At 41.0% G+C, this 70,613-nt stretch overlaps 8 protein-coding genes across 9 annotated transcripts; 4 read left to right on the top strand and 4 right to left on the bottom strand.

Moving 5' to 3' along the window:
• Positions 1–17,363: 17,363 nt before the first annotated feature.
• Positions 17,364–21,708, top strand: LOC105059838 (rust resistance kinase Lr10). 2 transcript variants are annotated; one of them, XM_019855584.3, is made up of 3 exons: positions 17,364–18,391; positions 20,001–20,039; positions 20,453–21,708. In XM_019855584.3, the coding sequence occupies exons 1-3, from the start codon at positions 17,542–17,544 to the stop codon at positions 21,586–21,588; spliced, it is 2,025 nt and encodes a 674-aa protein (XP_019711143.1). In that variant the 5' UTR covers positions 17,364–17,541; the 3' UTR covers positions 21,589–21,708. The 2 variants fall into 2 exon arrangements, with proteins under 2 accessions (XP_019711143.1, XP_010941600.2); XM_010943298.4 differs by lacking the exon at positions 20,001–20,039.
• Positions 21,709–31,636: 9,928 nt separating this feature from the next.
• On the top strand, positions 31,637–35,238 carry LOC140851896 (rust resistance kinase Lr10-like). The gene is made up of 3 exons (XM_073243987.1): positions 31,637–32,405; positions 33,537–33,575; positions 33,982–35,238. Exons 1-3 carry the CDS (start codon positions 31,646–31,648, stop codon positions 35,115–35,117), a joined length of 1,935 nt encoding a protein of 644 aa, XP_073100088.1. The 5' UTR covers positions 31,637–31,645; the 3' UTR covers positions 35,118–35,238.
• A 3,561-nt stretch (positions 35,239–38,799) lies between these two features.
• LOC140851898 (putative germin-like protein 2-1) lies at positions 38,800–39,924 on the bottom strand. The gene is made up of 2 exons (XM_073243990.1): positions 39,729–39,924; positions 38,800–39,591 (listed from the first exon to the last, which is right to left on the bottom strand). Exons 1-2 carry the CDS (start codon positions 39,838–39,840, stop codon positions 39,038–39,040), a joined length of 666 nt encoding a protein of 221 aa, XP_073100091.1. The 5' UTR covers positions 39,841–39,924; the 3' UTR covers positions 38,800–39,037.
• A 7,319-nt stretch (positions 39,925–47,243) lies between these two features.
• Positions 47,244–48,279, top strand: LOC140852024 (putative germin-like protein 2-1). The gene is made up of 2 exons (XM_073244674.1): positions 47,244–47,421; positions 47,524–48,279. The coding sequence occupies exons 1-2, from the start codon at positions 47,304–47,306 to the stop codon at positions 48,078–48,080; spliced, it is 675 nt and encodes a 224-aa protein (XP_073100775.1). The 5' UTR covers positions 47,244–47,303; the 3' UTR covers positions 48,081–48,279.
• Positions 48,280–51,137: 2,858 nt separating this feature from the next.
• On the bottom strand, positions 51,138–52,378 carry LOC140851897 (putative germin-like protein 2-1). The gene is made up of 2 exons (XM_073243989.1): positions 52,179–52,378; positions 51,138–52,040 (listed from the first exon to the last, which is right to left on the bottom strand). The coding sequence occupies exons 1-2, from the start codon at positions 52,288–52,290 to the stop codon at positions 51,487–51,489; spliced, it is 666 nt and encodes a 221-aa protein (XP_073100090.1). The 5' UTR covers positions 52,291–52,378; the 3' UTR covers positions 51,138–51,486.
• Positions 52,379–54,434: 2,056 nt separating this feature from the next.
• LOC140852018 (putative germin-like protein 2-1) lies at positions 54,435–55,405 on the top strand. The gene is made up of 2 exons (XM_073244664.1): positions 54,435–54,564; positions 54,650–55,405. The coding sequence occupies exons 1-2, from the start codon at positions 54,450–54,452 to the stop codon at positions 55,204–55,206; spliced, it is 672 nt and encodes a 223-aa protein (XP_073100765.1). The 5' UTR covers positions 54,435–54,449; the 3' UTR covers positions 55,207–55,405.
• A 4,039-nt stretch (positions 55,406–59,444) lies between these two features.
• Positions 59,445–62,516, bottom strand: LOC140852194 (putative germin-like protein 2-1). The gene is made up of 2 exons (XM_073245160.1): positions 62,512–62,516; positions 59,445–60,172 (listed from the first exon to the last, which is right to left on the bottom strand). The coding sequence occupies exons 1-2, from the start codon at positions 62,514–62,516 to the stop codon at positions 59,590–59,592; spliced, it is 588 nt and encodes a 195-aa protein (XP_073101261.1). The 3' UTR covers positions 59,445–59,589.
• A 1,306-nt stretch (positions 62,517–63,822) lies between these two features.
• Positions 63,823–64,811, bottom strand: LOC140852033 (putative germin-like protein 2-1). The gene is made up of 2 exons (XM_073244687.1): positions 64,647–64,811; positions 63,823–64,509 (listed from the first exon to the last, which is right to left on the bottom strand). The coding sequence occupies exons 1-2, from the start codon at positions 64,756–64,758 to the stop codon at positions 63,956–63,958; spliced, it is 666 nt and encodes a 221-aa protein (XP_073100788.1). The 5' UTR covers positions 64,759–64,811; the 3' UTR covers positions 63,823–63,955.
• Between the last annotated feature and the right edge of the window lie 5,802 nt (positions 64,812–70,613).

Below are 70,613 nucleotides of genomic sequence, written 5' to 3'. Positions count from 1 at the left end.
GATCACTGGGTCGGCAAGGCGCTCTTCCCGCCGGGAAGAGCCTCCCCCCCCCACCGGCGGCGGAGCCTAGCTCTCCGCGCCCTGCAGTGACCACGGAGGCCCAGATTGCGGCCATCGTACGGCAGATGACCGTACTGACCGACGCAGTCAAAAGCCTCCAGCAACAACCGGCGGCCCGACCTATGCCTTCCAGGAGCAGCCGCCGACGGCCGCGCCGACCCCTGTCGCCTCCATGCGAGCGCTCCAACAGCGCTCCCACGGAGAGGAGGAGAGGGCGACCACGGCGCGACGACCGACGGTCCCAGCGGCCCTCTCCTTCCCCGTTGGAACGGGCGAGGAAGGAAAAGCGGCCGCGCACACCGTCGGCCTCTCTTTCAGAATCCTCCGGAGGCTCCACCCTGGGGTCTCCCAGCATCGACGAGCGGACGACTACGAGCGACGGTTCGAGGAGATCGACCGCCGACTCGCCCAACTGCAGATGGACGGCCAGAAGTCTTCAAACAACGTCGACTTCCAGACCGCCCAGCCTCTCTCTCGACTGGTCCTCGATGAGCGATCCCCAGTCGGTTCAAAATGCCGAACGTGGAGCCATACGACGGCTCCCACCGACCCAGTCGACCACCTCGAGAGCTATAAAGCTCTCATGACAATTCAAGGGGCAACCGATGCTCTTTTTTGCATCGGCTTCCCCGCCACACTTCGCAAGGCTGCCAGGGCTTGGTACTCCGGTCTTCGATCGGGCAGTATCCATTCCTTCGCGCAGCTCGAGCACTCGTTCATGGCCCATTTCAGCACCAGCCGAAAGCCGCCGCGAACGTCGGATAGCCTTTTCTCCCTCAAGCAGGGGGAAAACGAGACGCTCCGACACTTCGTGGCGCGATTCAACGCGGCCACGCTCGAGGTCCGGGACCTCAACGAAGACATGGCGGTTTCAGCCATGAAGAGGGGCCTGAGGTCGTCCCGATTTACTTATTCTCTGGACAAGACCTCCCCCGAACATACGCCGAGCTACTGGAGCGCGCATACAAGTATATGCGCGTGGACGAAGGAGCGTCCGACCGATGCCTGGTCGAGCCCAGGGGTCCGAAGGAAAAGCGAAGAAAAGGTCGGGAGCCCGCCGAACCAAGCAGGCCCCCGACCGATAGTCGGCTTTCTCCACCCCGACAGATCCAAAAATCACCCCGCCGACAGACTCCGAGGTCGGTGCGTCTCAGGTATGACTCCTACACTCCTCTCTCCGCTCCCCGTGCGCAGATCTTGATGGAGATCGAAGGGGAGGAATACCTGCGACGGCCTCCGCCTCTGAAGGCAAAGGGCCTCGACCATCGGAAGTACTGCCGGTTCCATCGGAGCCATGGCCACGACACCGAGCGATGCATCCAGTTGAAGGATGAGATCGAAAATCTCATCCGCCGAGGGTATCTCGGCAAGTTTCGAAAGGGTCAGCCGACCCGACCGACTGCCGATCGACGCCCCCAGCCGACTGAAGAGGCACCGACTAACCAGCCGACGGCTGGAGTCATCAACATGATTTCCAAGCGGCTGGGATCGGGGACGTCTACAGGGGGGAGCCGACGAAAAAGCCACGACCGAACGACGTAATCACCTTCGCGGAAGACGACGTTCGGGGCATCCAGGACTCCCCACGACGACGCTGTTGTTGTGTCGGCGACAATAGCCAATTACGATGTAAAACGAATTTTTGTTGATAATGGAAGTTCGACAAATGTTTTGTTTTACTCGACCTTCTCCCGAATGCGACTACCGACGGATCGACTTAGTAGGGTCTCCACGCCCCTGATTGGCTTTGCCGGAGACACCGTCACGACAGAAGGAGAAATCACCCTGCCCGTGATGGTCTGTACCGAACCACGGCAAAGCACAGTCTCCCTCATCTTCGCGGTCATCCAAGTTCCTTCGGCCTACAATGCCATACTCGGGCGACCCGGACTGAACGCCCTCAGGGCGATCGTCTCGACGTACCATCTCCTTGTTCGATTCCCGACCAAAAACGGAGTCGGGGAGATGCGCGGAGATCAACAGCTCGCCCGACGATGCTTTCAAATCTCCGCCCAAAGCGACGAGACAAAGGATCCCCTAACAATTGACAAACTGGATCAACGGGAGGAGGAAGAGCGGGGGTTCGCCGGCCGAGCAGCTCGAAGCGATCCCGGTAGGAGAAAATCCCGACAGAAAAGTTTGGATCGGGTCTCAATTGCCCGACGCCGAACGCCACTGACTGGCGGAGCTGCTGACGGCCAATGCCGACATATTCGCATGGTCGGCAGCAGATATGTCGGGCATCCCTCCGGAAACAATGACTCACCGACTCAACATCGACCCGACGATGAAACCGGTGAGGCAGAAGAAAAGGTCCTTCGCCCCAGAAAGGCAGAAGGCCATCGACGAGGAAGTGGACAAGCTGCTCGAGGCGGGCTTCATTCGAGAATCCACGTATCCCGATTGGCTCGCCAATGTCGTCATGGTCAAGAAAGCCAACGGGAAGTGGAGGATCTGCATCGACTACACCGACCTCAACCGAGCGTGCCCGAAGGATAGCTTTCCACTCCCGAAGATCGACCAGCTGGTGGATGCGACGTCCGGATTTCGACTGCTCAGCTTCATGGACGCCTTCGCCGGGTACAATCAGATCCGGATGGCGCCTGAAGACGAGGAGCACACCGCGTTCGTGACTCCCAAGGGCCTCTACTGCTACAGGGTGATGCCCTTCGGATTGAAGAATGCCGGCGCCACCTATCAGCGACTCGTCAATAAGGTCTTCAAAGACCAGATCGGGCGTAACATGGAGGTGTACGTGGACGACATGCTGGTAAAGAGCACGCAGACCCCGGACCATGTTCAGGATCTCGAGGAGACCTTCCGCACCCTTCGACGACACCGAATGAAGCTCAATCCGACCAAATGTGCCTTCGGGGTGACCTCGGGGAAGTTCCTCGGATTCCTCGTCTCTCAGAGAGGGATCGAGGCCAACCCTGAGAAGATAAAGGCGATCCTCGACATGCGTCATCCGAACACCAAGAAGGAGGTCCAACAACTGAACGGGAGAATCGTCGCTCTTAGCCGATTCATTTCCCGATCAGCTGAAAGGTGCCTCCCGTTCTTCAAAACCCTGCGCCAGGCGAACGGTTTCTCTTGGTCGGATGAATGCGAACAGGCCTTTGAAGACCTGAAGAGGTACCTGGCTTCCCTGCCGCTGCTCGTAAAGCCGCAGGTCGGGGAGACCTTGTATCTATACTTGGCCACATCTTCTGAGGCGATCAGTTCGGTGCTCGTTCGGGAAAACGAGTGCCGAACCCATCAGCCCATCTACTACACCAGCAAAGTGCTCCACGGCGCCGAAGCCAGATACTCGGAGACGGAAAAGATGGTTTTCGCCCTGACCGTCTCCGCGCAACGGCTCCGACCATACTTCCAGGCCCACGCCATCGTGGTGCTCACCAACCAGCCCCTGAGGGCCGTACTGCGCCGACCCGACACATCCGGACGACTCGCTAAGTGGGCAATGAAGCTTAGCGAGTTCGACATTCAGTACCGACCGAGGCCTGCCTTGAAGGCTCAGGTCTTGGCCGACTTCATCGCTGAATGCCCGACGACCGACCGAACGTCGGGAGCTGAAGGCCCGGGACGAGATTCGGTCTCTGAACCAAACCCGATCTCCACCTGGGTACTTCACATCGACGGAGCCTCCAACGCTCAGGGAAGCGGGGCCGGGCTCCTGCTCACGAATTCGGATGGGGTAGTCACCGAATACGCCCTCCGGTTCGACTTCAAGGCCTCCAACAATCAAGCCGAATACGAGGCACTCCTCGCGGGCTTGAGGATGGCGAAGGAACTGGGCGTCGACAGCCTCCGGGCATTCTCCGACTCTCAGCTGATCGTGGGGCAGGTCAAGGGCGACTTCAAGGCGCGAGATCCGACCATGATCAAGTATCTTCAGAAGGTAAAGGATCTCGTGGCCCGCTTCGGGCATTTCGAGATCTCCCACATCCCCAGGATGGAGAACGCCCGTGCCGACGCTCTCTCCAGATTGGCAACGTCGGCCTATGATTCTTTGGGTCGGACGTTTGTCGAAAACCTCCAGCAGCCGAGCATCGATCGGGTCGAAGAAGTGCAGCAGCTAACGTCCGAACCAAGTTGGATGGACCCGATCGTCCGGTACCTGTCCGACGGGATCTGTCCCGAAGATCCCGCGGAGGCCAAGCGACTTCGATGGTCGGCGTCGCAATATGTGATCATGGACGGCCGACTCTACAAGAGGTCGTTCTCCCTCCCTCTGCTTAGGTGCTTGGGACCGACCGACGCTGACTACGCCCTCCGAGAGGTTCACGAGGGAATTTGTGGGAATCACTTGGGGGGCAAGTCCTTAGCCTTCAAAGTCTTACGACAAGGCTACTACTGGCCGACCATGAGGAAGGATGCAGCCGAGTTGGTCCGAAGGTGCGAGCCATGTCAGAAGTATGCCAATATTCAGCACCAACCGGCCAGCCAAATCACTCCCATTGTCGCTCCATGGCCCTTCGCTCAGTGGGGAGTCGATATTCTCGGCCCCTTCCTACCGGCGTCGGGCCAAAGGAAGTTCATCGTTGTCGCCATCGACTACTTCACGAAGTGGGTCGAGGCCGAGCCCTTGGCGCAGATCACCGAGCGGAAGATGGAGGACTTCGTCCAAAAGTCCATCATCTTCAGGTTCGGATTGCCGCACACCATCATCACCGACAACGGACGGCAATTCGACAACCAAGACTTCAAGGACTTCTGCGCCAGGTTCCACATCCGTCATCGACTCACTTCAGTCGGGCACCCACAGTCCAATGGTGAGGTTGAGGTGACGAACCGAACCTTGCTCCACGGACTCAAGACCCGACTGAACGAAGCCAAAGGTCTCTGGGTCGACGAGCTGGGCTCCGTCCTATGGGCTTACCGAACGACCCCCCGCGTCCCAACCGGAGAGTCGCCGTTCTGTTTGGCCTACGGGACAGAAGCCATGATCCCGCTCGAGATGGGCCTGCCATCTTCAAGGGTCGAGCAGTACCACGAGCCGGACAACTCCGAAAGTCGGAGGGCCGACCTAGACCTTCTCCCCGAACTGCGAAATGAGGCTCAAATCCGAATGGCCTCATACCGACAGAGGGTCGCCCGGTACTACAACGCCAAGGTCAGACCAAAGCTCTTCAGGCCTGGCGACCTAGTCTTGAGGAAGGCGGAGGTGTCGAAGCCCTTGGACCAAGGGAAGATGGCTCCCAACTGGGAAGGACCCTACAAGGTTGCTGACACCTTCGGGCCGAGAGCCTATCGGCTGGAAACCCTTGAGGGAAAAACCATTCCCCGGACTTGGAACGCCGACAACTTGAAGCTGTATTACCAGTGAATTCTGTAATTCAATCATCGGAATACAAGTTCAGTTTGAAAAATCGGAGTTCTAATTCTTCGACTACTGATCGGCGCTTAGCCCCAACGCATCGACGCGAACCTGGCACCGACGACACATCGGCCCCATACACGGACCGACGCATCTACGATGACGGAAGTTCATACTCCTTCTACGGTCGAATTTTCGGGCAGAATCCATCGGCCGACTGGCCGATCGGGCCCCGACCGAAGAAAGGCTAAAAGCCCACGCAGCTATTGCCGCGACTTCCGACCAGGCTACGGCCGGTCGAGGGATATTCGGCTTACCACCGTCTATCACATGACGCGACCCTAGTCGCACCCACTACTCGCCGACCGACCTACGGCCGGCTGAACGACACTCGGCTTGCCACCGTCTGTCAAAAGACGCGAAACCCGACGCAAGAGCATGGGGACCCGACTTACTATCATGCCCCCGACACTGCGCCGGATGATGACCGGCTAAGTGCATCTACGGAGGTCCGGCCGCCGAACCTTCACTAGGTTCGGTCGGCTCCCTACTTGACAGATGCGCCCGAACGGCGACTACAATTTTTGGAAACCGACCTAAAGTCGGGACACAAGCTACTTCGGAGCTGCGCAAGCCGGTTAAGTCCTACCGACTTACCCGAGTTGGCGACTTCTCTAAGTTGGCGACTAGGGTTAGACATTACAGCGATAAGAAACATTGCAAACAAGAAGCAAAAGAGAAGACAATTTCATTCATTGATCAAAAAACATTACAAAGTCGGGCCGAAGCCCGATTACATGTATTTTCAAAAAAGACAAAATAAAGATGGTCGGCAGCGCCGATCACCCGTCCTGATCGATCTCTTCGACCGACGGAGGATCAGGGATGATCGGCGTCTCGGCCATAAGCAACGATTGATCGGCTGCCGAGGGATGGGCTTCGGTCGATAAAGGAACTTCGGTCGGCACCTGCTCCGGGACGGCTTCCTCCACCGCGATGACGCCTCCCGACGGCTGGTCGGCCTCTTCCGTTCCTTCTTCTTCGGCTCCTTCCTCGGCGAACAGCGGGACGACTCGGCTGACGTCCACCTCCGGGTACAAGGCATGGACGGCATCCCGACCATCCTCGAACCCGACCCGGTAGGAGGCGAAGCCCGACTCGAGCATCTCCTCCTTGTACCGGTCGGAGGCCCGGAAGTCCTCAACTGCACGATCGGCCGACTCCCTCGCCGACCGTGCCTCATCCTCAGTGTGGGCCAGCTCCTCCTTCGCCAACTCCGCCTCGGCCCTGGCAATTTCGGCGTCGATTTGGGCGATGGACAAATCCTCTTCGGTTTCCGCGAGCTTCCCCAGGCTGGCCCGAAGTTGCTCGCGTTCCCCTTGGAGTTCGGAGGTTGCACTGTCCCGTTCGCGTCGAAGACGACGCACGACCCGACCTTTGTGCTTGGCCTCCTTCTTGGCCGACTTCAGTTCGGCCATAAGCCGGGAGACCTCGTCCGTCAACTTGGCCTCCCGGTCGACCGACTCCTGCAGTTGGTCGACCAGCATCGCTCTTTCGGCCTCGACCGCCGCCGACCTTTCCTTGAAGGCTGCCCGAACGTCGCCGAACCTTCGGTATCCGGCCTCCAACTCGGACATGGTGAAGATCAGCTGCCGACGGAAAAAAGCTTTGTCAGAATTATGTGGCAAGCAAAAATTTCTTCTAAGGAAAAAGGTGACGCGAAGCTTACCTCCACCATTGTCGGGTAAAACCGCGACAGCATTTCGGTCACTTGCCGAGACCGCAATGACTGAACGTCGGTAGGGAGGAGGATCCCCTGGCACAACCTCCTCGCAAGGTTGTGGTCGGCCAAGGCCGACGCACCCTCAGGGTAGTATGCGCTGGGGGCATTGATCTCTCCCCCTCCGAGGGCTCCATCGGGGCTTTCCCCCGATCAGCTGCCCCGACCGACGGGGCTGGCAGCGATGGGACGCTGGAGTTCGACCCGGCGCCCCCCGTTGCGCCAACGGACGCCTCCGGACGATGTTCGGCTTCCCGAACGACATCCGGCTCCACCCGCGGCGGCGAAACCGCCGACACTCCTTCGGCCACTTCCTCGGTCGGCCTCTCCTCGACTCGGACGATCGGAGCCGCGAGGGCTATAATCGGCTCCGACCCCTCGGTCGCCGACGCTTCCACGGTCGGCGGGACTGGGGCTGGTCTCTTGGAAGGGCGCGAAGGGCCTGCCCCCGGCGCTGGCCTCTTCCTCGCGGCGGCAAATTGGCGAATTTCGGCATCGGTCGGCCTCATCCTCGGCGGTGTCCCTGCAAAACCGACCAGTGTCAAAGGCCGGACCAGAACTACCCTAATGCCGAACAAAAAGAAAAGCTAGGGGATCGGGCGATACCTATTCGGGGGACCAGACTCAGGCCGGCATCATAGAGAGCTTGCTCGGTAACAAGCTCCCTCTGCTTCGGGACCGACATATCTTTGAGTCGGTGGAAGTCCTCCCGGTCGTCCACGTCGACCCGACTGTTGTCGTTGGCCTCAGTTCGGGGTACACCCCAGCGAGAAGGAAAGCCCCAAGAGGAGGAAGAGGAAACAAAGAAAAACTGGTTCTTCCATCCATGAATGGACGATGGAAGACCGGTTATGAAGGCAAGACCCTTCCGGGGGTTGAAGAGCCACCACCCTCGGGCTTTAGGGTGGGGTCGGAGCACAAAGAAGGCCCGGAAGAGGGAAACGCGAGGGTTGGTCGGCAAGAGCTGACACAACAGCGCGAAAGAAATGATTAGCCGGACAGAGTTCGGCGCCAGTTGCGCCGGACAGAGTCCGTAGTAATCCAGCAGATTCCGGACGAACTCCGGAATCGGAAGTCGAAGACCCGCACGAAGGTCCTCAACATACAGCGCCAGGTCGCCAGGCGGAGGGTTGTTGACCCGACCGCCGGCCCCTGGGGCGGAGAGCCGAAACTGCTCCGGGATGCGATAGTGCTCCCGAAGCTGATCGACGTTCGGCCCCGAAAGCGAGGAGGCCTCATCTTCCGGAGCCGATCGGGTGTCGTCGGTCGGGTTCCCCGACCGAGCTCCCTGAGTCGGTTTCCTGGTCATTGTGCAGGGACCGAAAGAAGAGAAAGAAGAGAAGAAAGCAAGAAGGGGAAGGAGGACCACGAACCCGATGGACCCTCCGGAGGAAGAGAAGAGCTCTGCCCGCGACGACCGAGAAATCGCCCGAACAGAGTTTCCCCCAGCAAATGGCAAATGTAGGTCGAGGTCCGGAAGGTCCTATATATATAGGACCGACCGACGGCTGCGATCCTTCCATGCCGACCGAAGACCTCCAGATGCGTGACGCGTGGCGCCCGCCGGTTGGCCGAGGATTCGGCGCGCTTCGTCCCGGGACGCCCGCACCGCCCTCATTAAATGCCGGAGCGGACGCCGGCCAACCACCAGGACACGCGGCGCGTGGGGGTTGGCTCCGCAGTCGGCCGCCCGCGCCGGTCCACGTTCCCGATGGGACGCTCCACCCGCGATCGGCGCCGAATGTCCGATCGACTGACGCCGTATCGTCCGGCTCTGGCACCGACGTGACGGCTGACAATGACAAGACGTGGCGTCTGACACCTGACGCCGGCGCGACTTCCAACATCGACTAGACGTTCGGATCACTTGGGATTCGTGAGATGTCTGACAACGGATCAGCCGGCGGTACGGTCGGATCAGCACGTGCGATAAATCCACTCCCAGTCGTCCGGCCTTGCTACCCGAATGAAGGCATCGGCCAGCTCTCCACCCGACTTAGGAGTGGAGGGGGGCAACTGTTGGGGGATACCCACCGACCGACCGACCGACTATCGGAGGGCCCGACCGGCTGGCGGCCCGACCGACCGACCGACTATCGGAGGGCCCGACCGGCTGGCGGCCCGACCGACCGACCGACTATCGGAGGGCCCGACCGACTATCGGAGGGCCCGACCGGCTGGCGGCCCGACCGACCGACCGACTATCGGAGGGCCCGACCGGCTGGCAGCCCGACCGACCGACCGACTATCGGAGGGCCCGACCGGCTGGCGGCCCGACCGACCGACCAACTATCGGAGGGCCCGACCGGCTAACCAACGGCCCGACGGACGGCTCTGACTGGCCGATCGTAAGTCGGGCGACAGGCCGACGGACGCCATCAGCGGCTAACTGCGGCCAACCCACGGTCCATTCCCGACCGACTAAACCCAGAGGTCCGGTAGCCGACCCACATGAAGCTCGCTGACCGACGGAGGAGTCCGACGCCACTCAGCTGGCCACCGACCCTGGGTCGGCCGACTCCACCAACCGCCGTACGGCCGCCAGACGTTGTCAGCTCTGACACGGACATGCGGCACAGTTACCTAGGGGCATTGTCTCGCTGAGAGCCGGGTCAACCCTGGTGATTAGACGGCTACACGGCGACATGACATCTTCACGGCGGCTCTGACAGCCTACAGTGAGTTGACAGTTCCTCACTTGTCCGCGCCATTAATGATGGCGCCATACCGTGCTCCACTATATATACCGGGGAAGGCAACAGTGCAAGGGATCGATCCGCCCGTCTCTTCCACATACGCAGGCTCGCTCCTCTCTCTCCCTCTCCCTCTCCTTCTCAGAGCTCTCTGTCTGCATTTCACTGTTGCCCAGTCACCTCTCTGACTTGACCGTCGGAGGGTCCCCGCCGGAGCCGCCTCCGGTCAGTGCGGACTTCCTTTTTGCAGGTGCACGCTTCCCGGCGATCGGGCGACGAGGCGATTGGCCGCAACAGCCCTCATAAAAAATAGCCAAAAATTTAGCAATTTTAATTTTTCACTTTCTCCCACTCACTTCTTGATGGACAATGCTCATAATTGGAATCACTCAACTTCAAATGCATAAAGGCACGACAATAACAAACATGATAAATATGGAATTCCATCTAATAAGTACATCTTGTCTTAACCCTCTCCTAAAATTAAGAGAACTATGAGACACACATTCTAAGAATTTTTGTTTTCTAGCTTGAGATCCCTTGACATATTTGATGCTCTCATTAATTTTTTGAACAGATTCATCAATCTCTTTCAAGCCATCTTGAACAATCAAATTTAAAATATGTGCACAACATCTAAGGTGAAAAAAATCACCATTACATAATAATCCACCTCTCAAATTCAATTGAGTCCTCAACGTGTCAACAGAAACATCATTTGATCGATGATGCATTATCCAAAGTAATTGCAAACATTTTTCTATCTATTCCCCAATCACATAAAAAAATATGAATTTTTTCAGCCAATGATATTCCAAAGTGAGGAGGTGGCATAAAATAAAAGTTGATGATTCATTTGTGCAAAGTGCAATTCTTATTTATGAAGTGAGCCATTAGACAAATATAGCCATCAATGGTCAAAGAAGTCCATAAATCCGATGTCAAACTAACTCTACCAGGTGTAAAGGCTAACATGTTCATTAACCTACACTTTTTCCTCTTAAACATTTTAACACAATCAGCTTTACAAGTGTTTCTAGTAACCAAATGCACTGCAGGTCACAGGTATTGCAAAATAGCCCTAATACTATTCCATTCAACAAAAGAAAAGGGCAAGTTATGCATTACCACACAAGCAGTCATCGATTCTCTAAACTTTTTAGAACAAATCTTAGGGGTTGAAGTGACTAAGGAGCCACTACCATATGATATCAACAATTGCCCAACATCCCTAGTATCTCTTCTAATTCAATTTTCTAAATGACGTTTCATATTACCTGTCCCATACTTGCTCTCATAATTATATTCTTGATTATAATGTATGCTCTTACTTTTTTGTTTCCCATCTTTTCCATTAGGCAACTTCTCAAAGTGACCCCACACTTCAGACGTTAGCTTTCTTTTCCTTTTTGTAGCTTTTTTCCCTTTAGCTTTGCCTTCTACTTCTTCCACCCCCACAATATCATCATCATCGTGTTTATCTCCATCATCCTCCAGCAAAATCTGGTGAAGCTCAATGTGCTCTCAATTCATGTGGTACTTGATTCAGTAGCTTCTTGCTCATTACCCATGGCATTTGCGGATTCCCACACTTGTTCCGCCATCTACAATTTAAATAACAAACACTAAATAAGTACCCAAATATAATTAAACCCATGGAGATTTCAGATTTATTATTAACAAAAAATAAGAGATAAACTAATAAAAACTCTATATTTAAAAATTTGTCTGCACATATGACTTGGGGGTTTTTATAATTAAAAATTATTATCAAACTATTAAGAGTTGTAATTAAATGAAATGTAAACACAATGTAATTACTCCAGATGCAACACAGGCCCATTAATTAATATAAATATACTATAGGGGTGTTTGGTTGGAGGGAGTGGGAGTCTAGAATCGGAATCGGAATGGATGACTCCCATTCCAACCCATTTTGTTAGGAGGAGTTCCATTCCGATTTCGATTTCGGGATGGAATGAGAATGACTCAATCTATATAGAACTCAATCCCTATTCTCCTCTATGGATTCAATTTTTCATTTCAATTCCAATTCTGATTCCGATTTCAGTCACGAACCAAATGTTTTGGGGATTTGACCATTCTGATTTCGATTCCAAACCATTTCGATTTTCATTTTCATTCTGATTCCGGTTGCGAACCAAACACCCTTTATATATATAAGATGCAACATGTCCTATTAATTAATATAAATATAATATATTTAGGGGGTGTTTGATTCACAATCGAAATCAAAATGGGAATGAAAATCAGAATGGCTTGGAATCGAAATCGAAATGGCCAAATCCTCTAAAATATTTGGTTTGTGATCGGAATCAAAATCGAAATCAGAATTGGAATGGAAATTTGAATCCCTGGAGAAAAGTAGAGATTGAGTTCTATATAGATTGAGCCATTCTCATTCCATCCTGGAATCGAAATCGGAATGGGGCTCCTTTCAACTAAATGGTTGGAATGAGAGTCACCCATTTCGATTCTGATTCCAGACCCCCATTTCTCCCAACCAAACATCCCTTTATAGTCACGGGCCAAATGCAAGAGATGGTATAAAACATTAAGGAGGTGTTTGGTTGGGATGAGTAGAGATCTGGAATTGAAATCGAATGGGTAATTTTCATTCTAACTATTTGATTGGGAGGAGTTCCATTTCGATTTCGATTCCAGAGTAAAATAGGAATGGCTCAATCTATATAGTACTCAGACCCTACTCTTCTCTATGGATTCAAGTTTTTATTTCAATTTCGATTCCGATTCCGGTCACGAACCATATACTTTGAAAGATTTGACTATTTTAATTTTAATTTTAAATTATTTTAATTTTAATTTTTATTTTGATTCTGATTGTGAACCAAATATCTCCTAAAGATATCCAGAATTTAAAAAATAAACCAATTCGTTTATATCAATATAAATATGTGTGCACTGAGTCTGAGATCGCAAAGTTTAGGTACAATCTTTTTTGACCAAGAGAGTGAGATTTGCTATTGCTACTGGTCCTTGTCGGCAAAATTAAAAGAGACTTAAGAGAGAGATGGTACAGTGACTTAATATTAAGAGAGAGAGATACTCTGAGAGAGAGAGTGCAAAGACTTTGAAAGAGAGAGAGACCGAGTCTTGGAGAGTGAGGAAATTGCTTCTGTTCACCGTTTGGTGGTGGTGGCCAGGCCGTCTTACACTTGATCACGGCGGTGCCTTCGAAACGCGGGAGAGAATTGAGTTTGGTGGATATGCGTAGGAGCTGATATGTTCGTTTAATTTTATTTTAGAATTTTTAATAAAAAAATAAAAATAATCATTAATTTTATAAAAAATAAAAAAATTATATATTTTTTATATATAGATTAATTAAATATATCATAAATGAATTTATAGATTAACATGTGACACAATACGAAATTCTTCGTATCATAAATGGATCGACGTAATTTTAACACGAATTTGTATAAGTCTAATACTAATACGAAAATTTCATGTCGTGTCATATATTATGTTCACGTATCGTGTTGAAAATTACCATCCCTAATATGAAAGTAAAAAGTATATGAGAAATCTCCTTGATGACTCTCAAGTTTTATTGGGAATATCGGTGAAGTTACATCGGTGGTTGGTGATTAATCTCTAATTAGGGCTAGAAATAGGCTCAGACCGACCCGAAGCCCATTGGGCTAGCCTGACTTCTGGCCAGGCTTCGAGCTAGGCCCAAAACAATTCAAGTCAGATTTGGGCTGAATTATAGAGCCCATTTATCTTTTGGACCGGGCTCGAGTATGTCCTTAGCTCGGCCCGGGCTCAGCCCGAGCCTGATCCGAAGTTCAGCCCATCAATTTGGCCTGAACCAACCCGAATTTCAGCCCGCCGCCCAGCCCGAATAAGATTACAGTCTGATTTATAGTCCTGAGCCCACCGCCCAGTCCAACAACCCTGGCCTTTCATCTTTCCCGTGTCGTGCGATGCCCTAGCCCATGGCCGTAGAGTGGATCGTGGTCGTTGTCCATCCATCGGCCATCGCCATCTTCGTCTTCTCCCATCGCCGACGAGAGTATCTTCTCTTCACCCATCAGCCATCGATGCTCTCCTTTCCACAGGTCCACTTTTGTCGTGCCCATTCTCCCCCAGATCATCGCTCTCTCGAGCCTTGACTGTCGCTTCCAAGCCTCCAATCTCTCTCCGACCGCTGCTCCCAAGCCCTCGTCTCCCTCCGACCATCACTTTCTCGAGCCTCGACTGTCGCTCCCAAGCCTTTATCTCCCTCCGACCACCGCTCCCAAACCCCACTGCCTAGTGTCCCTCGATCGCCTTGACTTTTCTCAGAAAGTCCGACAAGCTCTTCGACGGTGTCGGCGAGGCCTACGACCGGTCTCGCAGCCCATGCCAGTCTCGACCGTAGTCGCTGCCATCTGGCTCCTCATTGTCCATGCCCATGCCCTTAAGACGGGCATCATCTTCATCGAAATCGATGGCACCACCCGACCAAGCTCGACCTCCAAGAGCCAGGAGGTCGTCGTCGTTGCCGGAGACCTAATGAGCATTGTCATCGTGGTGGCTAGCCACCAAAATGGGTGAGGGCTTATAGGGCTTTAGATTTTTTTTTTTTGAATTTTTTAACGAAGAATCGAGATGTATGTGATGTTGGCAGTAGGTCGGTCCGATCTGTTCGGCCCGAGCTCGAGCTCGGATTTGGGTCAGATTTGAGTCTGGATCTTTTAAAAATTTTCAAATCTAAAGTTGACCTGAAATCTGATAAAAAATTTTGAATTGAATTCGGATTGAGGTTTGACTCAGTCCGTCCCAGCCCACTTTCAGTTCTACCTCTGATTTCTTGACTGACCATGTGTTCAGGAGACTTTGCCCTCCGTTGCACTTTTTTTTAGGTAAAGCTTATGATTATTTAATATTTATTGCTAAAAATTATTGGGTTACTTGATTGGAGGCCCCCGTGCGGAATGGACTTCAACAAACTAAAAAAAAAAAAAAGTTCAGTTGACGGACCTTTTGTCACCTTGCTCCCCCAAGCACATATTTTTTATATTTTTAAGTAACGAGCTGATATATTCGTTTAGTTTTATTTTAAAATTTTTAATAAAAAAATAAAAATAATCATTAATTTTATAAAAAATAATAAAATTATATATTTTTTATATATAAATTAATTAAATATATCATAAATGAATTCATAGGTTAACATGTGACACAATACGAAATTCTTCGTATCATAAATGGATCGACACAATTTTAACACAAATTTGTATAAGTCCAATACTAATATGAAAAATTCATGTCGTGTCATATATTATATTCGCGTATCATGTTGAAAATTACCATCCCTAATATGAAAGTAAGAAGTATATGAGAAATCTCCTTGATGACTCTCAAGTTTTATTGAGAATATCGGTGGAGTTACATCGGTGGTTGGCGATTAATCTCTGATTAGGACTGGAAATGGGCTCAGACCGGCCCAAAGCCAATTGGGCTAGCCCGACTTCTAGTCGGACTTCGGGCTAGGCCCGAAACAGTTCAGATCGGATTTGGGCTGAATTATAGAGCCCATTTATCTTTTGAGCCGGGCTCGGATATGTCCTTAGCCCGGTCCGGACCTAGCCCGAGCCTGATTCGAAATTCAGCCCATCAATTTGGTCCGAACCAGCTCGAATTTCAGCCCGTCGCCCAGCCCGAATAAGATTATAGTCTGATTTATAGTTCTAAGCCCGCCGCCCAGCCCAACAACCCTGGCCTTTCATCTTTCCCGTGCCTTGCGATGCCCTAGCCCATGGCCATAGAGTGGATCGATGGTCGTTGTCCATCCACCGGCCGTCACCATCTTCGTCTTCTCCCATCGCTGACGAGAGTATCTTCTCTTCACCCATCAGCCATCGGTGCTCTCCTTTCCACAAGTCCGTCTTTGTTGTGCCCGTTCTCCTCCAGATCGTTGCTCTCTCGAGCCTTGACTGTCGCTTCCAAGCCCCCAATCTCCCTTCGATCGCTGCTCCCAAGCCCTCGTCTCCCTCCGACCGCCGCTTTCTCGAGCCTCGACTGTCACTCCCAAGCCTCTATCTCCCTCCGACCACCGCTCCCAAACCCCACTGCCTAATGTCCCTCGATCGCCTCGACTTCTCTCAAAGAGTCCGACAAGCTCTTCGACGGTGTCGGTGAGGCCTACGACCGATCTCGCAGCCCACGCTAGTCTCGACCGTAGTCGCTGCCGTCTGGCTTCTCACCATCCATGCTCACGACCTTGAGACGGGCATCATCTTCATCGAAATCGATGGCACCATCCGGCCAAGCACGATCTCCAAGAGCCAGGAGGTCATCGTCGTCGTCGGAGACCTAATGAGCATCGTCATCGTGGTGGCTAGCCACCAGAATAGGTGAGGGCTTATAGGGTTTTAGATTTTTTTTTTTTGAATTTGTTAACAGGAAATCAGGATGTATGCGATGTTGGCAGTAAGCTGGCCCGATCTGTTCGGGTCGGGCTCGAGCTCAGACTTGGGTCAGACTTGGGTCTGGATCTTTTAAAAATTTTTGAACCTAAACTCAGCCTGAAATTTGATAAAAAATTTTGAATTGGACTCGGATTGGGGTTTGGTCCAATCCAAACCAGCCTACTTTCAGTTCTATCTTTGATTTCTTGATTGACCATGTGTTCAGGAGATTTTGTTCTCCGTTGCACCTTTTTTTTTTTTTTTTTTTTTTTTTATGTAATCGTTCTCCTTTGCATTATTGGGATGACTAGGTAAAGCTTATGATTATTTAATATTTATTGCTAAAAATTATTGGGTTACTTGATTGGAGGGCCCCCGTGCGGACTGGACTTCAACAAACTAAAAAAAAAAAAAAGTTCAGTTGACGGACCTTTTGTCACCTTGCTCCCCCAAGCACATATTTTTTATATTTTTTAGTAACGAGCGATTCTTCCACAACAAGGGGCTGTGGACCGGCTTTTTAATTTTAAAACATGAATGGATTTCTCAGAACCACACAAATACCAAAGACCTGCGTCTCTCTTCCAAAGTCTTTGCCGACACTGCCATGCCGTTTAGACTGGTGAGCCAACCACTACTGACTGCAAGTCTTCCACAAGAGGAATCCTTGTATAAATCCTTGCACCTCATAAATGATTTATTAATTCCCAGGGTGGTGATTCTACAAGTAAAGCCCATGTAGTGGACTCACCCATGAAATCCCAGGTCAATCCTCTATAATGGCCGTGATTAAGAGGTCCCAACTCCTCATTAATGTATGATGACTGGGAAAGGATGTGAGGAGATGGCATTTACGTTTGTGTAAAGATTTAGGAAGCTGTTTAATGGGGCCTGCGGACCCACGACAGTAGGGTTATTAATATCCTGCTAGGTTTTTTATGGTCCAACTTAATTGCGTGTTCTCTTCTTCTTCAAGTACGACAAGTAGACATTTGTGACATATTTGTAAATTCGTATATTTTTTTCTACATATATCCCAATATATGCATATAATATACATTTCTTTATATCAAATAATCAAGTCAGGACTCCGGAGGTTCGATGGCTGCTCGTCAGCCAATATGCTAAGGAAGTAATCTCAGCCAATATCCATGTACAAGTTCTCCCCAGCTATAATAAATAACTAACTCGGGGGAAGAGCCTCTCTTCCATCTGGATTCCGAAAAAGAAACTATCGTGCCGTTCGTCATGCCCTCTGGTATCAAGTATCTATATGAACTTCTTCTTGGTGCATACATAGCTCGCAGATTCGAGCAATATTTGGTATTATCAAGACTGCTCTCGAATTTTCTCCTCCTCCTGTTCTTGCTCGCCCACAGTCTCTACCTCTCAGCTGCTTCCTTCATTGCCTACCCAGTATGGAACTCTTCCGGAGAACTCTCTTGCGATGATTCCATAGTAGAGTGCGGAGGGAAGGATATGAAGGACTTCTATCCTTTCATGCGAGTTGACCCTCTCAGCGGATCTTGTTATCCTCAAATCACTTGTTCACAAAATAACGTTGTTATGAAGATCGGCTCGGTTGAATATCGGATCAATCACATCGATTACGAGAACCAAACTCTTGAGATGGCCATTGCTGATTATTGCTTGCCCTACGACCAATTTCAGATCAATTACTTCTCGGATGTCGAGTCTTTGTTCCGCTACACCGAGCACAACATATTGGTTTTACTGCTCTACAATTGCTCATCCCGGTTGCTGGGCTTGGATGGTGTCCATCAGCTCTCATGCTCCAACGACAGTACTGGCCAATATTATTACACTGCCATGGATCTTGGGTTCTTCGGCTCAGAATGCGCATCGGTTACCTATGCCATTGCGAATCAGAAAAGTATGGATCAACCGATCAAGAAAGGTGTTGACGGACTTATGGCACTGGAATTTGAGGTGACATGGACACCGCAGGATAGAAGGGGTTTTGGCGCGTGTATCCAATCTGGTGGACTCTATAGGAGCCACCCATTCCTGCATGATATGGTCTTCTGTCATTGCCTGGATAGCTCTACTTATCTTCACATTTGCCCGGATCAAAGAGGTAGGTAGTGCTTAATTACCATTCCTTTCTGTGGTTAACAAGTTCCTGTAGATTTCTACTAATGTCTCCCCCTTCAAGAAGGAAGGATTACAATATGGCAAAACACCCACCTGCACCAGTCTCTCCAAACCGCATGCTTGCTGCCATCAGCATGTGTTCCTCACCTTATTTGGGTTAGGTCGATTCTGTTATGCGTTTGAGATATGATATATATATACTCATCTAATTGGTTCAAAATCAAATTAAGCTTCACCGGATCCAGCTTGTTCATAAAAAGATTATGCTGGTTTTGTCGGGTTACCTATTCAAGAAAGAAAAGAGGTTATATTTAGATTTTTGACCCCAGATTTCATTGTACAAAAACGTATTTTTCCCTTTTCACTAGTGTGTAGAATAATTCTTAAACTTTCTGGTATTTTCACTGCTAAGTCTGTCAGGTGTTTGAGATATGATACTCATTTAACCTTCTTCAAACCCAATCAACTCATTGAACCTAATCCAATCTATCTATTAAATGGAGGATGTTAGTATAGTTGGGTCGTCTCTTTAAGAAAGATGATGCGTTCAGTTTTTTCCATTTTCTTCTTTGATAGAGAGTTTTACATTTCCATTTAATAAATGGTTTGTGCTCATGTTGACACAAAACCAACTTGACCTGCATTGGACCCAGTTCATATCTTAGCTGACCCGACCAATTTGCAATGCTTGGCATGCGGATCTTAGCTTCTGAATAATCCAAGATTGGTTCCAGCTATTTCATTGCTAAAATAGTTTTTATCCTTTCTTTTTCTCAAAGCAAGACAATGTCAAGATACCTTACATATCATTGAAATATAACAAGAAAGGCAGGGGGGGAAATTTTAAACAAGAAAAAGAAAGACGATGGTACGGATCATAGTTAGTCCATACAACAAGGTTTAGCCCAACTAGATCCAGCCGACCATGCAAAAAGACCCATTTATAACAAAAGGATCATCTCCGGCTTATATTCCCACAAACTGTCCACTACATACATATCCCAAGACTGGCTTAACTATAATAACCCATATCCAAAATTTAAAATTTGAAATTTAAATCAAAGATCACTATGAAAGCCGTGTATTGGACCTTAATTCTCCACGGTGCATAAAAGGTAAAGAACGAAATTATCTCACAAGTATTCTTATATTTATATGTTTAAGATTTTAATTTTACTAAACTTTTCTTCCAAAATATGATACAAAGTAATGCTAGAAAAAAGCAAGAATGCCTATAATGGTTGTTGTCATGCGTACAATATCCACAAATATCACATATCATATGCAAATTGAATTGGATGAGGCTGTCATGCTGGCAGAATAGTAGCTGTGGCACAAGCTCGTTCCAGCTCCAAGTCAGCATATTTTTGATGCCCTAGCTCAACTCAAGCCATGGATAACCTGTTCCTCTCCATTTAGAATTTGGGTTAAAGTAAATTGTAGGCTGGCTTAAACCAAGGCGCATCTCTAGTCGTGCCAGAAAGTATACTTAAGATTAAGTATAATCAATAAGTTTCTATAGGACTACTATGCTTCATAATTGAAATTCTAATAGTTTGCATGCTAAATTTTGATGTTCCTTGATGTTACAGGTCATGCAAGCAAGATTTCAGCAAAAAACAACATTATAGGTAATAAATTTGAAGTAGCATCCTTTGTCTTATTTCCTGTTCTTGGAAAACCAATGGATGGGCAATTTCAAATAAAATATCATAATCTTTGATTTCACTAATATGTAGAGGTAATACAATAGAATCTTTGATTTTGAGATTTCTTTTCTAATGAAACAATACTTAGATGTTTCTATTAACCAATTGGTGAGAGCTGTGACTAGGACCTAATTTATTTTCGAACATATCCTACAATCATGTTATAAGTACCATGGGTACTCTAATCTTTGTACCATCATAGCCTACATTAGATCTTAACTTTGCAGGTGGAATTTCGACTTTCACTAATACATTGCAAATGCATTCGATCATCTTAGGTACTTAAAAGTTCAATATGGTAATACATCGCAAACACTAACTCCATCACTTTGCAGGTGGAATTTTGAGTACAGGAATCTTCCTATTTGTATGTGTCCTCTTATTTTATTTTTGTTGCGATAGACAATTGAACATTGCAATCTTTCATGGGAAGAATGGGTCAAGAAAAGATCCAAAGCTAGAGGCCTTCATCGAGATGTTTGGGCACTTGGCTCCAATGAGATATAGCTACTCCGATGTGGAGAAGATGACCTCTTGCTTCAGTCACAAAATAGGTCAAGGTGGTTATGGTGGCGTGTACGAAGGGAAGCTTGATAATGGTTGTCCAGTGGCGGTGAAGGTCTTGAATAGTTCTAAAGGCAATGGCAAAGAATTCTTCAGTGAGGTTATCAGCATTGGTTGTACTTACCATGTTAACATTGTGAGCTTACTAGGCTTTTGTTTGGAAGGATCCACAAGAGTTCTTATATATGAGTTCATGGCCAATGGATCGCTTGAAAAGTTCATTTACACCAAGAAACAAGCAATACCAAGCCTGACATGGGAGAAGCTTTTGAAGATTGCAATTGGCATTGCACGGGGCTTAGAGTACCTCCACCATGGCTGCAACATCGGAATTCTTCATTTTGACATTAAGCCACATAACGTACTACTAGACGATGATATGCATCCAAAAATATCTGACTTTGGGCTAGCTAAATTGTGCCGCTCAGCGGAGAGCATCATATCAATGGTGGGTGCTCGAGGAACTATAGGGTACATTGCCCCCGAGGTCTTCTCGAAGAAATTTGGAGGGGTCTCTAGCAAATCCGATGTTTATAGCTATGGGATGCTAGTGCTCGAAATGGTTGGGGGAAGAAGAAATCTTGAAGTTCAAGTAGACAATACCAGCGAGATCTACTTCCCACATTGGATTTACATGCATCTCAACTTGGATGGAAATTCGAAAATTTTCAGGGCCGTGACTGAAGTGGAAGAAGAGATTGTCAGAAGGATGATTCTAGTTGGTTTATGGTGCATCCAAACGAAGCCAACAGATCGACCCTCAATGAGTAAGGTTCTAGATATGTTAGAAGGAAGAATTATAGATTTGCAAATTCCACCCATGCCACTTCTATCTTCCCCCTCAAAATCAGCGGAGCATTCTCTGACAAATCGTTCTCATGAAATAGTCTCAATGGTCACTTGTTAGAATAGACTTAAAAGATTTGACTGTATATTAACCATGGTGCTGTAGGCATCCACTTATTTCCTGTGTCGGACGAAGATGTGTGGTTCTAAAATAGCCTAATAAATCTTTGAACCTTCAACAGATTTATATTTTACTTTAATATTTAGGGAAATCAAGGAGAGAACTAGAGACTTCAAAGTTTAAGATTTCTTTTACAAAAGGTTTTCTAAATTATATGTGTTAGCTTTTATTGTACTTTTTGAGAATTCGATGGAGCATGGATTATGACTACTGAATTAGTTGGATTGACTTGCTTCTAAACTATTGAATACTCGAGCATCTCTATTGTCTGATTCTTAGCCATCTATGCCAACAAATGATGCTACTTTCTGCATTTAGTTGGTGCGGGGCCAGTTTTCGATCTCCTCGACCTCTTTGCCCTGTTCCATTCACAAGTCAAGATAGTTGTCTTCCTTCAGTTGATGAAAGATTCTAATACCTACTCTGTTTTGGTACGTTTTTTAAAGTTGTAATACCTCTCTTTGCCGCACGTTCCTCGTAGGCGTAGTAGCATCTTCATCATTTATTATATCTCCATTTTCGAGCCCTGAATAAAGGCTAGGTGCTTATTACTTATCATCAAAATAAATAAATACATAAATAAAGAGAGAGGGGGACTTGCTTCTAAACTAGAATCGATCGCTGCAAATTAAAAAACAGAGTTTTTCAAGTCAATTGTGCTGCTGGCACGCAAAAAAGCCATGGCAAAATACTTTTCTAGTAGCTTTTTCTGATTTATTGGTCCTATAAATTATATAAAAGATTAATTTAGATGAGGATATGTAATAATTCATATGCAAAAACAAGTTATGGCAATAGTCATATAACTTTCCATCAGCAAAAAATCTATTGTACAAGATTTGCATCAAATACTATCTTGCAAATAATCAAGAAAGATCTGGTGTATAAGATTTTTGGCAATTGTCAACTTTGTCAAATGTATTTAAATTGAATAATTCATCCGTGGATTTATACTGGGGGTGCCAACTGAACTAAGCATACTGACATTTGGCTTGGGCTCTAGTTGAGAAGATCTTCAGTCAAGCTCGGTTTGAAGCTAAACAAATCAGGTTTGAACTAGCAAAAAAGGCTCAAAATTAACTTTAACTCGAGTCTAAAATTGACCCATCTCGATTAGGCCCGGCTCAAAAGGGTTTAATATATTTAATTGGTGCACTTTTTATTCTTTAGATTAATTGAATATTAATTTAGCTCCTAACCGGACCTTAAAACTTAAACCAAGCTGGAAATCAAGATTCAGCTTTTATTCGTGGTTGAACTAAAGCTTTACGTAGGCTTAAGTCGATTTTAGCTCAATTAACATTATCAACCTGATCAAATATGTCTTTCTAGAGCTCGATTTGAATTTAAGCTTGAATTCATCTTGAAATAATGGCAAATAAATCAAGCTTGATTCCATAGTTTAAGCTTGAAATTAGCTTCAAAACAAGTTTGATCACACCAAAACTTGATCAAGCTGGCTTCATTACAGTCTTTAATCAGTGCTGGGGGCTTATTCCTCAGAACTTTACCTTTTACCCTTAAAGGTTGAAGTGTTTGTCCTATACTTTCCAAGCCTAGGTTCATATAGCGTCAGGATTTCTTAGGTTGTCATGAAGGTGAAAAACTCCATAAACAAGATGAGAAGAATAGATGAGGACCAGCCTGCTAGCTTCACATTCTTTTTCATGGATGAGGACCAACCTGAGTGGCCCAAAAATTACAAGCGTAGGACCGAGCTTGGGTTTTAGGCCTTAAATCCGTTAGCGGAAATGGTAGGAAGCCTCTGGGCCTAGGCCTGGGCCCGATTTAACTTGTGCCGAGCTGCGTCCTGCGTAGGAAGCCTCCTTACCCGTCCTACTGAAGCAAGGCCCAGCCCATTGGTAGTCTAGTTACCTCATGTCCCCCTATTCTGCCACAAGTTCCACATTCCATCAGAATTGTACTAACAAAATGTTATATTTTTATCGCGTGTAAATAAAGCAGCGAACTTCAATCTGAGCTTAGTTCATCCTACATAGAAATATGTAGAAATACTGAGAGGTACGTGCCTAGCTCTTACTCAACTTCACATTTTGTGTTCGGCCTCGGACTTCATAACCATTTTCTATTTTTTTTAAAATAATAAAATACTAGAATGCTTAAAAATATTAAAAAAAACTAAATTTGAATAGCAAATTATTATCAGCAACCTACGGTATGTGTACTACCTGTTAAGATCACAAATCAATAATAATTAACAATTAAGTCTGCAAATACATCCTACAAATAAAAAGCACAAAAAAATAAAACTTTGAGCCTTAGCTTGCCCAATAATTGGGATGAAAGTGGTATGAATATTATTCGTATGGATTCATTTTCATATCCGAATCAATGTGGATATGGACAAAAATTTGAAGATCCAATTAATATTCGTATTTGTATCCATATCCCTCAAAGAAAAATAGATATGGATATGGATAGATAACTATCTGATCTGTATCTGAATATCCAAAGCTACATATAACTCTATATAATTTTATATAGTATTTATTAATTTTTTAAAAAAATATACAACTATATAAATATATTATTAACTTGATTTATCATCTATTTAATAATATTTTTTATTCTATAGTCATGAAGTTTAATTATCTAAATTATATTCATCATTATATCCATACTTCCGGTATCCGAATTGTATCCATATCTATTTAAAATAAATATAAATATGAATTTTATATTTGAATAATACTTGTGTATGTATTTATATTCATCAGATAAAATAAATATGGATATCATATGTCGGTATTCGATCCATATCCGATCCAGTTTTAGCTCAATCTAGAAGGCTTAAAACTCTAGTATATCGGATAGGTGACCTCACCCATAGACAAGTCTATTCTGCAGCATATAGTAATTTAGATTCTTAACCTAGTATTCTTTTTCCTCACCTTTTAATTGACATTTTAAAAGAGAAAACTTAGAAAAAAATAAATAGCGAGTAATTTGCGCCGTTGCTAACAATAAATCATGCCAAGGAGTTGAATGGCTAACAAAGTTAGATTCTCGATCCTATTCTGCAATGCAAAACAATGAGGAAATAAAATCATGATACCAAAATCGGTGCTTATTATAGAGTTTGGCGTGCGATTTGATCCCCTTTCTCCCTTGCCCAACAAGCATTGGAACCTAGCCTTTTGGCATCCAATTTTTTCTTGCTATGCCTTCCACTACCCTTGCAACTTGAAATTGTTTTTTTTTTTTTTTTTTCAATTATTTTAGAGTTTGGCGTGCGGTTTGATCCCCTTTCTCCCCTTACCCAACAAGCATTGGAACCTAGCCTTTGGGCACCCGATGTTTCCTTGCTATGCCTTCGACTGCTCTTGCAACTTGAAATTGGTTTTTTTTTTTTTTTTTTGGCAACTTGAAATTGGTTCTTTTTTTTTTTTTGAAAAAAAAAAAAGAACCAATTTCAAGTTGCAAGAGCAGAATTGGCTCTTGGGCTCATCATAATTGTATTTGGATGGTTTGAATTTGTGATAAGGGTTGATATTGACATTCATGGTGTAAATATACCCCACCAATCGTAAATGGCCCCTAGAGCTCAGATAAGAATAGAATAGATTTCATTTGACAATGAAGGGTTAAATAAAGGGAGAATGATGGGAAAACAGGCGATGGTAATGTGAAATCCTTGACTGACCATGTGTTTTGGAGATTTCATTCTCCTTTGAACCTTTTTTTTTTTTTTTGATGTAATCATTCTTCTTTACGTTATTGAGATGACTCGGCAAGCTTATGACCATGTATTGCTAAAAATTATCAGGGAAGTTGATGACCGGCACCATGTGGACTAGACTTCAACTGAAAAAATTTCTGTTGACGGACTTTTAACATCCAGTCCATGCAGCATGATTTTTTAAATAACATGTGATTCTTTCATGGAACAAGGCGCTGCGGACCAATTTTTTATTTTTTTATTTTTTATTTTTAATAAAAATGAATAGTTTATATAAATCTAGTATGAGTACATCCAATAAAATTAAAAAATAAAGCATTCCTAAAATCTTCCGAAGCAGCCGATACATCAATCTATAAGATGTCCACCAAGTGCAGAGCCGCGAAAGAGATAACTCAATCCATTGTGCTATTTGCCTCGCGATAGATATGCCTGATACTAGAGAGATGTAGCCATCAAGATCCTCTGAATGTTGCACAGCAGGAGTTGCTTATGAGTCACCTCTGCCCGATCCTAGATCCACCCCACCACGGCGGCAAAATCACCCTCATTAATTAACTAAGTAGCTCATAGGACTCACCATGCTTGAATGATGCCCACCTAGGTCATGCCTAGCTCAACCATGGAGATCGAAGTGTCAAAGAGGTGACTACCTCCCACCACCACAAGGTCTGTATTCGGGGCACCGATCACATAAACAACACCACCGCTACCACCATTAAACTACCATCAAAGTTGATCTTAAAGAAACTTAGAGATTGAGGCTCTTAGATGATGAAGACCATGTGGCTCCCTCCAAGGGCAAGGGGAGTCCCAAGCATCCTAAGTTGTCAATTTCACTCTCAGAGAAGAGGCTTATGATCTTAATAACCTAGACCAAGGCTCTCTCCAAAGTGAACCTTGCAGGTTGCCTCCTACACTCAAACATTTGGTTGTTCCTAGTCAGATAGATCTGGTAAGCTGTATAAGCCACTTTGATGCTTCAAAATCTAAAGGAATCACTATACATATTGCTGGACTAGCACCTTCACTTGGCTAAATGCCAGAGAAATACCAGCAAAACTCCAAATCTGCATGGCCCTCGGACACTAGAGCAACATATGTGCGGCCATCTCAATGTCACCCTCACAACATGGGCATATCAGAGGGATGTCCATCCCCCACTCCCTTAGCCCCACTCTAGTCGACAAATGGCCCCACACCACCTTTCAGAAGAAGAGACTAATTTTAAGATTCACCTGAAGTCTCTACATTCAAGTGGCCTTCAATCTCCTAGGTGGCTCCACCTTATAGAACTAGTAGAGATTCCTAGAAGAAGCTTGGGTACCACAAGTAGATCTTCAAACCCTCACATCCTGACACTCTTGGAGAAGAATCGATAGAGCTGAAATCCACTCCACCAGCTGATACTATACTAATGGGTCACCAATGTAGTGTTCCATCTCCCTTCCTAGGGTAGAACAAGTCACACACCAGACCAACTACCACCTCCTCCATATTGACTAAGGTCGGCCATAAATCGAGTAAGATGCCAAATAACCAAGCATCCAATGAAACATTAACCATCTATCCATTGCCAATAAGCCACCTAGTATGGGGAAAGATCTCTAGTGCATGAGCACATATCTCCCATCCCACAACAAAGAGTTACTTCTGGAGGCATAAATGTCAGCTCTAGTGGTCCAAGGCCCATACTTGGCTCTCATCATCAGGCTCTAGAGACTCTTTGGCTACAAAAGAAGCATTCTATGTGCCTAAAAATCAAGGCCTCTTACTTGGCCAACAAGGATCAGATGCCCAATCTACCCTCATTGATCGGCTGGCAAATAACATTCTTGGCAATAAGGTGAAGTCCCCCTCCTCCATCTCTATGCAAGCCCCATAATAACCCTTGAAAAAGCTACTCCGGCATCATCAGAGAGGTCTTCGATAGAATGATGCTTGATAGGATATAGATCTAGATCAGTATAGAGCACAAGAGTGACCAGACCAGCATCACGCTGCCCATCATAGATAGTGACCTAGCCTACCAACCCTCCATCCACTCCCAAATGCTTTGCTCCATCTCGTTACACTTTGATATCTCTACAATCTTCGACCCGAATAGTACCACACTCCCTCCTACTTCATGATCTCCAAGCACTCCTTGATCACATGCCTTAGCTGAGGATTGGTCTTCGGATTGAAACAAAGGACCGACACTAGAAGGTTCACCTTCTGCTCTAAGATGGCACAGTAGTCCATTAGAATCCTTGCAAAGATCATGACGTCAAATACCATCAGTCAGCCCAACAAGAGATAGTCATCAGCAAAGAATAAGTGGGATATTGGTGGAGCCCCCAAAGTAGGTGTTTAGGCATCAAGAACCTGGCCCCGAGATGCAGCATGGAGAGTATGAGAAAGAGCATTAGCACAAGCAATGAAGAGGTAAGGAGAGAGAGGACAATCTTGGCGAAGCTGCATGATAGAGTTGGAAGGCTATCGAAGTACCATTGATCAGAATGACTGAGGATGGGGGACATACACACCCCAAGATTTAGCTGATCCATCAGCTATGGAAACTAAAGCTCTCTGAGGTGGAGTGGAGGAAGTTACAGCTCATACAATCATATGCTCTCTTCATGTCAAGCTTAATTGCCATCAAACTGTGCCAGATAGGAGCACAGCAAAGATCATTGTGTATGAACTCTTAGGCAACCATAAAGGAACCTTACTATAGACTGATGAGATAGGAAAGAAGAAGCTTCATGCTACCAACCATAACTCTAGCATATGCCACATACAAGATCATGCACAGGCTGATTGGCCTGTAGTGGCTCGGCTCAAAGGCATCTTATCTCTTCAAGATCATGGTGATAAAAATCTATTTCCAAGCCAACGGCATCCTTCTTGTTATGAAGAACTACTACACAGCCTCAACAACCTCATGATGAATGATGCTCTAATATCTTCTAAAAAGAAGTGGGGGAAAACCATCTGATCTGACACTTTGTCTTCCTCCATGGACCAGAATGCCCTCTAACTCTCCTTGCTAGACACCTCCCTAGCCAACTCATTGTTCTCCACCATGAAGTCCCTAGTGGCAGGAGGCGGGCTGGAGAAGGACCTAGAGATCCCCACCCTAGTAGTCCACCATGTCTTGAAGAAGTGAAAAATCTCCTAATTGATAGTGTCCTTACAGTCGATCCATTGCCCACTAGAATCATGCAAAGCTTGGACCTAATTCTTATGTCTCCCAATAATGGTGGACTACAAAAAGAAGCAGGTGTTTCTATCTCCATCCCTAATCCACTAGATCCTAGATTTCTGCCTCCACAAGCCCTGTTGTTGAAGCCATGAATGGTGCATAAAGAGTCTCCTCCAGAGCTTCGCAAGGTTGTCATCAGAGTTATTGCCATCCCTCTCCTCCTTTAGTTGGAGATTTGAGATCAATGCCTCAATATCCTCATATGCTTAAATATATCGCCAACCTCCTCCATGCTCTACTAATAGAATCTGTGTTTGATTAGTTCTAGTTTATGGGTCACCGGTACATGACATTACTATGGATCTATAACCTCCACCCATCACACACAATGTCCCATGAGTGCGGGTGTGTAAGCGCCAGAACTTCTCAAATCATAAAAGGCTTCGATAAGTCCTTCTGATGTTTATAGAGACCAAAAGCAGATAGTGATCAAATGAAATCTAAAGGAGGTGGCATACCTGATAACTCAAAAATATCTGGATCTAACTAGCTATAGTAAAAGCTCTTTCAATCCACTTTTAGATTCGAGCTCCACTTAGCTAGTTATTCATCAGGTGAACCAACGGCCAGAGAAATGAAGGTCGACCAAGCCATTTACTACAATAAAGTCCTAGAATTCCCTAATCGTAATCTTCTCAGTGTATGATTTGCTCGCTCCTTTTTTAATGAGGCCGTCGATCCATTTGAAAATACTGGCCACTAGGATCAAGATACATTGCTCAATAAATTTACAAATCTAATACCAAAGCATCCATCTCTATCTGTACTCTGTACTAGTATAGGCACTAGATAAAATCTAAGGAGATCCATTAGGTTTAGGAATTACAACTACAATCTCTTGATTACAATTATGGTAAATATCCACACAAGAGCCCTCTAGTCTAAACACAACAATAATCACCCCAACGTGACCTTGAGATTCAATTGCATAGAAGTCCCAAGACATCGAGAATCGATGTCGATCGGGCACAGTCTAGGCTGCTCGCACTCAGTCGTGTCTCTAAAAGCATACATAGGTCTGGGCTATGAAGTTGCATCAATCTTCTATAGGTGAACAAGAAGGATGGCTTCCCTGCCCCCTTATGTTCTAGACTAGGAACGTTATGGGTGAGAAGATGGGGGGGGGAGGGAGGGGGGTTGGGCCAGTTCCAAAGCAGTCTACTCCTCACCTTTAACTAAGCACCCTGTCTCCACATTATTTCTCTCTCCAGATAAAGTCGCCATGATGCATTTGGTTAAATTGTCATGGTCAAAACCCTTTCGAGTGGGCCTAGGAGGTTGTTGTGTCGGTTGGGTTGCTAACTTACGTTCCACCCATTCTCCATTGGGCTACCTTCCTATCCCCACCATAGCTGAGCCCAACAAGCTTAGATTCCTTGTATCCTCAGTGCTCCAATCATCCAATCAATCGGGAGGGGTAAAAGTCTATCTCCCCTCTGTCCCCCATACCTGATTCCTTGTCAGACTAGTCAATCAGACCCCACCTTCGCAGCCCTAACCAAGCTAATCCCCCTAGAGGCATTGGAGGCTATGGCATCCCTATCCTTTCAGCTCCCCTAACCTTGGCCAACAGCATCATTGTCCACCCCCTTTCGACTCGCCACTGCCATAGCTCCCTGCAGATCGGAAGATCCCACCTAGTTACCGTTGCTCCTTCTTCAACCTTCTCACATAAGTCAGATGCAGATCCTCTCAATTGGATCGAAAGAGAATTTGTCCTCTTGCTTGAACTTATCCGGTAAGGGATCCTCCAATACTTAAAGTTAACTGGAGTTCAAGAAACAGATAGAAAATCATAGGAGTGAGAGCTTAATAAGCTAGAAAAGTCTACCCCGATCCTCTTCTTACCTCCCTTTATGTAAGCGTGGAATCTATCATTGCTTTGTAACTTTTGTCCCTTGGCATACAGGAATGTGGATGCTACCGAATTCAATGTGAGTTTAATGGGCAATTAATTTTTTCAATCTTAGTTATGGGCAATTAAAACCACCTGTCGTGTGTTACAACCATCCCACCGATCTCTGATTTTCCTGATTTTGATTACTTATTAAATAATCATTGATATTTAAGTTAGATAGTTGGTTTAATGCCGATATAATTATCAATTTGGTCATGATGCCTAATTGGTCTTCGAATATTGCTGATAGTCATCTTAATAGACTTGATGATGTAGATAATTATCAGTCCTCATCTGGATAGATTGGTCGAATCTCCATTGTGATTATATCTCCGAGTAAATATCCCAATACCTTTCACACTACTTTCGTAGCTTGAAAATGGTTCTTGAGCTCGATAGAATTGTACCCGGATGGTTTGAAATTTTGGATACGGGTTGATATTGACATTTATGGTGTAATTATCCATCGCCAATCGTAAATGGCCTGTTAGGGCTTAGATAAGAATGGAATATACTTTATTTGATAATGAAGGGCTAAATAAAGGGAGAATGATGGGAACAACGGGAGTGGTAATGTGAAAGTAGGAAGTATATAAAAAATCTCCAGGGGGTTTAGATTGGTCGTTGGAGACTATTCATTGGTTCCTTGATTGGCCATGTATTTAGGAGATTACGTTCTCCTTTGCTTCACATTGAGGATTTTTTTTTTTAAAAAAAAAACAGCTTGACGGACCAGGTCTTAAAAAGTTGGTCTACAGATTTTTTTTTTTTGTTATTCTTAAAGAGTCCCATTCACATTGGGCGGTAATCGAGTTCCTGTTACTTGAATGGGTACAATGTTGCTATCATTGTATTTTGTTATTGGGTTCGGACCATCGGTTGGTTTCATCGTCAGGGCCCACAACATGGAAATCATGGCAGTCCCAGTGGACTTGGGCATAACTTGCTAGTAGGCGACTAAATATCTAAGAAACCATACAAATTCCGTGGACCCGTCTCCCTTCCCAAAGTCTCTGCAGAAGACGACCGCGCCGTCGTCATGGCTGCTGGTATGAAGGATCCATACGAACGTCATCTTGGTGCATATATTTATATATATACTAGCGCGCAGCTTCGACCAGTATCTGGGCTCGCATTTGGAATTTTACCAAGAATGCTCTCAAATTTTCTCCTCCTACTCTTCTTGCTTCCCCCCAGCCTCCACCTCTTGGATCGTGGGGAAGGACTCTATTGCACTGATGATGACATACGTTGTGGAGGGCCGTATATGAAGGACCATTTTCCTTTCATTCAAGTTGACCCACTCAATGGATCTTGTTCTCCTCAAATCACTTGCTCAGATTATCTTTTTATGAAGATCGGGTCGCTTAAATATTTAATCGATCTCATCGATTACAAGCGCCAAACCCTTCTGATGGTCAACTATGATTATTTCTTCGACGACCCGGCATGCTGTCCTTCCTCAACGATTACTTACTTTCAGGACGTTGGGCCGGTTCTCAGCTACACCGAGCACAACCTACGGGTTTTGCTGCTCTACAATTGCTCATCTCGAGTGCAGGGCTTTAGTGGTGTCCATCAGTTCCCATGCTCCAGCACCGGTGCCGACCAATGTTATTACACAGCCATGGATCCCGGGTTCTTCGAGTCGGAATGCGCTTGGTCTACCAACGCTGTTGTGAATCAGATGAGTGCGGACCATTTGATTAACAATACTAAGGAAGGTCGTGAGGGACTTGGGGCAATCCTACAGCTGGGATTTGAGGTGACATGGACACCACAAGAGAGAATGGGGTGCAACGCATGCATCCAATCTGGTGGACTATGTAGGAACCATTCGTTCCTGGATGACATGGTTTTCTGTCATTGCCCAGATGGCTTTACTCATCTTCACATTTGCCCAGGTCAAAAAGGTAGGTAATGCTTGATTATTATTTATTTCTGTTGTTAATAAGTTCCTGTGGATTTCTACTATTGTCAAAATGCCCACCTGCAGCAATCGCCACTATCTTATTGTCTCTAAAACTCACACGTTAACCGCCATCGTCACGTGTCAGTTCGAGCCTGTCACGTGTTTTAGATATGATACTCATTTAATCTGCTTAAAACCCCATCAACTCATTAAACCTCATCCAGTCTATCTATTAAATGGATTATGTTACTAGTATAGTTGGGTTATCTCTTTAACAAAGACAATGATCTCAGTTTTACATTTCCATTTAATACATGCATCATACCTGGTTCATATCTAACCTACCCGGCCCATTTGCAATGCTAGGCATGCCTATCTTAGCTTCTAAATAGTTTTAGAAGATGGTAGGGACCATAATTAATCCATTTAACAAGGTCTTGCCCAACTAGAACCAGCCGACCATGCGGAAAGAACAATTTATAGGAAAGATCAGCACCAGCTTATGTCCACGTAGATTGTCCATGTACCTTTCAAGACTGTTTTAATGATAATTAATATTTAAAATTTGATATTTGAAATTTTAGATCAAAGATAACTATGAAATCTGTGTAGCGGAGCCCAATTCTTCGACCTGTATAAAAAATAAAAAACTAAATTATCTTACAAGTACTCCTATATATATTTACATGCTTTCTATTTTAATTATATTAAAACTTTATTCCATTATGTGATACATAAAAGTAATGCTAGGAAAAGGCAATAATGGCTGTGATGGTTGTTGTCATGCGTACGATAACCACAAGTATCACGGATCATATGCAAACTGTCATGCTAGCAAAATAGTAGCGGTGGCACAAGCTCATTCCAGCTCCAATTCAGTATATTTTGATGCCCTAGCTCAACACAAGCCATGACTAACTTGTCTCTCCCCATTTAAAATTTGGGTTCAAGTTAAGTTGTGGGTTGGGGCAAACATCTCTAATATACTATTTACTTGTGTGATAGTCATGCCAGAAATGGCATGCCTAAGACTAAGTATCATTAACAAGTTTCTCTAAGACTATTATGCTTTATATTCAAAATTTTGGTTGTCAATTTACATGCTAAATTTTGTTGTTTCTTGATGTTACAGGTCATGAGAGCAAGATTCCGGCAAGATACATCACAATAGGTAACAAATTTGAACTAGCATCCTTTGTCTTATTTCATTCTCTTGGAAAACCAATGGATGATCACACTCAAATAAAATATCACAATCCTTGATTCTCACTAATATGTAGAGATAATGCAAAAGGATCTTAGTTCTCGTGATTTCCTTTCCAATCGAATAATACTTACACGTTTCCATCGATCAAGTGGTGAAACATGTGACCAGATTCCCGAACTTTATCCTTCAATCATGTTACAAGTACCGTGATCAGTATTTTGATCTTTCCTCTCATAGCCTAGTTAAGATTTTAACCTTGCAGGTGGAATTTTGACCATGACTAAGACGTTACAGATACCTTCAATCATCTTAGATGCTTTAAAGTTCAATATGGTAATACGTCACAAACGCTAACTCCATCACTTTGCAGGTGGAATTTTGTCTACCGGAATCTTTCTATTTGTATGTCTCCTCTCACTTTATTTCTGTTGCAATAGACAATTGAACATTTCAATCTTTCATGGGAAGAATGGATCAAGAAAAGATCCAAAGCTAGAGGCCTTCATTGAGATGTTCAAGCACTTGGCTCCAACGAGATATAGCTACTCCAATGTGGAGAAGATGACCTCTTGCTTCAGTCACAGAATAGGTCAAGGTGGTTATGGTGGCGTGTACAAAGGGAAGCTTGAAAATGGCTGTCCGGTGGCAGTGAAGGTCTTAAATAGTTCTAAAGGCAATGGCAAAGAATTCTTCAGCGAGGTTATCAGTATTGGTTGCACCTACCATATTAACATCGTGAGCTTGCTAGGCTTTTGTATGGAAGGGTCCAAAAGAATTCTTATATACGAGTTCATGGCCAATGGATCACTTGAAAAGTTCATTTACACTGAGAAACAAGCAATACCAAGTCTGAAATGGGAGAAGCTATTGGAGATTGCAATTGGCATTGCACGGGGCTTAGAGTACCTCCACCATGGCTGCAATATCGGAATTCTACATTTTGACATTAAGCCACATAACATACTACTAGATGATGATATGCATCCAAAAATATCTGACTTTGGGCTAGCCAAATTGTGCCGCTCGGCGGAGAGCATCATATCAATGGTGGGAGCTCGAGGGACTATAGGGTACATTGCCCCTGAGGTCTTCTTGAAGAACTCTGGAGGGGTGTCTAGCAAATCTGATGTTTATAGTTACGGTATGCTAGTGCTCGAAATGGTTGGGGGAAGAAGAAATCTTGAAGTTCAAGTAGACAACACCAGCGAGATCTACTTCCCACATTGGATTTACAAGCATCTCAACTTGGATGGAAATTTGAAGACTTTCAGGACCATGACCGAAGTGGAAGAAGAGATTTCTAGAAGGATGATTCTAGTTGGTTTATGGTGCATCCAGATTAAGCCAACCGATCGACCATCGATGAGTAAGGTTCTAGATATGTTAGAAGGAAGGATTATACATTTGCAAATTCCACCCATGCCAGATCTATCTTCCTCCTCAAGACCAGCGGAGCATTCTCAGACAAATCATTCCAATGAAATAATATCAGTAGTCACTTCTTAGAATAGACTTAGATTTGAACGTATAATTGGTATATTGACCACAGTGATGTAAGCATCCAATTATTTCTTATGTTATACAAAGATTTAGAGATGGGGTTCTAAAGGCCTAATAAATCTTTGAACCTGGAGCAAATTTACATTTTACTTTCATATTTAGGGAATTCAAGGATAAAATTATAGACTTCAAAGTTTAAGATTTCATTAACAAAAGCTTTTCTAAATTGTATATATTTACTTTTATTGTACCTTTTGGGAATTCGAATGAGCACAGGTTATGACTACTGGATTAGTTGGATTGACTTCTAAACTACCGGATTCTCAGATATCTCAGTAGTCGTATATACTTTTCGCATTCAATTGGTATATGCTGTTTTTTTACCCCTTGAATCTTTTTTCTTGTTCCTTTAGCAGGCCAAGATAGTTACCTTCCTTCAGTTGGTGAAATATTGTAATATCTACTCTGTTTTTGTTTTGTTGAAGTTACAAATCTCCTCTCTTTTCTGCACCTCTCTCTTAGGTGCAGCAGCATCTTCATCATGTATTATATTTCTTTTACCATTCCTTAATAAAAGTCAGGTGGTTATTACCCTTATCATGAAAAAGAAAAGCGACTTGCTTCTAAACTAGAATCTATCACTGCAAATAAAAACAGAGCTTTTCTCGTCAAATTTGCTGATGGCATATAAAAAAGCCATTGGCAAAATATTTTACTAGTAGCTTTTTCCTATTTACTGGCCCTATAAATTAGATAAAAGGTTAATTTAAATGATGATATATAGCAAGTAGTCTGCAAAACAATTTTTGGCAATTGTCATATAACTTTCTATCAGCAAAAAATCTATGGTACAAGATGTTTGTCAAATACCGTATCACATATAATCGGAGAAGGTCTGGTGTATAAGATTTTTGGCAATTGTCAACTTTGGTCAAATATATTTAAATTGAATAATATATAGGTGTATTTATACTGGGGGTGTCAAATGAACTAAACACTCGCTCTGTCTTGGGTTCTAGCTGAGAAGATTTTGAATCAAACTTGGTTTGAAGCTAAGCAAATCAAGTTCAAACTAACAAAATAGGCTCAAAATTAATTTTAAATCCGGTCAAAAATTAACCCATCTTGATTAGGGTCAACTCAATAAGGATCGATATATTTAAAATTTGACTCCTAACCAAGCCTTAAAACTTGAACCAATCTTGAAATCAAGATTCAGCTTTTACTTATGTTTGAACTAAGTTTTATCTAGTCTCACGTTGATTTTAGCACAATTAGGATTATCAAGCTGATCAAATATGCCTTTCTAAAGCTCGATTTGAACTTAAGCTTGAATTCAGCTCGAAACAATGGTAAATAAATCAACGGGGTTCAAAATTAGAAGTGAATTCGAAATTATTTTCAAAACAAGTTTGATCACACCAAAGCTTGACCAAGCTGGGTTCAGTTACAGTCAATCTGTGCGGGGGACCTCAAAACTTTACCTATTACCCTAAAGGTAGAAGTTTTTGTTCCATCCTTTCCGAGGCTAGGCACATAAATTCAAGCTTTCTTAGGTTGTCCTTAAGGTGAAAAACTACTATAAGCAAGATTACAAGAACAGATGAGGACCAGCCTGCTAACTTCACATTCTTTCTGTGGATGAGGACCAACCTGAGCGGCCCGGAGATTGGAAGAATAGGACCGGGCTTGGGTTTTAGGCCTAAAACCCGCAAGCTGACATGGTAGGCAGCCTCTGGGCCTTCCCTAGCTATGCTGTAAAAAAAATATAAATGAAGCCTAGAGAAATTTTTTGTGCATCATGGATGGTATAAAAAATTCGATGTGGAATATACCATCTTATCTGATTGATCCATATAATCATCATTTTTTAACACATATTTAATACTTACAGCTTTATTTTTTTATTTAAAATTTTGAATGACGAAAATATCTCTATTCTTTAGAAAAATTATGACATCCTATATCCATATTATGATATCGTACATTCAAAAAGTCATAATTTTTATCCACAGGATGTCATAATATAGTGCAGAATATTATAATATGCATAGGATATCATAATTTTTTTCAAAGAATAAGGATATTTTCATCATTCAAAATTTTCAAACGAAAAAATAAAGCTGCAGGCATTAAACGCACGTTGAAAAATGGTTGGACAAAAATGTTCCTTCCATATTATGATATCCTGCGCAATGTTATGACATCCTAGGCCATATTATGACATCCTGCATGCAGGAAATAATAATTTGATACAGGACGTCCTAATGTGCATAGGATGTCATAACCTTCTAAGTATCATAATATGTTGTAGGATATTTTAATCTTTTTTAAATACCAGGGATATCTTTATTATATAAAATTTTTAAATAAAAAAATAGAACTGCAGACATTAAATATACGTTGGAAAATGATGGCTATATGGACCAATCACATATCTATGTCGGATTTTCTACACCACCCATGGTGCACAAAGAATTTCTCATGGAGCCCAATAAAGGACCATAGTCTAGTTAAGCTTGAAGTTGTAGACTTGGGCCTGGTTCAAGTTGGGCCTAATCGAGCCTAACAAATTATGCCTTGTCCTCACCCGTCCCACTGAAGCTCTGTTACACTTTGAGCAAGGCCAAGCCCATTGATAGTCTCGTCAGCTCTATTCCCTATTTAGCCAGCTTTCATCAAAATTTAACGATAAAAAAGTTATATTTTTAACGAATGTAAATAAATCAGCTAAGTTCCGAACTGAGGTTAGTTCATCATACTTAGAAATACATGTCTAGCCGATATTGTCCAAAGCAGTAGGTAACATACATAACTCCGCTACTTGACTTGCTACAGAGTGCCACCTTTTGCTGTGTTTTTACCTCCTGGAACACTGACATCTCTAGGCTAATGTAGGAAAAGTGGGTCAAGGAGAGATCAAAAGCTCGATTCCTTTTTAGAGAGGAAGCTTGACGGTGAAGGACTTGAATCATTCCAAAGGCAGCGGCAAGGAATTTCTAAATGAGGTCATTAAAGTTGCATTCACTTACCGTGTCAACATTGTTAGCTTGGTAGCCTTTTTGTCTATTGGGTTCCCACAGAACTCTTATCCATAAGTTCATGCATAATGGTTTGTTCCACAAATATATTTATACCGAGAGACAGGCAGGACCCATTCACAAAAGGGAGAAGCTATTGAAGATTGCAATGCTCGTGGTTTAGATTATCTCCGCATGGCTGTAGCCTTGGAATTCTTTGTTTCGACATTAAGCCACATAACATGCTACTACATCAAGACTTTCGCCCCAGAATATATATATATATCATGATTTCGGGCTTGTCAAATTATCCTAAGGTTATAAATCCTAGACGCTCAAACAGGCTCTTAAGCTTGATTCCTCCGCCGGCCTAGGTCGAAGGAAAGACAGATATAAGGGTTGCTATTGTTGCTAATTATTCGAAGTAGAGGTGTCCTGAGTCCACGCCAAAGCTTAGAGGCAGGTGCTTCTCAAACCTCCGGAGAGGATGCATGTCATACTAGTACTTCAATTTTGCCAAACTTATCAAGCCAAGGTTGCCAAAAGACCATCCAAATCCAAATCCTTTCTCTTTTCAGTCCTTCATTCAGAAAAATCCATCTTTTTCTCCATGGTGCCTTTGGTTTAACTCCTACAATCCACTCCGAAACATGAAATTTATGAATAAGCGAATAAGTAATTTGTAATATCATGTCCAACAACCATCTTGACCTTATGCTAGAGCAAAGGAAGAAAAAAGAGCACTTTCTCGCACAGGCGAATAAATTGCCTTTATTGCTGTAGAATTTTGCAACTCATTGTTAATTTGCTTATTTGCGCTAAAGAGTACAAACGAATAAGCGTAACATTCTCAAGAACACAAATGAATCAGTGTAACAACCTTTGTATTTGGCATAGAAAGAGTTATCAATTGTTGTTGTCCATCCAGAACTGAGCCTGCAGCCAGTCAATAGTCTTCTTGTCCGTCTGAAAGGCCTTCGCAAGTACATCACGAGAGATGGGTGGCTTCGACCCAAATACGGCATTGGCTACAGTGATCACACCCGGGTTTTGGCTGCTCAATGCGGCAATAGCAACCGCATTCTTCATGCCGTAGTTGAACTGGAAGTGGATTAGACCTTGGGGGAACACAAACACATCACCCTCGTTGATTACTTTGGTAAAGAGCCGGTTGTCTGGGTTGGAAGTCACAAAACCCACGTAGAGCGAGCCTTCTAACACGGTCAAAATCTCTGTCGCCCGAGGGTGGATGTGAGGTGGGTTCAGGCCATAAGGAGCGAAGTCTATGCGAGCCAACGAGATGCCGAGGGTGTTGAGCCCTGCAATTTTCTCCACATTAACCAAAGTCACATTTGACCCAAGTTTGTTTGCTGTATCGCCAGGCTTGTTGAGGCCGGAGAAGAAGAAATCATCAGCTTTGACATCCTTTGGGTTCTTGCACACAAGACCGTTGACAAAGACTGCACCAATAAAGATTAACATAATTTACTAAGTTTCATCGAAAAACTTGAGAAGAACCTTGCTTGAAATCCTACGAAGTTTGTGAATCTGTAAGAGATTTTGCTAAACTAGAAAGAGATAGAACATATATAATTACCATGGGACGTCTTGTCAGCGACACAGAAGTCCTGGAGGGGACTAGGATCAGAAGCAATTGCATGAGAACAAACCAGTGCAAGGAAAGCAAGCAGGAGGATGCGTGAAGCCATGTCTGTTCGGTCAAGCGGGAGAGAATACAGAGAGAATGGAACTCGAGAGTTTAGATCAAAGCTGGATGTGCTGGGATGGCTTGGAGTGGATAGATATATACAGAGAGAGTAGGGATAAGCGACCCAGTTTATTAGAAGCTTAGACCTTTGAAGTAGTCGTTGAGGTTGGTAGTGATTTGCTTTGTATTCTGTAATGAAGTATAACAAAAATCTTTCTCTTCTAACATTCTTCTAAAAGTAATAGACTCGGTCCTTGTTATACCGTTCCTCTAAGCTCAAGGATGAATGATAGAGTCCACGCATCCCAAAATAGAATGCTTTCACACCGTTGTTCCCGTTGTCCAGCAATCCCAGTAGACGGCGGCAAAGGCAACATCCCAGAAGAGAAGGTATGACCAGTTCTGTAGCCAGTTGATCTATGGATAAAGTATAGCCGCCTTTTGACGGTTGGGCCAGCTACATGCCAAAGTTATTACAGTAACGATTTTATTTTTAATCTTCTGCTAGTACGGACGTATGCCACGCAGGTGAAAAAGGTTAATAAATTTGAAGACTCGGTCATCGAGGTGATTTGTGGAGACAATCCAGATAATTTCCCAACAGAGGACCTACATATCCCATTTCATTCCTACTTATATTAATCTTTACCTGTACCATATTAGAAAGAGAAATCCTTTTTCATTGGTAAACTGGATGAATTAAATCATTCCAATATACGTACATTTATAAAAATTAAAAAAATAAAATATTTAATAATTAAATAAAAAAATTTATCAAAGAATCCTATAATGTGTGGTCAATACGGTTGGCACCATCCAACCAATTACACGTTTAGCTTCTTTGTAAATATGTGAAACCTTAATAGCATGTCAGCAATCCTCTAGAATAGGATAAAATTTGAGGTGGATCGTATGTTATTTAAAAATTATCATGAAGGTGCCATCTAAATAAATTTGAGAATCTCTCAAAGTCTTTATAGCACAAGCCAACCCCTCTGATGTCGTACGTTGTTTTGTTATTGAAAATATAATATCAAAAATCTTAACACTACCTATAGGCACGTAATAGAGCACTAATAGCACTCTTGATCACAAAGCCTACTCTACCAAAACCATCTCTCTCCTATATACTGCTATTAAGTTGACATTGAAGAAGCAAGGAAATTGTGGCTCCAAAGAAAGAGAAATCTTTATGACTATATCTCTTTTTTATTTATTGTTGAGTGTCTTTTTGTAATTGGATTTTGTGCTAAATTTTTATTTTCTAACTAGAAGGATTTCTAAAATCTCTAAAAATGAAGAAAAAATCATGCCATTATATGTTTACTTCTTTTTTGTCCTTTCCATCCAACATGTGCTATCTTAAGCTACCATGCTTTTCCTTCTTTTCACCTAGTCACATTTTATGCATATTTAGTTGTAAAAAAATATAAATTAAAAAATTTATCATTATTAAAGTATTCAACGAGCCTGGCTTTCAAAAGCCATTTTTTAATTTAATATTACAAAAATAAGAGATAAGAAAACAAGATTTGTTGGACCATGGAACTGTATGAATACAGGAAAAGAAAAGAAGTGGATAAAGGAGCAAGTTTTTTTTATTCTTTCCTGACGTCTAATGGCACAAGGGCTTCAAATGGCCACCAAAAAATTAACTTGGGTATGATAAAACAAAAAGGTTAATACCAAATGGCTTTCCCAGTAAGGAACTATTTAGCATTGCTTCTAGGGGGACAAAATATACTTTTTCGAGGGTAAAATGCTTTACTAGATGGTTTTGAGGTATATTTAGTGGAGATTTTGAAATAGCTTTTCAGACTCTTCCACGAGCTTAAAAAAGTCTGAAAGTTCCAATTTAAATTCTTTGGGCAAAAACTCTAGTTAAGATGCATCATGAAGCTTCCTTCTTAGATGAGACCCAAATTCAAGTCTCTGCAATGAATTTGTGAAATATTAATTTAAAATATTTTAATGATAGTTTTAATGGTTCAATATAACAGCAGAATAACATAATAAAATAATAATTTTATAATATAGTAGTTTTTATAATAATACTAACAAAGTATTATTACGTTTGGTTAAATATTAAAATATGTAATTTATAAATAAGAACACTCTATAATAACAATTTTGATGGATGGAATTGAGTAAATTGTAAAACTTTCATGATGAAAAATAAATTTGAAAATATGGATCAAGCATAGAACACAACATTGTGTATGCTAGTTGGAATTTCATGATTAAATGTGCTCCAAGAAAATTGTTTGGATTGCCATAATGTATTCTAAAACATTACATGCCCATAAATTTGTAAGTTTATAAGTGATTGGAATACATCAAATATATTACTAAAAACTAGTATAGAATTTGTGTACTATAGTCATTGATTGCTAATAATAATACGGGCCTAATCAATCAAGATGATTGTTGGCATGTTTGTGTGATTAGGAGCTAGTTTCTTTCAACCCTAACCTACTGAGCCTCAAACTAACATATTTTGACTACTAAGATATTATATTTTTAGGAGTCAGTTTCTTTTGAGCTTAGCTAGTTAGTACTGATTCTTGATATACTAGTATGGTTCAAAGTAAGTTACTTTCAGATCTAGTCAGATGGAACTGAATGTTAGCATGCACCAATCTTTGCTTATTATATTTCTAATCATAACAGTAGTGACTAAGAGAGCAAAAAATATAAAAAAATTTCAAAAGAAATAATATTTTCTTTCCTAACCTTGCCTACAAATTTAGCTAGTTGCCTAGTATTTTAACAGGTAAATTTTTTTTAATTGTTCATATGTTATATGTGAAACTTTTTCTTATATATTGCACTTATTTCTTTGAAATTGAAAATGTTACCCATATTGATGTTGCATTGTATATAATTTGCTTGATCCAACTAATGGTATAAAGATACTTACTGAGTTTTCATGTCACTATTTCTTTCTCTTGCTCTTTTCAGATATTGAATAAAAACAAGGACGGAGATTATGGAGCTGAGTGTAGGAGGACATACCACTAGCCCCTCCATATGACTCCCCTTTGTACAACTATAAACATATCTAATCCCAAGCCACTTTGCACTCATGAACATCTAGTACAGGCCAAACTTATTCTCAATTTGTCTAATGAGTGTAATATAGTGAATGGTGAAATGGGTAACTACAAGCCTTAGTGTCTCACCCTTTGTGTCCTTCCTCACTATGTATTGTCATATGCAAATTTAGTGATGCCCTAGGCTATCTCCATCACTACAAAATATTATGAGCTAACAAGTTTAGTAAGAAAAACCCCATACCAGCTAAAAATTTTAATAATGTATATGGAACATTAAACATGGCTATTGAAAATTCTCGCGCATAATATCATGACATGTATATCATATATTAAACCAAGTATGCACAAAAATATGCTAACCAAAGAAATTATCTCAATCAAATTTTTAATTAGGTGCCTAATATCAATTATTCCAATTGACATTCAATGATAATCCTGGGATGTCAATCATCTTTTGATGTTGGACTAGCCACACTATATATGCTTCCACTCATGATCAGTAAATCAGGTCACATTCCTGCCCATGACTGGCTACATGTACAATGTTTCTGCTTGAGAGCAAAACTGATCGATAAATCTAATTAATTCTAATTTTTTTTAATATTATAATATTCAAAAATTATGTTTTTATTATATTTTTATCATCATTACTGGCGGTGACAATCAATGCTAGAAAAATCAAAGAAAAAAACTGAATAACAAGGAAAAATTTAGCAATAGCTGGCTAGAAACCATGGTTTAAAGGTTAAGGCAGATTTTGGAGGAGAATAAATCAAAGGATTGAGGTAACATTACCTTCTTTCAGGCAATGCTTATGCTACGATCTGGTAGGCATACTGATGGGCTTCTAAGAAGAAAAAGAAGAGAAGGGGAAAAAAACTCTAGCGAGCTTCCCATCTAAGCTCCTACCTTTGGTGTGGGATCGAAGGAAGTGGTAGAAAAGCACTGGAATTTGCCTCAATGTCAAAGTTCGTCCAATGATCTCAAGGAGAAGAAGACTCCTTCCTTTTTTTTCTTCGAGTTGGTTTCTAATGTTTAAACCGATTAAATGGATGAGGTCTGGTTTCCTATTAGCCCAGTTGGTCTGGGTTATCGCAATTTCATGAATCCTACAAGTACAGAGGATCATGTTAGCTAGACATCCCATCAACCTTTGAACTTTAGCCAATGAGATGTGAAGGGCATTGCTTACACCCCATTTTAACAATCTAGATGGTAGCTATGAGCAAGCATCATGTGGATCGTGTTAGACGGTGTTACACTAGATGAAAGTTACATGAACCACAAGTTGAAGAGGTAGAATTCATGGCTACACCATTGATTACCAAATTAGGGATCTCAAATGTCACCATTGATCACTGGATCGAGGACCCATGGCTGTGCCACCGAGCCACACCCCCAGCCATCATCTCTTGGCAAAACTGCCCTTGAGTTCAGGGGAGAAGGAGATTCAAACGAGATCCCCTATTTTGCCTAGATGAAGGAAGAAGAAGAGAGAAAATGAAAATAAAAAAGAAAAAGAAAAAGTAATGAAAAAGAAAAAAAGGGGGAAAAAAGAATTTTGCTTCTCTCTTTTCTCTCTCTTCCCTACCTTCTCTCTCAACTTTCTTTCTCTATCTTCTCTCTCTACTTTCTCTCTACCTTCCCTCTACTTTCTCTCTCTTATTTTTTCCTCTTAGGGCTCTTGGATCTTATAAAAAGGATTTTCTCCTTAGTGACCTTGAACAATCCTAGTGAAAAGGATCTCAATCGTGATCTCCATATAGCATGTTGGTCCTTACACCAGCTAAGCTAGACACCTCTAGATACCACCGTCAACAATTTTTATAGAATTTTCATATCTTAAGTATGACTCCTAATTTATGATTGATCAGTTAGATGACCTAGGTCGACTAATCAGAATCTCAAGCGCTATCACCTAGCCAATTTTATAAGGATACAAGATTTTAGGATTTTCATTTTTAAAATAATTATGATAGAAGTTTAATCGAAATATGATTTTTATATATCAAACTGAGAGAAAGATTTTCAGGATTTATTGGACCATAGCCTAATTTTGCTTGTGAGGTAAGTAATATTTCATCTTTCCTAAATTTATCTCATAATTTATAAAATATTAAATTAATAAATTTTGAATTGTATTAATTCTTGAGTTATGAGTATGATGAAAAGTATTTGAGTATTGAAAATATCTTATTTTTAAAATATTATGATGATGTATGTTCATAATGATTGATTTGATTTGATTGATTTCGATATCTCATGATTACTTGTATTTTTATCGAACTAAGATATATATGAAATTGCATAATGATTTGAATTGTTACCCTAGCTACGAAAAAGATCCTGCCATTAATGAATGCTAATATGTTGGTGACTTATCAGAGTTTATGTCACAAGTAGATATATGACAATCACCAGTAAATTTATAATTCTTAAAGACTTTACTGTCAGATGATACGCAGCATGCTATAAGATGATACATAGCTTACCGCAAGATGATGCACGATATTATGATGCTACCATAGAAAAAAATATGGTCATAGCTCATGGTTGATAAGTTAAACTTGATAATTTGAAAAATTTGAGATTATAAACAAAAATTATCTTTGTGATAAATTAAATTTCAATATATAAAAATTTGATAATATGATACATCAAGACCTAAACTTTTGAACTAATGTACTCATTATGATATTTTGATAAATTAATATATATAATTATTTTTTTGATTTATTTAGTTGAAAGTATTCACTATTTATTGGGTTATCAAATTTGATGCAAGAATTTATTTATTGTTGATTTTGTCAAATATTTAGTTGTGATTTCATTGACGTTGAATTGAGATTTAGTTATTTAAATTAAATTTTAGATATTAATTATTTGAATTTTGTTCCATTGTTTGTTTATAATATCATAATGAGATGCTTAACATGCTCATGAAAAAAAATTTCTATAAGTATACTGCAATTGTTGTGAAGCTCTAGCTCATACACTCGAGTCAGAGGTATGACAAGGATCTGACTCTTTTGGGGCTTACCACAGGTCGATCGTGGATGTGGTCAAAAGACCAGGGGAGAGAGAAAGTTTGAATAGTTGAATACAATGACTGAAAATTTTATTTTCTTCTTCTATTATCCAAATATGCTGATCATTTTGAATATATATACACTTTATATTGCTTAGAATACCTTAAATTATAAATTAAAAATCTTATATTATGATCCTGAGGTTCGTACGTATAATGCTTAATCGAATAGTGATCGAGGTGATTTACTAGACTTTTAGGTCAATTCTGTTTTATTACCCTTTTTCATATGCCAAAACCTAGTGCGGATGGCATTATGGGCCATGAGCAAAAGAATTAGGACTTTTAAATATTTTCTTTTTATCTAAAAATAAATATTATATAATTAATCTGAATTGGATTTAAAAATAATGTTGAACTCGAACATCGCCTTAAAGTTTTTAAATATTCTAATTTGCTTGCACTAGTACTAAGTGAATTTTAGGTCTTACATTATTTGTGGGCAAAACTCTGCAAGATATGTTGTCTTCCATCACATGCTCAGTTGTGCTCATCAGATGGGGCAAGATAGAGGCCCAATAAATAAAACTCCCTGATAATTCTTAATAGAAAGACATCACAAATTCCATTAAAGGTACATCTGAATCGTGTGTATGGGTTCGCTATGTAGACGGACTGAGCAGGACAAAAAGGTACGCATTGTAATTGATGTACATGCAAAATGTCATGGTCTCGCGGAGATAAAGAAAATCTAATGCTATGAAATTTATGTTGATAGAGATTATTTATGCTTTTATAGTATGTAAAATAATATAAATGTATGTATGTATGTAAGCATGGATACACATGTATGCATGTATGTATATATATATTTATGTATGTACATATATATAATTTTTGATTCTTTATTCTTCTTAACTTTTTCATCAGAATTTTGGGGAAATTTTCACTTCTTCCCTAATTGTTGGATCTTTGCTCCAAATGCTATATTTGAGAAGTCCGAATTTCTTACCTTTATGCCTAAAAACGGAAATGAATCATTAAGAATTCCTAGTTGCCCGTCAATGCGCATTTTAAAAGAAAAGCGTGGGGTGTTACCAAAAAAAAAAATCTAAACCGAAGACTGCATCAATAGCATGACCGGATACACAATAGACTGCGTCCATGGCATGCAGGCAAGTAGTTTGTGCGAAAACTTCATACCTAACCTCATAGACTCTTCTGCAGTGCTACTAAAGAATAACTAGTTCAAATGGCTTCTGGAGAGCGCTGGGTTCCATCTCCCCTATATATATACCAATCTTCTCCAGGCCTTCTTATCCCACCAAATACCATCATTTCCATTATTTGCAATTTATTTTGCACGCACAGAGGAAAGAAATGGCTTGCCATATTCTCTTCTTTGCTCTCCTTGCCTTGGCTTCCTCTCATGTGAATGTCATGGCCTCCGATCCCAGCCAACTTCAAGACTTCTGCGTTGCCGACCTCAAGTCTCCTGGTAATTAATTACTCTTCACTCTTATCTTTTACTGGTTGATTTCACCATACTGTTTTGCAAGTTATCCTTTGTCGCTTAGCGTCTTCCTTTGGATGCATGCAGTCCTTGTGAATGGTTTTGTGTGCAAGCCACCGATGCACGTGACAGCGGACGACTTCTTCTTCTCCGGCCTTGACAAGCCTGGCAACACGTCGAACCAGCTTGGGTCCAAGGTGACGCAGGTGAATGTGAACCAAATTGCAGGGCTCAACACCCTCGGCATCTCCTTGGCTCGAATAGACTATGCACCTTACGGTCTCAACCCACCACACACCCACCCGCGGGCCACCGAGATCCTGGCCGTGTTGGAAGGCACGCTTTACGTCGGCTTTGTCACATCCAACACCAACAACGGCAACCTTCTCTTCACTAAGATGCTCAAGAAGGGTGATGTCTTCGTGTTTCCCGAAGGTTTAATCCATTTCCAATTCAACCATGGTTCGACACCTGCCGTGGCCATTGCAGCCCTAAGCAGCCAGAACCCCGGTGTGATCACTATAGCAAATGCAGTCTTCGGATCAAACCCGCCCATCTCTGATGCGGTTTTGGCTAAGGCCTTCCAAGTGGGCCAGGACACCATCAAGTATCTCCAGGCTCAATTCTGGATGGATAACAACTAGTAAAGAAGGCTACAAACGGTGTAGTGCAAGTGTTTGGTTCATGATCATGAGATCATTTGCTTCTATTAGGAGATTTCTTGGTTTGCGGTCAAATAAGTGTTTGTTTAATTGATCAATATGCACACCCACTGGTTTAGAGGTGTTCATTTGTTTGGTGTATGTGTATTGTATTCTACATAATTGAAATTACTCTTTCTTTTATATTGTTTTGAAATTACTCTTTCTTATTATACACATAATCTTTTATATAAATTGTTTCTTTTGAAATTTTTGCATATATATATATATATATATATATATAAGAGAGTAGATATATATGCCAGTAGTTGTATAAAAGAATGATATGGAGGGGTTAATGATAAGCTGGCAGTTCTAGGAGGAAGTACAGGAGATTCATATGCACAACCTAATTAAGCTACGGTGCAAAAACTTTCATCATTAATATCGTTATCTTTAATATTGATCCCTTTTGTATAAGCTAATGTCATTAATATTGATCATCATTAATATCGTTAATATCATTAATATCATTAATGATATTAATATCATTAATATCGTTATGTTTAATATTGATCCCTCTAGTGAATGGAGAAGTTTGCATAAGCTAGCTGAGCCTCCGTGTGTGTGTATGTGTATTGTGTGTGTGTGTGTGTATTATAATAGAATAAAAATGAAATTGGTAGTTGGATTGCTAGCCTTATGTGTCAGCACATTTGTGTTGAGATGCATGTGAGGGAATAATTGTGGCTAATTTGAATATTCATTGACCAATAATTGAACTCCTAATTTTAGCTGGAATACTTTTATCAGCCTCTTGAATGAAGATAAAAATCTTTAAGTTGATGAACTAAGCTAATCCAAGTACTTACATAAACTTGGTATATCTATACAAATTATGTTGGTAAGAACTGCAGATTTATATTGGCTGGAGCAAGATCTGTGATGCACGTACGTACGAATGCCACTTTTGCCTTATACTACCCAACTTAATATTATGCTGCTCTATTTTAATTGTACCCCCTGGTCTAGGAACGGGTTGGTTCTGCCTTCTATTAGTTGCTTGCCTGATCCCCTCCTCCCAAGTCCACAGCACTCTCTTACTTGCTTCTCCCCTATACCCACACGTCTGCCTTGTCTCTTGGTCTTGTCCCGTTTTTACTTGTAATTGGAGGACAATGTAGAGTAGCAGCAGCCGCAACAAAATCGCAAAATTGCATAGTGTCGTTCTTCATTTCTGCATCAGTAGAACCAACTCCTGCATTGTCGGCTATAAACGGTCAATGTTAAACAGTCTTTTACAAAATAAACAAAAAAGAGGATTAAATAGTTTATACACACAATTTAGCTAGCTGATGAGTATTTTGAATCTCTTGAAATTATATATATACTCAAGATCTATGGAATATATAACCAATATGATTAAATATATGCTTCATGCCTCCTAGAATGGTACATGTATCCAAGATTTATTTAGTGTACAATTATTATGAAATTAAACACAAGCTACGTGTGTTCTCATAAAAGATGTGTACCAAATCCTATAGGATTTGGAAATCCTATAGATAAGAATCCCATTTTCTTTCCGAGCCACCATCCGGAGATTGAGCCACTGTTTGGGAGATTGAACTATAGGATAATAAAATAATGAAAAATGGCTAATTCTATAAGGAAAATGACCTCAAGAAGTTATTTTTTTTCCCATGGTTGTTCACCTCTACCTTCCCACCCTCACCATCTCCAACCCCGCTCCACCCGCGCCATCTCCTCCCCCTCCACTATCCTCCCCCCTCTTCTGCCTTCTCCCCTCACCAACTACCCCTCCTACTCCCTCTCATTTCTCACCCTCCTCCACCTCTTCCTCTCCATCCCCTCCTACGACGACCTCCCCTCACTACATTGCCTCCTCGCCGCCTTCGCCGGCCAACTGAAAAACTCCTCAATCTCCCTTAAATGCTCCTGTTTTTTACACACTCAACCTAAGAAGCTCTTGCTTTTTTTATACTCAGGAGTCTTAATCGGGTGGGCGGCTTAACACGGCTGAATAGGGAAGCTTAGAAGTTGGTTAGAGCTTTTTCATAGTTAATTTAATATACATATGAATGTTATCAAAAAATTTATAAATTTTTGAAGTGTGGCTTAATAGTTAAGGCAATGGTTAGGCTGGCTAGAGATTTGGAGTTCAAATCTCCATATCCATGTATTCAAGTAGTAAAAAAAATATATATATATATATATAATTGAAGCAAATACCTGAAGAATAAATTTTAAAACCATTTTAAATTTTTATTTTAAATTTTAAAAATACATAAAGATATTTTAACTTTTTCTTGATACGAATTATTTTATAATTATAATAACCAATATGATATTTTGATAATAATAAATTTATTATATTGGTAAAAGAAGGGGTAAAAAGAGGAGGAGAAAAGAAAGAAAGGAGGGGAGAAAATATTTATCATCCAAATGTAGGATAGGATTAGCTACAAGGTACGGGATCCTCTGCGGTATTCAAAAAGTACCGCAGGTACCGTGCATATTTTGAGACGTCCATTAAAAGATGGGTGGTTATGTAATATTTATCTAAACTGTTCAAATATCCCTAGAGTTTGTCTATTCCTATTTTCTTAGTATTTTAACGCGCGTGTGTGTAAGCATGCGCAACTATCCATCTTTTGATGGACATCTCCGAAGCATGCATAACATCCTGTGATACTTTTTAAGCACCGCAGAGGGTCCGTTCCCCGGCTATAAAGGGTTATTATCCGATAGGATTTAATGTGTAATCCTATGGGATCAAAAGCTATATCCCATCGTAAATTTTATCCTAAATTATAAATCTTAAACACTCAAACATGCTATTAAACTTTGCTTCTCCTCTGGCCTAGATCGGAGGAAAGATACAGGTAGCTATTTTTGCTAATTATTCGAAGTATAAGTGTCCTGATTCTAAGCCAAAGCTTGGAGGCAGTTGCTGCTCAAGCCTACGTAGAGGATGCCATACGCCAGCTGTCCATTTTTGCCAAAATTTTCAAGCCAAGGTTGCCAAAAGACCATCCGAATCCAAATCCTTTTGTTTTTCCGTCCTTCATTCAGAAAAATCCCTCTTTTTCTCCATGGTGCCTTTGGATTAATTCCTATAATCCACTCTGAGACATGAAATTTATGAATTTGCGAATAAGTAATTTGTAATATCATGTCCAACAACCATCTTTACCTTATGCTAGAGCAAAGAAACAAAAAGAGCACTTTCTTTCTCGCACTGTGAATAAATTGCCTTTTTTGCTGTAGAATTTGCAACTCATTGTTTGCTTATTGGTGCTAAAGAATACTAACAAATCATTGTAACATTCTAAAGAACACAAATAAATCAGTGTAACAATCTCTGTATTTGGCATAGAGAGAGTTATCAATTGTTGTTGTCCATCCAGAACTGAGCCTGCAGCCAGTCAATAGTCTTCTTGTCCGCCTGAAAGGCCTTCGCAAGAACATCACGAGAGATGGGTGGCTTCGACCCAAACACGGCATTGGCTATAGTGATCACACCAGGGTTTTGGCTGCTCAATGCGGCAATAGCAACCGCATTCTTCGTGCCGTAGTTGAACTGGAAGTGGATTAGGCCTTGGGGGAACACAAACACATCACCCTTGTTGATGACTTTGGCAAAGAGCCGGTTGTCCGGGTTGGAAGTCACAAAGCCCACGTAGAGCGAGCCTTCTAACACGGTCAAAATCTCTGTCGCCCGAGGGTGGATGTGAGGTGGGTTCAGGCCATAAGGAGCGAAGTCTATGCGAGCCAACGAGATGCCAAGGGTGTTGAGCCCTGCAAGTTTCTCCACATTAACCAAGGTCGCATTTGACCCAAGTTTGTTTGCTGTATCGCCAGGCTTGTCGAGGCTGGAGACGAAGAAATCATCAGTTTTGACATCCTTTGGGTTCTTGCACACAAGACCGTTGACAAGTACTGCAACAATAAAAATTAAAATAATTCACTAAGCTTGATCAAAAAACTTGAGAAGAACCTTGCTTGAAAGCCTACGAAGTTTGTGAATCTGTAAGACAATTTTGCACAACTAGAAAGAGACAGAACATATATAATTACCATGGGACGTCTTGTCAGCGACACAGAAGTCCTGGAGGGGACTAGGATCAGAAGCAATTGCATGAGAACAAACCAGAGCTAGGAAAGCAAGCAGGACGATGATTGAAGCCATGTCTCTGTTCGGTCAAGCAGGAAAGAATACACAGGAATGGAACTCGGGAGTTTAGATCGAAGCTGGATGGGCTGGGATGGCTTGGAGTAGATAGATATATATATATAGAGAGAGGAGGGATAAGCTACCCGATTTATTAGAAGGTTAGACCTTTGAAGTAGTCGTTGAGGTTGGTAATGATTTGCTTGGTATTCTGTTATGAAGTATAAATAAAATCTTTTTCTTCTTACGTTCTTCTAAAAGTAATAGACTCGGTCCTTTTTATATCGTTCCTCTAATCTCAAGGATGAATGATAGAGTCCACGCATCCCAAAACAGAATGCTTTCACACCGTTGTTTCAGATGTCCAGCAATGCAGTAGACAGCGGCAAAGACAACATCCCAGAAGAGAAAGTATGACCAGTTCTGTAGCCAGTTGATCTATGGATAGAGTATAGCCGCCTTTGACGCCTACAGCGGTTGGGCCAGCTACATGCCAGTGTTATTACAGTTTAACGATTTATTTTATTTTAATCATATGTTAGTACGGGCATACGCCATGCAGGTGAAAAAGGTTAATAAATTTGAAGACTTGGTCATGGATTATTTGCGGAGACATTCCAGATAATGTGCCAACACAGGATATATACATCTCATTTCATTCCAATTTATATTAATCTTTACCTGTACCATATTAGAAAGAGATAGGCCAACCCCTCCAATGTCACACGTAGTTCTGTTATTGAAAATATAATATCAAAAATCTTGAGACTAGATACAGCTAATAGAAGCAAGGGAATTGTGGCTCCCAAGAAAGAAAAATCTTTATGGCTAGACTTTTTTTAATTATTATTGAGTGCCTTTTTGTAATTGAATTTTGAGCTAAGTTTTCATTTTCTAGATAGACAGATTTCTTAAATCTCTAAAAAATGAAGGAAAAATCATGCCATTATATGTTTGTTTTCATTTTTCCTTTCCATCCATCATGTGCTATCTTAAGCTACCATGCTTTTCTTTCTTTTCACCTAGACACATTTTATGCATATTTATCTGCATAACCTACATAACCTGAATATAAACCTATATAATTTGAACATAAATCTGTGTAACCTGAACATGAACCTGTGTAACCAATTTGTGGGGATGGCAGGAACCTAGAAATAATTCCTTAGCAGTTGAAGGACTTTTTGTGGAATTTGAAAAATTCAGAGACTTAAAAGTAATTTCGGATCAATATAGGGACCTATAGATAATTTTTTCTAATTCTAAATAGAAAATTACCATAAATTCCATTAAAGGTGCATCTGACTCGTGTTTCATGGGTTTGATATGCAGACAGATGGAGCAAGACAAAAAGATATCCATGGTGATTGATGTACATACAAAATGTCATGGTCTCAGGGAGATTAAGAAAATCTAATGCTATGAAATATATTTTGATAGAGATCATTTATGCTTTTATAGCATGTAAAATAATATAAATATATGCGAACCGTTGACGTAGATCCAAAAATTATTATTATGTTTTCTCATCTCTCACATAAAGTCACTCCTCTCACTTGATACGCTTTCTCTCTATCTCTCTCTCTATATATTTTTTGTTCTTCTTAACTTTTTCATTATAATTTTGGTGAAATTAATATTCACTTCTTTCCTAATTGTTGGATCTTTGCTCCAAGTGCTATATTTGAGAACTCCGGAATTTTTTCCTTTATGTCTGAAAACAGAAATGAATCATTAAAAATTCCTAGCTGCCCGTCAATGCGCATTTTAAAAGAAAGGCCGCGTGGGGCCACGTGGCTCTGCGCCTGATTAAGAATTTGTGATTCAGGATTCCGCCAAAGACGATTACACATTCATTTTACTAAGTAAACAATACTGTTCATATATTTCTTTTTTGCCACGTGCTCTAAACCCAAGACTGTATCAATATGTATGAATGCATACACAATAGACTGCGTCCATGGCATGGACGCAAGTAGTTTGTTCGAAAACTTCATACCTAACCTCATAGACTCTTCTACAGTGTTACCAATTAAAGAATAAGTAGTTCAAATGCCTTCTGGAGAGCGCAGGGTTCCATCTCCCCTATATATATACCAATCTTCTCCAGGCCTTCTTATCCCACCAAATTCCCTCATTTCCATTAGCAATTTAATTTGCACGCGTAGAGGAAAGAAATGGCTTGCCATATTCTCTTCTTTTCTCTCCTTGCCTTGGCCTCCTCTCATGTGATCATGGCCTCCGATCCCAGCCAACTTCAAGACTTCTGCGTTGCCGACCTCAAGTCACCTAGTGATTAATTACTCTTTCACTCTTTATCTTTTACTGGTTTACAAGTTATCCTTGTGGCTTAGCGTACGTCTTCCTTTGGATGCAGTCCTTGTGAATGGTTTTGTGTGCAAGCCACCAATGCACGTGACAGCGGACGACTTCTTCTTCTCCGGCCTTGACATGCCTGGCAACACGTCGAACCAGCTCGGGTCTAAGGTGACACAGGTGAATGTGAACCAAATTGCAGGCCTCAACACCCTCGGCATCTCCTTGGCTCGAATAGACTATGCACCTTATGGTCTCAACCCACCGCACACCCACCCACGGGCCACCGAGATCCTGACCGTGTTGGAAGGCACGCTCTATGTTGGCTTTGTCACATCCAACATCAACAACGGCAACCTTCTCTTCACTAAGATGCTCGAGAAGGGTGATGTCTTTGTGTTTCCTGAAGGTTTAATCCATTTCCAATTCAACCATGGTTCGACACCTGCCGTGGCCATTGCAGCCCTAAGCAGCCAGAACCCCGGTGTGATCACTATAGCCAATACAGTCTTTGGATCAAACCCGCCCATCTCTGATGCAGTTTTGGCCAAGGCCATCCAAGTGGGCCAGGACACCATCAAGTATCTCCAGGCTCAATTCTGGATGGATAACAACTAATGAAGAAGGCTGCAAACGGTGTTGTGCAGGTGTCAGCACGTACGTGTGGTTCATCATGAGATCATTTGCTTCTGTTAAGTGATTATTTGGTTAAATAAGTGTATATTTAATTGATCAATATGCACACCCACTGGTTTAAAGGTGTTCATTTGCTTGGTGTACGTGTATTGTATTCTATATATATAATTGAAATTACTCTTTCTGTTATAAGGTTTTGAAATTACTCTTTCTTATTACATAATTTTTTATATAAACGAAATTTTTGCATAAATAAATAATTTTTACCCTTATTTCAAACTTAATTCAAGCTTATATTTAAATCTAGCTTTAGAAAGACATATTTGATCAGGTTGATTATCCAAGTTGAGCTAAAAGCAACCTGATAATAGATGAAGCTTTGTTCAACCATGAATGTACAAGCTTAATCTTGATTTCAAGTACAAGTTCAACCATTTTTATCATTGAGGTTGGAACTGTTGGCTTAGTCTGGATGCATTACAAACCAACTAGAATTATCGATCCTTCTTGTGTTCTCTTCATTCACTTTGGTCATGGCCCTGAAAGTTTTAAAATTTTCATCCAAGTTGAGATGCTTGTTAGTCCAATGTGGAAAGTAGAATCGTTGGTGATGTCTACTTGAACTTGTACGTTCTCTCTTCCCCCAACCATTTCAAGCACTACCATCCCATAGCTACGAACACTGGGTTTGTCATAGACCCCTCTAGAATTCTTCAAAGGACTTCATGCATGGGCAGTGTACCCTACAGTACCTCTAGTTTCCACTTTAGATGTGATGCTCTCCGCCGAGCAGCATAATTTAGCTAGTCTAAAATCAGATATTTTTGGATGTAAATCTTCATCTAGTAGTATGTTAACATCGAAATGTCGAATTCTAATGTCGCAGCAATACTGCAGATACTCTAAGCTCCGTGCAATACCCAATGCAATGTCCAATAGTTTCTCCAATCTAAGACTTGATATTGTTTGTTTCTCAGTATAAATAAATTTTTCAAGTGATCCACTACCCATGAACTCATATACAAGAATTCTTACAGAGCCTTCCAAACAAAAGCCTAGCTAGTAAGCTCATAATGTTGACATGGTAAGTGCAACCAACGCTGATAACTTGCCTGAGGAATTCCTTGTCATTACCTTTAGAACTATTCAAGACCTTCATTGCCACCAAATGATGTCCATTATCAAGCTTTCCTTTATATATGCGACCATATCCATATTAAACTATTTTGTGACTGAAGGAAGAGCTGGGTCATGGGAGCCAGTTGCCCAAACTTCTCTATGAAAGCTTCTAGCTTTCAATTTTTTCTTGACATTTCCTTCCCACATGATATTGAAATGTTCATTTTTTCATGACAACAAAAATAGGGGTGGCAATCGGTCGAGTCGAATCATAAATGGATTGGATCAATACAGATCGGATCAGAAAATCGTTAATCCAAATCTGACCTGTTTATTAAATGGGTCAAAAATTTAAATCTGAATCCGATCTATTTATTGAACAAGTAGCTCGATTCGATCCATTTAATTTATTTATTAAATAGATCAAATTAGGTTAAACGAGTTAAACAGGTTAAACGGATTAAACAGGTTAAATAGGTCGGATTAAATGGATCAGAAATAAGTTAAACAGATTTTAAACAGATTAAACAGGTCTTAAATAGGTTAAACAGATTAAATCGGTCAGATTAAATGGATCAGAAATAAGTTAAATAGGTTAAATGAGTTATCTGACTCAACCTGATCTGAATATTAAATAGATTAAATGAATTAAATGAATCAGATATCTAAAACTCAAATCCGATCCAATTATTAAATGGGTTAAACGGATCGATCCATTTATGACCCAAACCTGTTTAGCTAAAATTCAAATCTATTTATGATGGGTCGAACATAGATCGGATTGACAGATCGGATCATATTTTGCCAGCCCTAAATAAAAGTAAAGCAGGAGAAGGAATATAAATAGGAAGATTTCTGCAGTCAAAACTCCACCTATAAAATAATGGATGTAGTGTTTCTGATGTACTGCTATATTCAAATTTAAAGTACTTAAGATGATTGAAGGTATTTGTAATGTATTACTGATATTCAAAATTTCAACTGCATAGTTAAGACCCAACTTGGCTTTGAGAGGAAAGATCAAAGTATTTCACCATGGCATGTATAACATGATCATTGAAGGATAAGTTTGAGAATAAATTATATAGGTGGTCCTCGTTGTACACCCCTCGCCAATTGATCAAGGGATACATGCAAGTATTATTTGATTTGGAAAGAGATCACAAGAACCAAGATCCTATTGCATTATCTCGGCGTATTAATGGTAATCAAGGATCATCATATTTTAATTATAAAAAAATAGGCTTTTATCCGCAAAAAATCACAACTGAAAGTAAGAAAAATTGGGTCCTTGCTTCTTCTTCCACTTTTCTCGTCTCCTTGGGAAGAATGACTTGCATAGCAATTGCCATCACCATCTCTTTTCATCCTCCAATCTATCCATCCAAGGCATCAGCTTGAAAGGCCCCTGGCTCCACTTTATTTTGCCTTTTCCATTTTTTTTTAAGGCATTTCCATCAGAGATGCAATAGGGAAGCAAAGCAGGATCTAAATTCCAAAGCCTTCCTTGCTTATACGGGCCTATTTGGAATGGATAGGGTTGGCCCAAATCTTATAGGATTTGGGAATCCTATCGATAAAAATCTTTCCTAGGTCTAAACTATGTGACAAAAAAAAATAATGAGGAATGGCTAATCAAAACTATAAGAAAAAAAAAATGGCCTCAAGAGGTCATTTTCTTTTCTATGATTTTTCGGCTCTACCTTCCCACCCCCCACCATCTTCAACCCCTCTTCGCCCATGCCATCTCCTCCCCCTACCCCATCCTCCCCCTCTTCCGCCTCCTCCCCTCTCCAACTACCCCATTTGGCCCCTCACCATCCTCGTCCTCCTCTGCATCCTCCTCTTCCTCCGCTCCGATGACGACCTCCCCACTATCCTACGTACAACTCCTCGCTGCCTTCGCCAGCCAACTTAAGAAACCTCTCGATCTCCCTTAGGTGCTCTCCTTCACTACAGATCTTCGAAAAAGAGAATGAAATGAAAAGAAAACAAAGCAAAATGGAAAAAATAATGATCAATCTGTGCACCTCTTTCCATTATTTTCATTGATTTTTTCTATATTTTGCCCAAATTTTTCTCTATTTTTTACATCCTCAGGAGTCTCAATGGGCTGGGTGGCTAGTAGCGACGAATAGAGAAGCTTAAAAGATGGCTAGAGCTTTGTGTTGATAGTTTAAAATATATAAGTATATTAACAAAAAGATGAAATCTTTGAATGGTTTGAATGGTTAAAGTAGTTATTAGGCCAGATTTGGAGTTCAAATCCCTATGTTCTCGTTTTATATATACATGTATATTTTTTATAAAAAATTTTAAAATATATATAATCAAATTCAAGTAGTAGATATCCGAGGATAAATTTCAAATCCATCCTGAATTTTAGTTTTAAATTCTAAATGTACATAAAGATATTTTAGCTATATCTTGATATAAATTATTTTTTAATTATAATAATCAATATGATATTTTGATAATGATAAGTTTATTATATTGGTAAAAGAAGGGGCAGAGATCAGAGAGAGGAGGGAAAGAGAGAAAATAGGGGATAAAATGTTTATCATCCAAATATAGGATAGCATTAGCTACATAAGGTTTTTATCCAATAGGATTTAATGTATAATGCTGCAGGATCAAAAGCTATATCCCATCATGGATTTTATCCTAAGGTTATAAAACTAATTAAAAACTCAAACATGCTCTTAAACTTTGCTCCTCCTCTAGCCTAGATCGGAGGAAAGACACAGGTAGCAACTTTTGCTAATTATTCGAAGTAGAAGCGCCGTGAGTTTAAGCTGAAGCTTAGAGGCAAGTGCTGCTCAAACCTCCACGGAGGATGCCATACACTAGCAGTCCATTTTTGCCAAACCTTTCAAGCCAAGGTTGCCAAAGGACCATCCAAATCCAAATCCTTTTGCTTTTCAGTCCTTTATTCAGAAAAATCCATCTTTTTTTCCATGGTGCCTATGGTTTAATTCCTACAGTCCACTCTGAGACATGAAATTTGTGAATAGGCGAACAAGTAATTTGTATAATCATGTCCAACAACGATGTTGACCTAATGTCAGAGCAAAGAAACAAAAAAGCACTTTCTTGCACTGGTGAATAAATTGCCTTTATTACTGTAAAATTTTGCAACTCACTTTTTGCTTATTTGTGCTAAAGAATACATACGAATCGGTGTAACATTCTAAAGACACACACGAGTCAGTGTAACAATCTTTCTATTTGGCATAGAAAGAGTTATCAATTGTTGTTGTCCATCCAAAACTGAGCCTGCAGCCAGTCAACAGTCTTCTCCTCCGCTTGAAAGGCCTTCGCAAGTACATCACGAGAGATGGGTGGCTTCGACCCAAACACAGCATTGGCTACAGTGATCACACCAGGGTTTTGGCTGCTCAATGCGGCAATAGCAACCGCATTCTTCGTGACGTAGTTGAACTGGAAGTGGATTAGACCTTGGGGGAACACAAACACATCACCCTTGTTGATGACTCTGGTAAAGAGCCGGTTGTCCGGGTTGGAAGTCACAAAACCCACGTAGAGCGAGCCTTCTAACACGGTCAAAATCTCTGTCGCCCGAGGGTGGATGTGAGGTGGGTTCAGGCCATAAGGAGCGAAGTCTATGCGAGCCAACGAGATGCCAAGGGTGTTGAGCCCTGCAATTTTCTCCACATTAACCAAAGTCACATTTGACCCAAGTTTGTTTGCTGTATCGCCAGGCTTGTCGAGGCCGGAGAGGAAGAAATCATCAGCTTTGACATTGTCACGCCCCGAACCCAACACCCGGATCGGATACGTGATGGCCGCACACTCCTTAGAGCAAGCCCTAAAGAATATGCAAGGCCAAAATAAATATTATAACCTTAACATCCATAACAATTAATTTCAAATATAATTCATAAAATCTTGCATAATTACAATTTAAATTTCTTCAATTCTCTGATCAGATACTATGACACTCTATTTATCTTTCTGCTCACCCGTAAATCCAAGCCATAGCCAATCTAAGTCATCCTGTAACTCTGAGAAGAAAAAGAAAGATGAAGGGGTGTGAGCTTTACAGCCCAGTAAGAATTCCCATATCACACTGATATAGTACTATAGTCTGAAAATAAGGATAAGCAGTAAAATATAAAATCTCATGTTCAATATCCAGAATAATGCAAACATTCATAAATTTTTTGTCTTGTTAAAATAGATGCATCATCATATATTAACAGGTGAAATACTTTTATTCAACAATTATTTCATGTCTTATTTTTCATTTCTCGTTTCATAATCACATGATTCTTAACAGTTTCTTTCCGGCTCTGGACTATCCAAGTCTATACCTCAGTCATCATCCGGATCGAATCTACTTAAAAAGTCTTTCAAGACTGTCCCAGGATGAGCTCCTGACCGGCTGTCCCACGTACGAAAGCCCGTGAGAGGCTGTCCCAGGCATAAGCTCCTGGCGGGCTGTCCCAAGCATGAGCTCCTGGCCGGCTGATCCACCTGTAAGCCAGTGGGGGCTGTCCCAGGCATAAGCTCATGACGGGCTGTTCCATATGACAAGGCTAGTCCATACCATATATCTCTTTCTTTTCATTTAATCATTTTGTGTTGATTTCATCAAATCAATTCTGTCTTGCATTATGATCAATTCAGATATGTCATATCCATATAATCATGCTATCAATCTCTGATACATATATATTGACATAACATACTCATGCTTAAAATCAAATAACAGTATCTCAGGTATAATAAATTCATCGATCTCAAATCTGACGATACAAAACCAACGATGCAAGACCAACAGTAAAATAGCATATATATAATAGTGATCATGTACAGGGATTCTTACCTTTACCGGTGACTGATCCAAGCACAGAAATTAATGTTCTTCTTTTATTTATAAATTTTTTTAACAAAATATTTCACTTGATATCATATGCAGACAATCATCTCTTCATAACCCTGATCAATACAAAATCACATATAGAGAAATTATCGATAATTGATCCTAATACACAAATCGAGGATCTCTCTTGGGATTAATCAAAATTAGGATTTGTCTATGTATCAGGATCCAATTATTAAATGGGTCAAACGGATCGATCCATTTATGATCCAAACCTGTTTAGCTAAAATCCAAATCTATTTATGATGGATCGAACATAGATCGGATTGACGGATCGGATCATATTTTGCCAGCCTTAAATAAAAGTAAAGCAGGAGAAGGAATATAAATAGGAAGATTTCTATAGTCAAAACTCCACCTATAAAATAATGGATGTAGTGTTTCTGATGTACTGCTATATTCAAATTTAAAGTACTTAAGATGATTGAAGGTATTTGTAATGTATTACTGGTATTCAAAATTTCAACTGCATAGTTAAGACCCAACTTGGCTTTGAGAGGAAAGATCAAAGTATTTCACCATGGCATGTATAACATGATCATTGAAGGATAAGTTTGAGAATAAATTATATAGGTGGTCCTCGTTGTACACCCCTCGCCAATTGATCAAGGGATACATGCAAGTATTATTTGATTTGGAAAGAGATCACAAGAACCAAGATTCTATTGCATTATCTCTGCATATTAATGGTAATCAAGGATCATCATATTTTAATTATAAAAAAATAGGCTTTTATCCGCAAAAAATCACAACTGAAAGTAAGAAAAATTGGGTCCTTGCTTCTTCTTCCACTTTTCTCATCTCCTTGGGAAGAATGACTTGCATAGCAATTGCCATCACCATCTCTTTTCATCCTCCAATCTGTCCATCCAAGGCATCAGCTTGAAAGGCCCCTGCCTCCACTATATTTTGCCTTTTCCATTTTTTTTAAGGCATTTCCATCAGAGATAAAATAGGGGAGCAGAGCAGGATCTAAATTCCAAAGCCTTCCTTGCTTATACGGGCCTATTTGGAATGGATAGGGTTGACCCAAATCTTATAGGATTTGGGAATCCTATCGATAAAAATCTTTCCTAGGTCTAAACTATGTGACAAAAAAAACAATGACGAATGGCTAATCAATACTATAAGAAAAAAAAAATGGCCTCAAGAGGTCATTTTCTTTTCTATGATTTTTCGGCTCTACCTTCCCACCCCCCACCGTCTTCAACCCCTCTTCGCCCATGCCATCTCCTCCCTCGCCTCCTCCCCTCTCCAACTACCCCATTTGGCCCCTCACCATCCTCGTCCTCCTCCGCATCCTCCTCTTCCTCCGCTCCGATGACGACCTCCCCACTGTCCTACGTACAACTCCTCGCCGTCTTCGCCAGCCAACTTAAGAAACCTCTTGATCTCCCTTAGGTGCTCTCCTTCACTATAGATCTTCGAAAAAGAGAATGAAATGAAAAGAAAACAAAGCAAAATGGAAAAAATAATGATCAATCTGTGCGCCTCTTTCCATTATTTTCATTGATTTTTCCTATATTTTGCCCTGATTTTTCTCTATTTTTTACATCCTCAGGAGTCTCAATGGGGTGGGTGGCTGGTAGCGGCCGAATAAGGAAGCTTGGAAGATGGCTAGAGTTTTGTGTTGATAGTTTAAAATATATAAATATACTATCAAAAAGATGAAACCTTTGAATGGTTTGAATGGTTAAAGTAGTTATTAGGCCAGATTTGAAGTTCAAATCCCTATGTTCTCGTATTATATATACATATATATTTTTTATAAAAAAATTTTAAAATATATATAATCAAATTCAAGTAGTAGATATCCGAGGACAAATTTCAAATCCATCCTGAATTTTAGTTTTAAATTCTAAATGTACATAAAGATATTTTAGCTATGTCTTGATATAAATTATTTTTTAATTACAATAATCAATATGATATTTTGATAAGGATAAGTTTATTATATTAGTAAAAGAACGGGTAGAGATCAAAGAGAGGAGGGAAAGAGAAAGAAAATAGGGGATAAAATATTTATCATCCAAATATAAGATAGCATTAGCTACATAAGGTTTTTATCCAATAGAATTTAATGTATAATGCTGCAGGATCAAAAGCTATATCCCATCATGGATTTTATCCTAAGGTTATAAAACTAATTAAAAACTCAAACATGCTCTTAAACTTTGCTCCTCCCCTAGCCTAGATCGGAGGAAAGACACAGGTAGCAACTTTTGCTAATTATTCGAAGTAGAAGTGCCGTGAGTTTAAGCTGAAGCTTAGAGGCAAGTGCTGCTCAAACCTCCGCAGAGGATGCCATACACTAGCAGTCCGTTTTTGCCAAACCTTTCAAGCCAAGGTTGCCAAAGGACCATCCAAATCCAAATCCTTTTGCTTTTCAGTCCTTTATTCAGAAAAATCCATCTTTTTTTCCATGGTGCCTTTGGTTTAATTCCTACAGTCCACTCTGAGACATGAAATTTGTGAATAGGCGAACAAGTAATTTGTATTGTCCAACAACGATGTTGACCTAATGTCAGAGCAAAGAAACAAAAAAGCACTTTCTTGCACTGGTGAATAAATTGCCTTTATTACTGTAAAATTTTGCAACTCACTTTTTGCTTATTTGTGCTAAAGAATACATACGAATCGGTGTAACATTCTAAAGACACACACGAGTCAGTGTAACAATCTTTCTATTTGGCATAGAAAGAGTTATCAATTGTTGTTGTCCATCCAAAACTGAGCCTGCAGCCAGTCAACAGTCTTCTCGTCCGCCTGGAAGGCCTTCGCAAGTACATCACGAGAGATGGGTGGCTTCGACCCAAACACAGCATTGGCTACAGTGATCACACCAGGGTTTTGGCTGCTCAATGCGGCAATAGCAACCGCATTCTTCGTGCCGTAGTTGAACTGGAAGTGGATTAGACCTTGGGGGAACACAAACACATCACCCTTGTTGATGACTCTGGTAAAGAGCCGGTTGTCCGGGTTGGAAGTCACAAAACCCACGTAAATCGAGCCTTCTAACACGGTCAAAATCTCCGTCGCCCGAGGGTGGATGTGAGGTGGGTTCAGGCCATAAGGAGCGAAGTCTATGCGAGCCAACGAGATGCCAAGGGTGTTGAGCCCTGCAATTTTCTCCACATTAACCAAAGTCACATTTGACCCAAGTTTGTTTGCTGTATCGCCAGGCTTGTCGAGGCCGGAGAGGAAGAAATCATCAGCTTTGACATCCTTTGGGTTCTTGCACACAAGGCCGTTGACAAATACTGCAACAAATAAAATTAACATAATTCACTTAGCTTGATCGAAAAACTTGAGAAGAACCTTGCTTCAAAGCCGACGAAGTTTGTGAATCCGTAAGAGATTTTGCTCAACTAGAAAGAGACAGAACATATATAATTACCCTGGGACGTCTTGTCAGCAACACAGAAATCCTGGACAGGACTGGGATCAGAAGCAATTGCATGAGAACAAACCAGCGCAAGGAAAGCAAGCAGGAGGATGCGTGAAGCCATGTCTGTTCGGTCAAGCAGGACAGAATATGGAGGGAATAGAACTCGAGGGTTTAGATCGAAGCTGGATGGGCTGGGAAGGCTTGGAGTAGATAGATATATATAGAGAGAGGAGGGATAAGCGACCCGGTTTATTAGAAGGTTAGACCTTTGAAGTAGTCGTTGAGGTTGGTAGTGATTTGCTTTGTGTTCTGTTATGAAGTATAAATAAAATCTTTTTCTTCTAACATTCTTCTAAAAGTAATAGACTCGGTACTTTCTATACCGTTCCTCTAAGCGCAAGGATGAATGATAGATCTAGTCCACGCTTCCCAAAATAGAATGCTTTCACACCGATGTTTCAGTTGTTAAGCAATCCCAGTATACGGCGGCAAATACAACATCCCAGAAGAGAAAGTATGACCAGTTCTGTAGCCAGTTGATCTATGGATTAAGTATAGCCGCGTTTGACGCTTACAACGGTTGGGCCAGCTACATGCCAAAGTTATTACAGTTTTAACGATTTATTTATTTTTAATCTTATGCTAGTACGGGCATATGCCATGCAGGTGAAAAAGCTTTTTAAATTTGAAGAGTCGGTCATCGAGATGACTTGTCGAGACAATCCAGATAATTTCCCAACAGAGGATATACATATCCCATTTCATTCCGACTTATATTAATCTTTACCTGTACTATATTAGACAGAGAAATCTTTTTTCATTGGTAAACTGGATGAATTAAATCATTAGAACATGCATACATTGATGGAAATTAGAAAATAAAATAATTAATTATCGAATAGAAAAATTTAGAAGAATCCCATAATGTAGAGTCAGTGTGGTCGGCACCATCCCATCAGTTGCATTGTTAGCTTCCTTATAGATATGTAATACCTCAACAGAGTGTAGTATATGTTAGGGGTGCAAACGAATCGAGTTGCTCGTGAACTACTCGAGCTTGACTTGATTCGATTATTATCGAGCTTCAATAGTCGAGTCGAGCTCGAATAACCTTTTGAATCGAGCTTGAGTAGCAGATACTCAACTCGAAACCTCACGAACCTACTCAAACTTATATATATTTTTTAATAATATTATTTTTATTTATAAGATATATATTAATACATATATTATTAGTAGGGTAAAGTCTGATTTTGAGCTCAAACTCGAGCTCGAGCATGGCTTGATTGATATTCGAGTCAAGTTGAGTCAAATTAATCTTGAGTTTTACATATATTTTATCGAATCAAGCTCAGTCTCGAAATATTAAAGCTCGATTAATCTCGAGCTGAATTTTACGTTCGAATATTTTGAATTAAGTTAAGCTTGAGTTTTCAGCTACTCGACTCGACTCAACTCGATTGCACCCCTAATGTATATGCATGTCATCTACTAACAATCCTCTAGAATAGGATGGAGTTTGAGGTGGATCAAGTGTTATTTAATAATTGTCATAGAGTTGCCATCTAAATAAATTTGGGAATCTCTAAAAGTCTTTATAGCATAAGCCAACCCCTCCTATGTCGCACATAATTTTATTATTGGAGATATAATAGCAAAAATCTTGACACTACCTACTATAAATAGAGAACCACTGGTAGTCTTGATGACAAAGCCTGCTCTGCCAAAATCAGAGAACTATTAGTACTCTTGATGGCAAAGCCTACTCCGCCAAAACCATCCCTCTCCTATATACTGCTATTAAAGTTGACATTGAGAAAGCAAAGAAATTATGGCTCTCAAGAAAGAGAAATCTTTACGATTGGATTTTTTTTATATTTATTATCGAGGGCCTTTTTATAATTGGATTTTGAGCTAAACTATCATTTTCTAACTAGATGGATTTCTAAAATTTCTAAAAATGAAGAAAAAATCATTCCATTATATGTTTGTTTCTTTTTTTTTTTCCTTTCCATCCACCATGTACTATCCTAAACTACTCTGCTTTTCCTTCATTTTGCCTAGTCACTTTTTATGCATATTTAGTTGTAGAAAAATAAAAATTAAAAAAAGTATCATATTAGAGTATTCAAAGAGTTGGGCTTTCAAAAGTTTTTTCCTAATTTAATATTATAAAAATAAGAGATAAAAAAAAAGACTTGTTGGACGATGGAACCATATGAATATAGGATATATAAGAAAAGATGAAAGTTCATAAAGGAGCAAGTTTTTTTTATTCTTTCCGATGTTTTAGGACTCCTTTGGTTCGTGGGAGGTGGAAAGTAGCAGTTCCTGGAAAGTAGGGAGAAATCCTCTGATTTGATTGGATTTTTAAGATGAAAAAAATAGAAAAAGATTGTTCCCATGAGAAGACACTTCTCATATTTTATGGGAAGTAAAAACCCACGGGAGATATGGGTTTTGGGTCTTCCCATGGGACAAAAATTAATGGTTATTTTTTCTTTTCAAAATTACCTTTATAAGATCAACGGCTAAATAGTAATTTTATAATTTTATATAAATATTATCTTAATATTTATATTAATATAAATAATATAATATTTATAATATTTTAATATTATTTTAATATTTATACTAATTTAATATTTTTATTAATATTAATATAGCGTATATATATTAATATTCATATGAATATAATACTATATTTAATATTATATTATATCTATTTTAATAATATTAAGATATTAGTATAATATAAATATAATATTAATACATTTATTAGTATTATATCAATGTAATAAATTATTATTATATAAATATTATAATATATTAATATTATATTTATAAGAATATAAATATAATATTATTATTTATATATAGTTTGGGAGCAAAAATGTATGGTCTTATATCTATTAAGGATATAATGGGTATTTTATATAGTTTTTCTAGGAAGATGGATGTTCAACTAAATATAAGCCACTATGAAATATGTCACTTCCCATGGCTAACCAAACATGCCAAAATTATAGTCTTGGGAAATAACTTTCTGAAAAGTCAGTTCTCAGAAAGTAACTTTCTGAAAAAAAAAAATTCTTTCTGCAAACCAAACGAGTTCTTAACGGCACAAGGGCTTTAAGTGGCCACTAACTTGAGCATAATAAAACAACAAGGTCAAGTACTAAATGGCTTTTTCTGTAAGTCACTATTTAGCATTGCTTTTGGAGGATCAAATTAAATGTACTTCCTGGAGGGCAAAAAACTTTATTAGATGGTTTTGAGGTATATTTATGAAAACTTTGAAATAGCTTTCCAAACTCTTCCGCAAGCTTAAAAAAATCTGTAAGAGAAAAGTTCCAATTTAGATCTTTTGGACAGAAACTCTACTTAAAGATGCATTATAAAGCTTCCTCTTTAGATGAGACCTGAAGTCAAGACTGCAATGAATTTGTGAAATGTTAATTTAAAAATAATTTATAAGCCAACAATACTATATAATGATAGTTTTAATGGTTCAATATAACCATAGAATAACATAATAAAATAATAATTTTATAATACAGTAGTTTTAGGATAAATTACAAACATCTTAAAATTTTCATTTATAACATTCACGCCCAATAATTAGGAAAAACCTATATCAATTCTCATGAGTTGTGACGGTGTTTTTTAAGCTGTTTCAAAAATATGAAATGACCAAATGACCTCCCATAATTAATATAGTATCATATCATCATTGTAACAAACTAATTAAAAATTGGTGAAATATAAAGACTAGTGTGAGATATTATACATGAGAATCGATGAACCGCGCTGATCATCTACTGTGCACCCCATGGTGCGGTGCACAGCACACACCGTCCATCGTACGATGGACGGCTGCGCACAGCCACGTGCAATGAGCATGCATCCATGCATGGCTGTCCATCATGCGATGGATGATGCACTGTGCACCGCACCATGTGGTGCACATCAGAGAACTCGGGCTCATCGATAAAATATAAAAATTTATATTAATTTATTATAAATTTGATGTGGTATCACCATTGCAACGACAATATTTTCAAAGCTGAAAGCAGGAGGTCGTCATCGTCGCATGAGGAGATCAAACCTAGCCGCCTTCTGGACCAAATTACCACCCGTCCCTAGCTTCTCAAGCCCCCTCTCTGGCCCCCCCGCCATCGACAACAGATTCATGTCCGGTCCCCCTTTTTCCTCCGATCAGAGCTTCATGTATGGCCCCCTCGCCGCCAACCATGGATTCATGTCTGATCCCCTTGCCTTCGACCGGATCTTTATGTCCGACCACCTCGCAACCTAGTGTGGCTTCAAGTTAGGCCCACTACAGGAAGAAGGAGGTTTAGCAACCATTTTTTGCCGATGCTTTTGGAAAGCGTCGGGAGATTGCGCTGACCTGCCGACGCTTTTAAAAAGCATCGTGTTTTAACGACGCTTAAAAGCATCGTAAAATTTGAGCATTGTCAACGCCGACGCTTTTAGAAAAAGCGTCGTTAAATAAAAAAAATACCGATGCTTTTTTACGTCATTATTTAACGACGCTAAAAAGCATCGTTAGGTTCCTTTAATACCCCATCCTCTCATGCCCTAATCTATCTACCGCCGCCCCTTTAATTTCCACCTATTCCTCCGCCGACCCCGGCCCATCTCCGCCGCCGGCACCGCACCCGCCGTCCACACCGCACCCGCCGTCCACACCGCACCGCCGTCCACCGCTCCCCTCTGCTGCCGCGTCCGTCGACGCCACACCCGCGCGGTCCAAGCCATACGCCGTCCGCCCTCCTGGAAGCAGCCACCCCACCGGCCCTCCTCCCCTCCCCCCTCCCGGCGGCCATCTTCGCAGGCCCAAAAGTAAGATATGGTTTGCTGATTGCTCTCTGTTTCCGCACAGTATACACGCAGCAGGTGATTTCCAGTTTCTTTTTCTCAAATTTTCGACAATTTTTAGCTTGTTTTTGATTGCTAACCGGCCAGAGGAGTTTGATTGTTCCAGCATTTTTCTCAAATTTTCGATAATTTTTAGCTTGTTTTTGATTGCTAACCGGCCAGAGGAGTTTGATTGTTCCAACATTTATCTGGTAATCAAGTTCCTATATTAAGGTTGTGATACATGGTTGATGAATGGATAATTTCATAGTTTCATGAATCCTAATTAATTCAATTGCTTTGATATGCGACAAACTATACAATTCATAAAGTGGTAGAATATCTCATGGTGCCCATCTATATTATATTATGGTTATTTATTTATTTGTTTATTGAAAAGATGTAGTATTTTATTTGGTAAAATATTATCAACAATCCATTTAAAGGTCACTCCCTAATGGTTTTACACTTGCACACATCTCTGCTCAGATATTCAAGATCCTGTGATGCATCTTTAAAAATTTGGAAATATAGATAATTATACTGCAAGTTGGTCTTGAGTCATCTCTTAAGAAAAAAAATCATCTACCAAGATCTTAGTTTACCAATGCTAGCCAAAAGGAGCCAATCCAAACCTAATTTACTAATATTACTTGATAAATATTAATGACATAAAAACAAAAGAAAACAAAAAAAAAAAAAGAAGGAGAACGATGAGGGGCCTCACCATGAGATTATTGCCTACACTATATGTACCATGCATGTCGTCATGCATGTAGCTAATAACGACAGCTGATGCTTGTGGAACCTATTTCATCAAATATATATTTCAGTGCCTTATCAAAGAAATTGACGGTTGTGATTGGCTACGTGCACCACTGCAAGTAATAAAATTTTGTGTGGTGGAGAACAGCTTTCCGCCTTTTGGCCAAAGCAAAAAAGTCCAAAGGAACATGTAGATTTGATCAAATGACTATTTTGCCCACCGCTAAACCAATAAACTAGCTACCAGCCATCAAGAATCGACTTCTGCATCTCTGACGAGACTAACTGAGGAATAATAACGCAAATTATAAGAAAAAAAAAACAAAGAAG

This window comes from Elaeis guineensis, chromosome 10 (assembly GCF_000442705.2).
Source record: "Elaeis guineensis isolate ETL-2024a chromosome 10, EG11, whole genome shotgun sequence".
In the NCBI taxonomy this organism is placed as follows: domain Eukaryota; kingdom Viridiplantae; phylum Streptophyta; class Magnoliopsida; order Arecales; family Arecaceae; genus Elaeis; species Elaeis guineensis.
The sequence above is the reverse complement of the archived record's forward strand: the minus strand, read 5'-3'. Positions and strand labels throughout refer to the sequence as shown.

What these genes read in the sequence shown, in the direction of transcription:
- LOC105059838 (XM_019855584.3), top strand. Translation starts at nt 17,542, where the DNA reads ATGCCCTCTGGTATCAAGTATCTATATGAACTTCTTCTTGGTGCATAC. An exon ending in CATTTGCCCGGATCAAAGAG is followed by an intron (nt 18,392 to 20,000) that starts GTAGGTAGTGCT and finishes TTGATGTTACAG; the next exon opens with GTCATGCAAGCAAGATTTCA. An exon ending in AGCAAAAAACAACATTATAG is followed by an intron (nt 20,040 to 20,452) that starts GTAATAAATTTG and finishes ATCACTTTGCAG; the next exon opens with GTGGAATTTTGAGTACAGGA.
- LOC140851896 (XM_073243987.1), top strand. Translation starts at nt 31,646, where the DNA reads ATGCTCTCAAATTTTCTCCTCCTACTCTTCTTGCTTCCCCCCAGCCTC. An exon ending in CATTTGCCCAGGTCAAAAAG is followed by an intron (nt 32,406 to 33,536) that starts GTAGGTAATGCT and finishes TTGATGTTACAG; the next exon opens with GTCATGAGAGCAAGATTCCG. An exon ending in GGCAAGATACATCACAATAG is followed by an intron (nt 33,576 to 33,981) that starts GTAACAAATTTG and finishes ATCACTTTGCAG; the next exon opens with GTGGAATTTTGTCTACCGGA.
- LOC140851898 (XM_073243990.1), bottom strand. Translation starts at nt 39,840, where the DNA reads ATGGCTTCACGCATCCTCCTGCTTGCTTTCCTTGCACTGGTTTGTTCT. An exon ending in CGCTGACAAGACGTCCCATG is followed by an intron (nt 39,592 to 39,728) that starts GTAATTATATAT and finishes TTATTGGTGCAG; the next exon opens with TCTTTGTCAACGGTCTTGTG.
- LOC140852024 (XM_073244674.1), top strand. Translation starts at nt 47,304, where the DNA reads ATGGCTTGCCATATTCTCTTCTTTGCTCTCCTTGCCTTGGCTTCCTCT. An exon ending in TGCCGACCTCAAGTCTCCTG is followed by an intron (nt 47,422 to 47,523) that starts GTAATTAATTAC and finishes GGATGCATGCAG; the next exon opens with TCCTTGTGAATGGTTTTGTG.
- LOC140851897 (XM_073243989.1), bottom strand. Translation starts at nt 52,290, where the DNA reads ATGGCTTCAATCATCGTCCTGCTTGCTTTCCTAGCTCTGGTTTGTTCT. An exon ending in CGCTGACAAGACGTCCCATG is followed by an intron (nt 52,041 to 52,178) that starts GTAATTATATAT and finishes TTATTGTTGCAG; the next exon opens with TACTTGTCAACGGTCTTGTG.
- LOC140852018 (XM_073244664.1), top strand. Translation starts at nt 54,450, where the DNA reads ATGGCTTGCCATATTCTCTTCTTTTCTCTCCTTGCCTTGGCCTCCTCT. An exon ending in TGCCGACCTCAAGTCACCTA is followed by an intron (nt 54,565 to 54,649) that starts GTGATTAATTAC and finishes CTTTGGATGCAG; the next exon opens with TCCTTGTGAATGGTTTTGTG.
- LOC140852033 (XM_073244687.1), bottom strand. Translation starts at nt 64,758, where the DNA reads ATGGCTTCACGCATCCTCCTGCTTGCTTTCCTTGCGCTGGTTTGTTCT. An exon ending in TGCTGACAAGACGTCCCAGG is followed by an intron (nt 64,510 to 64,646) that starts GTAATTATATAT and finishes TATTTGTTGCAG; the next exon opens with TATTTGTCAACGGCCTTGTG.